The following is a 72,089-nucleotide window of genomic DNA, read 5'->3' on the forward strand; positions in this document are numbered from 1 at the left end:
ATTGGGCATATAACTTGGCCGGGCGAGCAGCGTCAAGCTTCGAAGTGCCGCAGAGCCGCCGCATAGTCGATGGCGCCGCCGTCGTAAATCCGAGTCGCGTAATCTGAGCCATTTGTAAGACGTCGTTGCCGGGTAGAGGAGACCTGATTTAAAGGTCTGCGTTGAAAAAGGCGCCTTATCGGCGGCTCGCTCGCGCACGCGCTCGCATCTAAAAGCCATCTCCGCTTCAGTTCACGACATTCGTGTTCTAACGTATATGCAAACGCACTCGCACGTGTTCACGTTCTGGCCGCCGAACGGCGCTGCGATGCGCCTACGAAACAGTCACAGTGTCCAGTGCATGGTGAGGCGTATCACGCAGAAGCTATGGTTTTGGCAGTGTGTCGTTGTTGTTGCCTTCTGTTCCTCTGAGTGATCTTGTCCCTTCGCCGGACATTGCTTACGACTCAGCAAGCTGCTCAGATAAAGGATGTAAATCGACCTCGTTGTCCCTATTAAGTCGCTCCGCTGTGCGTTAAAACATGTGTTCGAGCGAGCGCGCATCTTGTTTCTTGACGCTATAATAAACATGCGATTGACGAGCGATTGTACCTCCCTCTTGCCTCTGTTTCGCTCGCTAAGCACGCGCGCTTGTGCCTCTGACATATCAGATGGACTTGCGCACTGAGGCACGCATCGTATACAGCGCTCTGACGATGGCAAAAGGCGCCCATGCAAAGACCGAAACGCATAATTATAAACTATACGATAAGTGCTGTCCCCGCTGCCAGCCGGACGTGCACCTTGATGGTTGGTGTCATCGTCGGTCAGCAAGGAAGAGGACGATGCATGTGTGATGATTACGAAAAAATAAAGGACACGCCCCGTGGACATATCTGGGCATCTGGGCATGCTATCTGGGTGCATCGACAAGCTGTCACGGTTAGGTTAGCGTAATGCGGCTTCCTGCGCAAACATCTTCCCACGCCAAAAGGTACTCGCGGTAGTTTCCTTGTGTTCCGCTTACTCGTGGATATTCGTAGAGGTTACTGCTCTTGAATTCGTGAGGCTCGAAGCATGTGTCTCATGTGTTCACTTCCTTTGGAGCACGTGCCCACGAATAGACATTATCGAACACTACATGCAAATGGGGTTTATAGGATTTCCTGAGCACGTACCTCGGATTCGAGCCCACACCTTGTCCATTTACCATCATGATCATCATCATCATCATCATCATCATCATCATCATCATCCTGACTATACCCACTGATGGGCGAAGGCCTCTTCCATATTTCTGCAATTAACCCGCTTCTGTGCTAGCTGCATCCACTTGACCCCTGCGAACTTCTTAACCTCATCTGCCCACCTAACTTTCTGCCGCCCCCTGCTACGCTTTCCTTCCCTTGGAATCCAGTTTGTTACCCTAAGCGACCATCGGTTATCCTCTCTTCGCACTACATGTCCTGCCCATGCCCATTTCTTCTTCTTGATTTCCACTGGAATGTCCATTTACTATAGAATTCCATTTACTATAGGATGCCTATAGGCATTTACTATAGGATTTACTAGGCCTCAAACACATAATCGGTGTCTTGGTAACACAAAACCAAGCTGGCCAGGGGTGAGCCAAGCCTGTCTCGAGGAAGACAGGGATAATTTATTGGCAACAAAAGCTGCCAAAAGAAAAGGTAATTTGGAAGAAAGAAACGGACACCGAAGTGAACGAAAGGGCACGCAAGAATGGGTGATGAGAAAAGTGTAAAAAATACGGACAGTACAACGAAGAAGCTGTCTATAGTGGAAACTATCAAATTGTCGCCGGATTTAACACGTTTAATTGAAACATTGGCGATGAAGGACGCCGTAGGGGAGGGCCGGTTGAGACTACCTCGGTTCTTTAACCTCCGCTGATATCGCGCGGCACAGCGCTTTTCCGCGTTTCGTCCAGCTGATCGTATACAAATGTCAAAGTCACTGAGCGATAGCTGCCTGTGAATACAGTGAATATCAATATCCTGCTTGTAAATAGTCGTGTTGTGACTCTTTATCGGATAGGTGCGCCGAATTAACCGGGCATGCCTATATATAATTAGCTATGAACTTTGATAGGCTGATATCGGCCACTTACTTCATGGAGGGATAAACAGTGCGATGAGCGTTTTCTGATTCATTAGTACTCGACCGAAACTTCTCCCGAGCGGCGCATGAATGTGACACCTCCTTTGTTTTAGCCTCGATAAGTTGACAGTATAGCTTCTCCGTTACTTGTATAATCGTGCACTGACCCCGAACCAAGAAGCCCCGAACCAAGAACATTTATGAATTCAACCTTTATGAACGAGGCTAATGGTTTCGGAACTCATTAAGGTTGTACGCATGATGAGCACGCATGAGTGTTTTCGTGTGTACAATTGTACATGTGCATGTGCCTGCACGTACGTCGACAGCAGCTTGTCATATGTCAGAAAAAAAAATATCACATCGTGTTGCTATGCATACTTTTCAATCGGCATGAGCTGTTACGAGTCTGCATTGTAACATACATAGAACTGCTAATTTGTCAGATCGCTCGGTGCAATTTCGCGAGCGCGAATCAAATTTCTTCCCTCTCCAACTCTTCGATAAAGTTCCTTGGAGAACAATAACTGTAGCGACTGCCACTAACGTCATTATGGCGCTGCGAAAAACTGAATAAAACTAAACAGAGGACAGTTGCGGCATTGGCAAAGGGAGTGCAAGCAATAATGTGCGGTTTTACACCAATCTATCCCGAGAAACGCCAACGTCGTTCGTATAGTCTTCTACGCCGGCTGCACGCACGGGTGGCAGGATTGATTGATTGATTGATTGATTGATTGATTGATTGATTGATTGATTGATTGATTGATTGATTGATTGATTGTAGGAGCATCCCCTTTCAAACTATCCACCATGCTCGACTTTTTTTCGCAAAATATCTTGAAGGCTGCTATAAATCGGTACCCTATTTCATCGTTTCTTTTTTCCCTCCAAGTCTAACCTTACGTCATCTTCCTGCTTTTCAGCCACCGACCTTCCAATTGCTGCCACCGCAGATTCATTCGCCCGAACACTAAAATCACTAAACCCTATAGCAGCGGCTCCCGGCATCCTGGGCGGAGGAGGCCGCCTGAAGAGGACACGACCACCTAATCACCAGTGTCTAGTTATTGGGTTTAAATAAATGTTTTTCCTCCTCCTCCTCCTATAGGCCCTCGAGGAGAGTAACTTTGCTTTCATCGACATCTGGATAGATACCAATACATTCTAGACGTTCGCACGCGGACAGCGCTGCCTTGCGGTAGGACCTAAGCGCGGTGAACCGCCGTTAATTTCGCCGGGGTCGAAGACGGACAAGCAGAAGCCCCTCACTCTATCCCCGTACCACCCCTCCCATTGCACGGGCTGCCTGTCCGTCGAGAATTCCCTCTCTCTTTTCGGCAGGTCTGCGCAGAGGTCGAAGAGAAACTGTGAGGAGTGCGCAATCCGCTGCTTCACGGTGCCCGGGAGATAACTACGTGCTGACGTGAGACGCCCAGGAGGTGACGCGCAGCGGGCATCTGGCCTGTCTCCCCGTGCACGACATTGCCAGTTGCCACGCACTTGACCCCCGTCGTGCTCTAGCATGGCGCCTCGACGCGCCTCTGGGCGCGCCTGCTGTAGTGTCGAGCCATCAGGGCGCGCGCTCAAATTGCCGCCTCTCGTGCGCGCTGCAGCACTCAGCGGAGGCGCCGGTCGTCGACCCTTCAATGGCGAGGACTCGATCATGCACATTTGGGCTCCAAAGTTTTTCTCCCGGCTCAGAAGTGCAGCCATTCAACTTAAAGAGCGTGGACGCCTAATTTTCATCGTGCGTTAGTCTCTCTTTAATGATGCATAAGACATCAGTAAACATATCCCCATATTTAAATAGCTTTAAGGCGCAAACAACAGACAAGATACAAAGGCAGGTGACGGGACGAAGCGCCCGTCACCTGCCTTGTCCCGTCACCTGCCTTTGTGTCTTGTCTGTTGTTTGCACCTTAAAACTATTTAAATATGAACCGAAACCAACTAGCCCAGCAGCAAGTGCTTTTAGACTATATCGCCATATGACACGGACTTAATTTTGCAAAATAATTGATAATTCATTGTCTTTTCTCCTGTTCTTTCAGATTCGGTTTCAACAGTCGAATGATATGCCTGCGGAGCCAAAGTTTAGTGTAGCAAATGGAAGGCATAAAAAACTTCGATATATTTGCTGCTCGTTCATTCGCTGTCATCCTGGCTTTTGAGGCAGGCTGACTTTAGCGTTGTCATGAAATAAAACGACGGATCGTCGACCAAAGTAAGTGCAGTTTCTTTACTACTCACGGGAAATATGCTAAACTTTTACGTCAAAGTCGTAGTTTGGCTGCTAAGACCGAAATAGCATGAGAGGAACTGAGCTAATACCCCATGATGAGTCTTCTATACAACGTATTGTTACAAATAAGAGAACACGAGACCGAGACAGAAAGCTGCAGTGTCAAAATATTTCTATAATCATTAAGGGAGTGACACAAGACTTTTCACATCGTGATTTTGTTCATCTAGAGTTGTGCGTGAAACACTGGTGTATATACATACTTCGTCATAGTATTCATCTGCGCCTTTTAAGTGTTTCATTGAAAATTCTTAAGTGCTTTCTACTATTTCATGCATCGTTGCATTGTTTCGGTTTCAATTGTAGTGCCTGAAGGATGTTTCTGCTGTAGAGTAGGAGTTGAGGCCTGTTGAGGCCTCAAAAACTCTCATATGGTTTTTCTTTTTCAATTGTTATTCCGGCTTTTGGGGCAGCCTGGCGTAAGAGCTGACATTAATTAAAATGACGGTGGAGCGAACTTTACTGCAGCGTGTATTGTGTGCCTCACCTGACTTCATCTCTTTTGGTACGCAACAAAGATTGTTTGAACCCCCCCCCCCCCCCCCCCCCCCCCGTTCTCCTTCAAGCAACTTGAATAACCATAATTTTCTACCGGCCGCCAACAGTTCGGCTGACGACCAACGTTTAGCAGTACCTTGCACATATTTCAAAGAAAAGGACACGTAATCAAAATTTAGTGTCTACTTCTTTAACTTAAATTTATTCAGTGCACACTCAAAGATGTCATGCAAGATAAATCTGTATTTGATATATCTGGGCGAAGTCTCGTAGTGGAAGTTGAGCTGTTTTCTCTAATGCGACTATTTTGCGTTATATAGAGCAACAGAAGCAGGAGCTCGGCAAAGAATAATTAGGAACATTGATAATATAGTTAAAATGCAAGCGAATATAAGAAACCAAACATTTTTTTTTTCCAATATTTTAAGTATTCACACCTGTTGAGGACTGCAATAATGCTGGTGTTAACAACGAACACATATACAGACTCCAGAATATAAAACAGCTTCTCGGGTACAAAACCAATGTAAACTTATTCAAAAATTGTGGCATACGTCTCAGAGTAATGGAACATAAAGGCTGTTAGAGAAATGGACAGTGCAAAAAATGCGCACAGGCAAAGAGTATAGAGCTAAAGTTATTTACTTAAAAATAAGCATATAGAGATTTCTCCCAACGTCATATCGCCGACCTATTGTTTTGCTTAAGGGATGGAAGTTGAGCGAGAAACAAAATTGCCGAATTACACTGACACGCATTTGAAAGGCTGTAGGTAAAGTTTAAAATTTGCATATTCGAATCCCGTCTGGGTTACCAACGTAGATGAGGATGATGCTTCTACAGGAGCTCTACGTCGGTCAGATTTACTTCCGGTACAGCGCATGTCTTCGTCCACGTCTTCACCTCATCGCGCACAGCGGGTCAGGCGCCACCACAGAAAGTAATCCACGACTAGGGAGATTATGCTCAAATTGTAGCACCTTCATCGCAGACAGTGGGAACGATTCAGTATCATTTTTTGTTTCGATGCAGTTAGCTGTTGCCGCTAAATCGCATATAAATAATGTTGAATGCAAAATACGTTCAACTCATTGTACTATATATTAGGTATACCGAGAAAGTTTTCGTGCAAATTTGTGCTTAGAAAAGCTTCGATGTTTACCCCTTCTTGGCTAATACTGCAGTCGATGCTTGCTCGACAGTAAACATTATTACTGAAAAAAAAAAAAAAAAAAAAAACATGTGTAAATATAACTTGATCATTGCACCACTAGATTTGATCTCGAGACCATATACATTATAAAGAAAAAAAGAAGGTCCATGATCTCGACTTGTGCAAGAATGCAGGGGTGGCCTAACTCGCAGATCCGTAATGAAAGAAGCTGTATTGACGTTATTACAATTCGTTTAGGAAAAGGGGCGATGGCAGTGATATTTGCATATCATTTTTTTTTTCGCTTTTTGTATAGCGTAATTTCAGATCAAACAGAAAACAACCGCTTTCTTGTTAAAACCTTTCAGAGACCGCTCAGAGACCGCTCTCGCCGAAAACGCAGCTTTTACAACATAAGAAATAGCGCAAAACACAATACACGTGTGCCCTCAAACGGCCCATTTCGGAAGTAAATGTTTGCGTCGGTTAAGCGCGGATCACAGAGGCTGTCCTTTACACTTAGACGTTGGCAACACTTTTTTTTTTTTTTTTTAGTAAAGAAATCACGAGACATTGAAGTCGAATTACATCGGCGATAAATGCGTGTTTTGCTGCCTGTCAACACGTCAGCATATCCAGAGAGAGTAGAGAAAATAACTTGAGTTGTTCTCAAAATATCCGCTTATAGCACTCGGAATCATGTGAAGCACTAGCCGAGCAACTATAGAATGGAGCCGCGGATGCATATTCCTTAAGTTGCCTGATAATACCTCAAAAGCCAGTGTTTGTGGTCTGTACTTGTTTTTGCGGATATTTGCAGCGAAATACGTCAATGTGCTTACTGATAAAACGTTTCACCCAACTGCAAACTTGACACCACAAATTATTTCAAGAAGTAAGCATGCATCAAGAACCCTTCCTGCCCGACAGCTTAACTTCCGAGCTTCTCCAATTGTACGCGCTTAATTTGCTCGACTGCCCAAAAAGGGCGTCCGAGCCAGTACGCTCGTGAAATCTAGCCAACTTATATAGCTAAATCATTACCTCTCAATCAACCGCATTGAACACCAGTCAATTTTTTATATTGTCGTTTCTGAATTGATGAACAGGGTTTGGCATGTTACTGAACAGAATATTTCCCTGCACTGCGTTCACCTCGAAGACCCCCTTCGGGAGGGGGGGTATATAAGAGGTGTGTTATATACACACAACAATAGTAAATACATGTCATTGACTTAAAAAAAACGTTCTTACAGCAGGTAAGAATGAAGTTGGGCACATGATAGGGGCAAAGTTGGTGGGGAGGCCATATTGCAGTCCCCAGCAGTGCGGAGAAAAAAGGAGCCTGAAAATGTTGCAGTGCGAGATATAAGACCTGTATACATGGACTCGACAGAGTCGGGTCGAGTAAGCCTGTCGAGTAAAAAACCAGTTGTCGGGTTCATGTATACGCAGTCGGGTCGAGTAAAATACCCGCGGAGCGGGTCGCGTTAACTCGCTCGCAAGGGGTAGGTTGGCTCGCTTGATCCGCTTGATCCGCTTGTCTAAAAGCATGTAGACGCTCGCGAGTTAGAGTCGAGTTATGACGAACTCTGGGATACAAAAGCCACCGGAGCGGCGAGGAGCGTTAGCGAAGTTGAATACTTTTTAGCCCTCATCAACGATAAAAAATAGTAATCAAAGCTCTCGATAATAAAAGGCAACGGAATCAAATACGAGTAAGAAACTTGCATAATAACTTCAAATCTCGACGCTACGCGCCGCTGCAATACTTATTCGCTAAAAGCGAGTACATGTAGACACTAACCGGGTCGAGTAATGGTAACCTCGCTTACTCGACGCTGACTCCCGATGCTGTCGAGTCCATGTATACAGGGCTGTAGTGGCCGGGAAATCTGAAACGGATGTCCAGTGCGGTGAGATGTGTGGGTCGAATGAGTAACGTATAGTGTGTTTGATTCAGAATGCTGTGGAAAACCGTGTGAAGCAAACAAAGGCTTGCGATGCGGCGGCGAGTTTCGAGGCTTTCGAGGCAGGAAATATTCTTTAGAGATGAAACACTTATAGTATAAGAATATACAGAATTAACGAAGAGGGTGACACGGTTTTGAACTGCATGATTCGAGTGCATTTGTTGAGTGTTCCAGATGGTACCAGTGTGCTAAAGTTTAGGTTTGATAAGAGTTCTAAAAGCCAGAAGTTCAACGTGCTGCAATGGCTGACGAAGATGATGTTTTAGAAATCTTAGAGATCTGTTGGCAGATGATATTATTGTGGTAGTGTGCGTTCGCCAATAAAGAGCACTGCACAAGGTTATACCGAGGTATACTTAAACGATTGCACGCTTTCTATGGGTGAGTTAGCAACTCATATGAAAAAACAAGGCGGTTAGGATTACGCTGGAAGGAGACGAGTTTTCATTTGTTAGCGTTTGGCGCCATTAACCAGATGTTGCACCATTCATGAACACGGTTAAGGTCGTTCTGAAGGGCCATTTGATCAGAAATGTATTTTAAAGAAACAAGTTCAAAAGAACTTATTCTAGGATGCAATGCGCCAGAATAAATTGCTGCCAGACAACAACACAAGAAACCTAGCAGACATTCTGGAAGTTCCACGGTCGACCAAGAAGAACTACGCATGGTAATTTACGTCTGCCGTCGTTGACGTGTTGTCTCTTGCCACGCACAAGTAACTTAAGCGAATGATTAATGGCTCCGTGGGGCAGATGGCTGACCTCAGGGCAGTCACGTTGCAAAAACATGGCTGCTACAAAGTTGCGCTTATCTATTTGGCCCGTGCGATAGTATACCCTCTAGAGGGAGCATTTGCGATTAGGTGACGTATACAGTCGGGTGCGCAATTATATACGGAGAGTACTTTAGCTGCCGCGACTGTACAGGCTGTTCTGATCGCTAGGAGACACGCCCTGTCACAATATCTTTTCGCGAAAAGAAAATAAAAACAAAACAGAAAAGAAATGTCGGCCAGTAGAGCACACGTGTTTCGTTTGTTGCCTCTTTTATTATGTTCCCACCTAACATAGGGCTGCTCAAATCGGAAGATTCGCATTCCAGGCAAAGCAAGTTCGTGTGCTGGTGTATTTACTTTCTTTATTTTTCCTTACCTTAACTCCGTTTCGCCATCATGGCTTGCCGTAATAGGAAAAAAAAAAAGAAGAGAAAAAGCACGTCTGCCACACCTTATTGTTGAGCATGCAGTCTGTTGTCGGTCGGGTTTTCGTGAATAGATATTGTTGTAGGGCGTGTGCCTTCGTGATTGGAATAACTTAGCAGACGATGCTATATCTAGACCGGGTTAAGTGGAGAAATATGGGAGAGGCCTTCGCCCTGCAGTGGGTATAGTCAGGCTGATGATGATGATGATGGCTATATCTAGCCGTGTTGTAAGCTTATCGCCGCTATAAGGCGCTGACCAGCAGTTTGGTTGACGCTCGCGCTATATTATTAAAATAATGAAGGCTGTACATATATGTAAGGTCTCACAAGGCAAGAAGAAATGGAGTGATAAAAAAGTATGGCCCATCAGGGCCGTCACAACTAAGACCCTTCGTTTTAACCACGCGGAGGAAATACCAACTGCCGTGAGGGTCAGTGTATAGAAGCTGGCACGTCTAGTGCCTCTTCAGTGCACCAACTTTCCAGTGATTTCAAAAGTGGAATCACTGCCTTTGCTAAACATTCTTTATTTTTTTTTTCATCATCGCTCCACTCTCACTTCTTATTACAATTGCCTCATTTCGGTTCGGTTTTCATATAGTTATCTTGAGGTATACATCTGGTCACGCGACAGCGTTCGTCACCGTGAGAATGCCGAAAAGTTGGAACCTTTTTACTTTGTATTTGGCCGAGAAAACGGGTTCAAGTTCAGTAATACGTCTGTTTATTGATACCAACCTCCCAGAATTCATTTGTTAGTTTCAAAGCTTCACGCAAACATTAAATTAAGTGAAGTATGATAACCAGAGAAGAATGCGTCGTTTCAAATTTATCCACTCAGCGCGGAAGCCTGCCCGTATATTCCAGCGCCTTTGACGGCTGTAGTAACACTACATTTGCATGGTAATCAATAACCTTTTAATAAACGTGACAACCAGAATCTCGGCTAAATGCTACTTTTGGAGATGAATCGACGTTTTCAGCCAAAATCCGCAGCAAAGCCAGAAGTGGAGTTGTACTTCAGTACAAAATTAATTTGCAGAGCATTACTCAGGCGCCAGTATGGCCATGTACCGGCCCCTGTGCTACTTATAAATTTGCGCTCTCTCTCATTCTCCATCTCACCATATGCTTCCCCTTTCCCACGATATTGGAAGCGTCCCTGAAGGAACTGCAGTACATATCCATGCATCTTTTTCTTCGATGCAGGATATGTGAGCAACTTCATGGTTCGATCGTTTCGAATGCTTGTTAAGCAATAGCTAATACAGCTCGTTCGGCTGAAAATCCGTCGGCGTCGCTGTACTTGTAGTGGAAGTATATAGTTGTCCGCACCGCGCGTCGGAAATAACCGGGGCTTTTGTGGTAATAATAGTTTTAATTGGGAGGCAGCTGAGTACTGCAAGATAGTGTTTTCAACATGCAGAGATCACGGTTGCGGTTTGTCCTATACGCTAGCTATAAGTGGTTAAGAATGGCAAACTTTTGGCGAGTGTTTTCGATAATAAATATAGCAGAAGAAAAGTGTCCTGAGAAAAAATCGACGAATATTTTTTATTTATACGGTGCAGTGCTGAGACATGCGAAAAAATTGCGGAAGTAAGCTTGCTTGAAGTTTAAAATAAAAATATGCAACACGTGTTTCGTTTAGGATAGCAATTTCTTGAAAACACAGCGCAAATAAAGACAAGAACGACATAGAAGTAGACAGAACGGGCGCTGTCCTGTCTAATTTTGTGATGTCCTTGCCCTTATTTGCGCTACGTTTTCGAGAAAATATGCGGTTTGTCCAAAATTTGCACCTGTGTTAAAGCGAAGGGTATATATATAAAAGACAATTAGCAGGTAAATTGTTTTCCATAGGACGCACGTATAAGCGGAAACTTAAGCTATAGAGAGAAAAAAAATTGCAATTGTTAAAGCTCGAACGCGGATATAAAAGAAAGCGGAAAGTGAGGCAGCCAGGCCACCATTGAAGCGTGAAATTTTTAAAAAGATATTGCATTGCTTCCAATCTTTTCGCACAATATGTTTCATATTGTCTCTCTTATCAATCGCCTTTCTTGTAATGTGGCCGTACTGAAGCCCTTCTTATAGGCATATCTTGTTATACACACGACCAAATGCTTCTTAAGACCATGCTTACGCCCCTAAAAAAAATAATTGCTTTCTTCATTTTGTTTCCACCAAGGTCCATCTATTATTATTCATGGTTTTTCTTGGTCGCCCCCGGCCAGCAATAGCAAAATCTTACCGCTGTCCATCAATACAAATTCAAATTCTTTTATTCAGCTCCCCGTACATAATCCTTTCGGTGCTCCCTTCGTGACAAGAAAATGAAACGAATGCTGCTGAGGTATTATGCATGTAATGCATACATATATACGAAAAAGCTCATATTTGTTTGTTGCTTTGCTTCCACTCCATACTTTCTTTTGCGTGCATGCGTGCGTGCGTGCGTGCGTGCGTGCGCGCGCGCGCGTGTGTGTGTGTGTGTGTGTGTGCGTGTGTGTGTGTGTGTGTGTGTTTGTGTGTGTGTGTGTGCGTGCGTGTGTGTGTGTGTGTGTGTGTGCGCGCGCGCGCGCGCGTGTGTGTGTGTGTGTGTGTGTGTGTGTGTGTGTGTGTGTGTGTGTGTGTGTGTGTGTGTGTGTGTGTGTGTGTGTGTGTGTGTGTGTGTGTGTGTGTGTGTGTGTGTGTGTGTGTGTGTGTGTGTGTGTGTGTGTGTGTGTGTGTGTGTGTGTGTGTGTGTGTGTGTGTGTGTGTGTGTGTGTGTGTGTGTGTGTTTTGAAAACTTTCAACCAGTCAGGTTCTTTAATCGTCCTATCCAAGATCTAAGGCAAAGGAATACTTTCACTTTTACAGACGTACATCCGCCAAAGACGGTGCTTCACGAAAAAATAGAGCGCTAGATCCACTTGTTGTGCCGGTGCACATTCATTTTCCGACAGACAACCTCTTCAACTCATCCCACATGGATTGTTCCAGTTGGTGCGCAACTCAAAGCAGCAGGCTGGGCTGGCCTTGGTGCTCAACGGGATCCACTTTACACAGCAGCGATCGGTGCTAAGGGAACAATAAAAGGCGAGGTCAATTTCAAGCAGCCGTCTCTCGCCGAGACCATCTTTAAGGCCTGCAGCATCCATGCTCTCCAAATGAATCGAAGGTGATCAATGGCAAAGGTCAAGCACACATTGTGAGCCTCTAAATGAGCCATATGAACGATGGCTGCATCGACAAATTATCTTTTTGGAAGCCAATGCCATACAGGAAGGGCAACGCGTCTCTGTTGCTCGCGATCCGCGCGTGCCCGCCTGTAGACTCGTCCTAAAGAGGGGGAGCGGGAGGGGGACAGGAAACAAGAAAAAAAAAAGTTGTACTCAGCTTGCTAGTTCACATCGTTTAAAAACCGCATCGTGCAATTATAAAAGTAGGAAGTTGGACAGAAACGGTTATAACGAAAAAATAAACATATTAGAGCACGAAGTGAGAGAAGGCCATCGAGCTTATAACAAAAATTCACCGTCGTCAGCCTGATTATACAACAACAGCAAAGGCACCTCTCCCACACATCTCTTTAATTTAACCCTGCACTGTGATCTTACATACCTGCAAACTTATTGGTATCATCCGACCACCTGACTTAATGCAGCCTTTCACTGCTATTTGCGTGGTCTTAAAAGTCGATCCATTTCCGCCAGCCTCAATAACTGTAGCGGTAAGGTACAGCTTTTATTTCCCTTCCAAGATATAGACTGCAGGTAATCTGCCATTCATGATAGGAAGCTCCTGCCAAGCGCACTCCATTTCTTACTTTATATCTAGCCGTTTCACTCTCATGGTCAGAATCTGAGCAACACTTGCTGTTGGGCTAGTTGGTTCAAATCCATATTTGGGAACACAGCGCGGAACAAGACGCAACACAAGAAAACGAAGGTAGACAGGACGGAGCGCTGAACTGAAGGTAGACAGGACGGAGCGCTGAACTCAAATAAAAGTTGTCAGTTCAGCGCTCCGTCCTGTCTACCTTCGTTTTCTTGTGTTGCGTCTTGTTCCGCGCTGTGTTCCCAAATAAAGAATCTGAGGTAAGTACACATTCTCTTACCACATCCAATGTTTGTAAACCAGTGTTCCATACCACGGGACCGCTGAGCGTTAGTTTTCTGCATGTAACTTTTTGACCCGCCGTTCTACTTTAGTCTAGATACTCAGCCCCGCCGCGGTGGCTCTGTGGTTATAGGGCGTTGGACATAAACCCAAGGACGTGGGATCGAATGGCTCCATTATAGAGAGGGCTCTTTAGTGGTTCGAGTACAGGTGGAGAAGGGAATATACACGGATAAAGAAAGTGCCTGATGGCTTGCTTTGCACATCATTTTATACAAAGAAAAGAAATCACGCGCTTTTTCTTGCTCAATTTATTGCGCATATACGAAAACAGTTATCGGTCTGCACGTTCTGCCTTAGCGATCCACGGTATATATGATGCAGAATAGCTCACGGTGAAACGAAGTGTCGAAAGTTGCTACTATTAAATAGTTTTAAATCATTCCCTAGATCATAACTCTAGATCAGGACAAATGCAGCGTTTATGAACAGTCCTATAGCGGGCTGGTGCGATTGAGGTATGGTGGGAGTGAACGATTAGAAGCTTTGCATAAAAATGGGCTTCATAACACTTTATAGAAACAGCATTAATCTTATGTGCTTTAAATACGCTTTAGACAGAAAGCACGAATTTTAATTGCACTTTAAAGATAGTCAACCAAGTGTAGAGAATGTATATTATGTTAAATTTCCTCCTCAAATGGGGCATAAAACAAAAATTAACAAAAATATTATAAGAACATAGGTGGCCTGATTGGCAGGTGGCAAGAACAGCCTCTCACTTGTTGAATAATTACATCAACAAATCATAATGCGAACCGGCGAAGTCGACAAGAGTCGAAGCTTGTGCAGAATACACCCGTCCTTTTTTAGTGTATACCGGCTTTTAAGTTTTCTGCCTCGGATTTTAAGAAACATGCTAATGACTCATTGAGACGTTTCAGAAATGATGATGCGAAGAACTGTTCCGACTACCAATACAAGAACAGCAAATCGGTAGCCCGCTTCATGTTCGTGCAGTCCCCCTATACATTCCAGCCTAACAGGGGGTGTCACAGACCCCCCTTAAATACTGATGGGGGCCTCACATCCCCTTGACCCCCCCACTTTAAGTAAGTCTTGTAATATCTGTCTCCTGACACACGCCACACTACACGGCCTGTCCACTATAGAATTGATCTGGGTATCGACAAATCTCTTTAATAGGAAACTTACCATGTGGCTATATATACACCGCGTGACTTAACATTAGATTTCTCATCTCTTATAACTAGAGTGGTTTTGGGACGTTAAATACATAATCTAAACTAAGCATCAGACTTCACTCATTACCTGAATGACACATAAGAACGCAGCTAAATTTCCCAATCGTTTCCTCGTCTTAACCCGGGATTTAACTATCCTCATATCAAGTACATGACTTTGTTTTCTTTCAGAATAACCGAGCCGAATGTACTCGCTTGCCTCAACTGTTGCAAAGTTAACAAACCCAAATATATATTTTTTGCGAATGCACTCGCTTGCCTCAACTGTTGCAAACTTATCAACAAACCCAAATATACATTTTTGTGAATCCATAGGGTGGCAGAACCACATTCGATGTGGTTCTAACTTCTATAACACCAGTCATTCTAGGCACGGGTCTAATCGTGCGCTCGAGGAAATAAGCGACCCCAAGATTATTCACTGCTACTTCAGCTTGACTCGCTTTCGTAATGCTAATAGATACGTAACTGTACACGTCGCATCCCCCCCCCCCCCTTTTTTTGTTTTTGTTTATTGTTATCTCGTTATGGTATCTTAGCCACATTTCTTCATGAATTGGTTTTAGCTTTTTATCTCTTCCAGGTTGGCCCTTTTACACCACCCGTGTTCACTCGTGTTCTTCTTTTTATTTGATTTTATCCCGTGACGTCGAATTAATCTATTTCACCTCGACGACTGAGTGTATTTTTTGTGTTACCGCTCCTCACTCCCTCACCCTCTACCTTTCCCCTTTATATTATTCTGCACAATTTAATAAAGATCTGTTGTTAGCCAGCCTCGTGTCCTGTTATCTTCCTTGTGTGTATGTGTCTTCTCTCTTTTAGGCTATAGTTGCACCTTTGGTATCCGGATCTCACATCCGGATCGTCCTAAACGCACCGGCATATATACCAGAATTAAAGAAAACATCCTAGCAAGCTTCGCAGTTGGTTTTCGTCATGACTTCAGAAATCGCGAGTTAATGAAGAACGATTTTTATTTCGTAATAAATGAAAAGAAATTGAGGATTTGTCACTCTAAAACTGACAATCCGATCCCCGTTCACTCAAACGAAAAATGCAAACCTAAAAAAAAAAAAAAAAAAAATGAGGACACCCAAAAAATTTCTTAGGGAGATATAACCCACCACTTCAGCAAAATATACCACGAACTTTCTACGCTTCTGCAGATAAAATCGAAGAAGCAAAATGAAATTATTATATTCACGCCCTTCCAAACCTCTTAAAAAGGGATTCCAAAAAGTTTTTGCGTACTGTAAATTCAAAAGTCCGCAGGGCTTCGCTGGCATAAAAGTTCCATAACAGACGACTCGCCCTATTAACACCTTTAGACGAGTGCGCCCAACATTGTTCAATCAGTATTTATTCAATATATACACAAATAAGTGACCTTCTGATAAAAAATTGTCGGTTTCTTCACCAATCATACTAGCCTTCATTTCACCCCAATTACTGTGAAAACCAAAAACTGAAAGGAAAACGGTGTTGTGTAGAACGGAACTGAAAAATGCCCCATGGACGCGTTAGGATCAGAGCCAAAATTCTGACAATAACAAGCCACGAATCACTGGCTTTGCTCGAAGTGATATCTCAGCAATATTTGCGTATATATAAAGGTCTCTTCTGAATGACTCGAAACAAGTACACCTCATTTTTATATTAAAATCAGGTCGTAACACGGATACAAACAACTAAGCGCCCAAATCACTTACAAGAGCCCTACAGTATATTTTGTTTTCCCGCATCACCCAATTTCGACCTAAACGACTTAATTCCGCAGAATAAGTAGGAATTTCCTTTCTTGACGTTCTTCAACTTGTAACTGGACTTCATCGCTGTCTGCACATATTGCTAAACACTAATACCACTTTCCCTGACCAGTCATCAGTAACGCATACTTATACAGACACACAATGCTATAGTTGACGATAAAGTAACTACATGGATTGAGCAGTTTTTAAACTATATCGTTAGCAGTTAGTCAAAAGTGAGTACTGGGGCCCATTTCATGAATTACTATATTTTGTACCAATCGCAGCTTTTTGTTCACATTGTGCTCAAAAAGTGCTCGTGCTGTAGTATTTTTCTTCCATGCTTTGCCGTTTCTTGCCATATATTAAGGTACGGGCATAGTCAAGCCTTCTTCTGGCTTTTTTTGCCATGCCCGAAACGTCCCTGAGATGTTGAATACACATTGTATTGTATTGTATTGTATCGTATTGTATTGTAACGTATCGTATTGTATTGTATTGAATTGTATTGTATTGTATTCTATTGTATTGAATTGTATTGCATTGCATTGCATTGTATTGTATCGTATTGCATTGCATTGAATTGTATTGTATTGTATTGCATTGCATTGCATTGCATTGCATTGCATTGCATTTCATTGCATTGCATTGCATTGTATTGTATTGTATTGTATTGTAACTACAAGTTCAAAATCTCGTATTATCGTGAACCGCACGGTTCGGTGTTGATTGGGGGCACAGGCAGATACATATTATGTTTTATTATTTTGGGCAGCCTCACCATACTTTACGTATACCCCTCATAATCAGACAGCGATGTCAACTGAGAAGAAGGAAAGAGGGGAAAGAAAAAAAAATTGTTCCTTTTCTACTTTTCTTTCTTTTCTTTTTTTATGGGTGTAAGAGGTATACTCAGGCTTTTTAGAGAGTTTTTCAGAGCCAGTGATAGCTGAAATTGGGATGTCTCCCCGAGGACGAGGATCAATGTAAACGGCCAGACCGCTGCAGCAGTGACTGAGAGCGAGAAAAAAAGAAAAAGGAAAACCGAAACTAACACAGGAGGACTGTAAGTCAAGATCAGGAAGAGACGACTAATACAACTAATCACTAAATGTAAGTTAAGAAGAAGACTTCGTAAGGCTACTAACAAATTACAATAAAAGCCCCTGACCTGATCGCTGCCCCAGATCACGCACGCCTCTATATGGTAGTGGAAAATAGTGGGTGGCATAGATGAGCATCCAGCTAAATGAGATAGCTTAGTGGGCGACTAAGAATGGCACATGGTGTTCGCTTTTGGCCAACATATATGAACTTTGAGCATGTGAACGTCATTTCTATAACGACATGCGCTGTACGAAAGATAACCACCTCTGGGAGCTCGCCAGTGAGGTATACATGCGCTATCATCGCTCGCGGAAGGGCAAAATTTCAAAGGAAAGTGTATAAAAGCATATATCCGAAATTTACCAACTGTTGCATTAATCCGTGGCGGAGTCCGCAGCAAGACTGATGTTTTAGACAGGTATCCTAAGATGCATGAATGCTTGACGTGGACAGTTAAAAGCCACAGCTGTGAAAAATATAAAAATGAGAACCTGCAAGCCTTAATTTGGCGACTAAACATCGTGGTCATCTTAATAAAGGAAAATTGTTGCTCATCATAAGTGTAACCTAGACCACACCCGTGACCGTATACCCATGTTTTTTTTCTTGCTTGTTTTGTTTTTTCTTTTTTTCAGGTACTATATGCATGCTCAGACAATGCTTTGTGGACTTCCGAGTTTACTGCTTCCTGATATTCGTATATTTGTTTTTCTATTGAGCAATTTTCCGGCGAGCTTGCAACACCCGCCACTTCCCTTTATACGCTTTCTTGTTTCGGATATCACTCCAGCGCCACTTGGCAGTGTCATTTTCTCATGTATCGCCTTGAGCTCCGTATCAAGAGATCGGGCAAGACGCCAGTGCATAATTGCGCCGTTGCTGCACCAAAGTTAAGTGGCAAATACAAAGACACAGGAATACGTCCAGCGAGCTCTTGAGAAGGCATTCAACGTGTGTCAACGAAAGCCCGGATGTTGCAATTATCCCAGCTCTTGTCTATATCGCCAAGCAGGAACTTGTGCTACAAAGATTAAGGCTGACAAGGTGGACAGGCACTTATACTCACAGGTTCCAATGCCAACTACACGTGATATATAACGTGGACCATGATTTCTGAAACAAATGTACTGCATTTGCCAAAAGTAACCACGTTGCAGGCTGCAGGTTGCGCGGCTGAAGGTCTTGAGCGCCAAGGACGAGGGTTCCCGTTGTCATACAGGCTTTTTAGAGCTTGAGGATTGCCATAAGCGCTCTATGTATGCTACATATAGCTAAGAAGAGAACCATACAGCCTCTAATGTGTAGGTTTTTGCAAAGACAAGTAATGCAGGTGAACAGTTCTGCATAGCTGTATGCGAGTGCACCTATAGCTATTGGCCTTATCGGCTGATATGACGATCATACTAAAGTTATCATGAAGACACAGTATATGCATGTCTTGCAGCGGTGTGCAGAAATTATCTTCTCGGAAAACATGCATCGTTTTGTTATCGCCTGTCGCCACGGGATTAAATATTTCCTCCCTAACTGCTCAACGTACCGTATATGACAGGGTTCCGATATATACTGAATTACCTTAATCGGATACGAGATAACGACATATTTTGAGAGTAGGGGTCGAAAACTATAAATAGAAATGCTCAATCACTTCGATAAATATTTTTTGGGGGGAATAAGACTCAGTTAAGATCCCACATTCATGATACATTGTTAATTGTGCAGCAACGCCAGAAATATTAAGCATTGAAGTTGTACAGAGGAGTGGACGTTGCTACGAAATGCTTTCCTTTATAAGCTGACGCATATAGAGAAGCTGATAAATTTGCTTCTGGGGGGCTTGCACAGCACGTGCTACATACACAGCACTCTGTCGTGCTGTATAGAAGCTCTTTCGTGCTTTAGTGCAATAAATAAACAGTAAACGAGATAATCCCATTAAACCCTTTCCATGCAGTATACACAACTTCAACAAAAAGTAATAATCCAAAAATAATAGAATTACACGATATATTGTTTTAATGCAGTTATAAACCGAGTAAGACGTGCAAAATCATTTGCGCAGAGGCAGAAGTTTATGGACATGACGACGTCAGAAACTCCCATGAGAAACTCCTGGATTCGAAATTCCGCTATACTCTCTGACGGGCTTTGTTTCGCTGGAGCTTGGCAGATGCAAACAACAACATTTTTGGTTGGCATTGACCATATAGTGCTGCTTTCGCGCTAAATCATTACAAATTAGGCAGATCAGTACTACCAAAAGCGTGTAAGCAACTCACCAAAAGCGAGGAGGTTATGTGGCGTAAGCTACAGACTGGAGTATTCCCGAACCCCCAGCTTTACAGCAAGTGGCACCCGGAAATTGTTAGACCCAGGTGCAAACGTTGCGATGGCATAGCGGACATGATCCATATGATATGGACGTGTCCTAGATTTGGACACGTAAAAAGAAGTCATCCGTCTTGCTCTGGCCGCTGCTCAGATCCAAGGGATCCAGATCGACGGCTGAGGGGGAGGACATGGTTGGGACAGAGCTTCGCCTCAGATCCTCACCAATCTTTTGACGGGTGAAATAAATGTTATTTCTCTCTCTCGCGCGCGCTAGTAATGAAAATTAAAGCAATACTTAAGTTCCGCCCTAAAGGTATGACGTGATATCGACCTTTTCACTGTGCTCGGAATGCAATATATATATATATATATATATATATATATATATATATATATATATATATATATATATATATATATATATATATATATATATATATATATATATATATATATGTATATATATATATATATATATATATATATATATATATATATATATATATATATATATATATATATATATATATACAGTGTGTGTTGTTTTTAACGGTTTACAGACCATTATTTTAAACCAGGCGACTGATACGCCAGTGCGGTCTATTCAGGTAGGTTGATTTTTCAGCAAGGTAGATTATGTAGTACGTGGTAAAGCTCAGTCTTAACTACTCAATTAACTATTCAACTCTCTTACTTTTCATTTTAGACGCTAACATTATATTGAGAAAATGAAGGCCGTCAAGATAACAGTTAAACGCTGTTTCTAAATTTCGTTATCGAAGTTCGAAATATTTAACGTCAAAAATACGTATTTTTAGCTCGTAGAGCTGGCTTCCCTCACTGCACATCTTTAAAATAGCGCCGCTTGGCGTGGTATTGTTGCAGAAGTCACGTTCATTGCTTCCACGGCATGAATTAGACTCAGCGACGCCATTTTATAAAATACGCAGTGCGGGAAGCCAGATTTACGAGTTAAAAAATGCGTATTTTTGACGTTAAATATCTCGAGAAACGCTGTTTCTTGGGCAGTTTGGTGATTTTGGCGAAGCCTGAAGCACAAAAAGCGCTCTGCCTGCTTGGGCAGACGCGTGCAGGGCAAACAATCTTACTCGTAGATTGTCCCTGCATCACCGCGCTTGGCGGTGCCACTCGGCCTTCGCGACTTCGTACATCAACCATGCCCGACTGACGGCACAAGGCCACCATGCATGTCGACGCCGCGCATTATTAGATAATATATTCCGCTCTATACCTTTGTAGTGGCCACTCCAGCCACGACAGAGGTATACACTAGCGGATTTACGAAGATGGGGTATCAGGCTCTTGTTACCACGAAGGCCTCAAAAAGTTATTTCTTTCAGTGACAGCCGGAAAGAGGAAGGCAAGACAACTGGAATCAGGGAGATAGCAGTGTTCTTATCACTGCTTCAATCTTCTTCTTCATCGGGCGTCGCAATACCCCAAGGCTGACCGCAACCGATCAGTGCCCAGGTATGTGGACTACATTAGCTCTGTATACCTATCAGTGAGTCAGCAGAAAGCCGATAGTAAAGTGAACAGCGATAAAGAAAGATCATATCGATGAAAATGACATATAGTTATGAAAATGACATATAGGACATATAGTTACTGGCGGGCTGCTTTGAGAACAATGGCCGGAATTTTCGAGCCGCGAGAAAACGTCACGTGTTTGGAGCCACTGAAGCAGTGTTGGCATGCTGATAATACTGCGAAGCTGAGGAGGAACGCTCCAGGTGAGTCAGGAATTCACGTTTCTTCATCTATACATCCGCTCCGCGCAAAGTGAGCAATAAGACATTGTGGAGGCGTAGACAAGCCGACAAAGTGCAGAAGCGCCCCGCGCGCAGGGCGCGGGGCTGCCATTAGCAGCGCGGCGGGGAGACCAGGGGTGGCCAGGGCTCGGGTACATCCACTCACCACCCACGAGCTCGCCACCCATGGGCCAAAACCGCCTGAGCGGCGCCCACCCACCGGCCAGTCCGTGGGGGCCACCCAATAATGACCACCTGACTCCGCACACATCCGCGCACGCCTGCTGGCCGGCACATCAAATCAAATAAAAACAAAGCCGGAAGGGAAAGGAGGGGGCAATCCAAAAGCTGATGAAGGTGGGGGAGAGGAGAAAGAGATGGGCCGGGCGTAGAGGAGCGCTTCGCAAAGCCTTGCCGAGGCAGCACAAGTGAAGGGGAGAGAGAAAGAGAGCGCGAACGCGCGCCCGCTCATTTTCGATGCAACATCGACCAGGGACTCGTAAGCGCTCAAGGTGCTGGCGTGTTGCTGCCTCGGCGGCGTTCTTTCTCTCTTTCTCACCCTGCGCGATAGGAAGGGAGGAGGGGGTCGCCGAAGCACCGGAGGGAGTCGATAGTCCCCCTCGCAACGCCACCGCGCCCTCCGATGAAGACGTCAGGCGTTCGCCGGTCGCGGACTGGTTGGTGCCGTCCGGGAAAGCCCGCCTCTCGCCGCCCAGGCCGCTGCGCTAGCTTCCATGGCTGCTGGGAGGGGTGTGCGCGCGCGCGTGTAGCGGAGGGCAAAACTCAGACAAGGGCGGCGGCGGTGCAGCAGGGAAGGGTCGCACTTTCAAGGTCGTCCGACGGGTCACTTATGTAAGAGAGGGGAAACCTGTGCGCGCAACAGCCTACCTGCACACCGGTGGAATCATCGGTGGCGTAGCGCGCGCCGAGTTGCCGGCGCTCTTTTTTGATCCGCTTTATTGGACGGGTTCATCGCGGGCCCCGATCGCGCCCCGCCGGGTCTTCTTCCCGGGATGACGCCGAGGCGCAGTCATGTTGTCGGGAAAAGTGAGGGGGGTGGATAGGCACGGTGAGATTGCATGACGGCGCGAGAGATGGGAACCGCCAGTGTACCGGCGGGTACAAGGGAGAAGACGCCACGGACAGCTTTTTTTTCCTGCTTCGCCCCTTCGTTTTTGTATAGTTGGCTTTCCCCCTGGGTTCGGCCGAGATGCCTGGCCGGGGTAGGACTCGGGAGCGTCTATGTGGCGTGTGATGAGCCCGTGCCGTGCTCTCTCCCCTCCGCTGTGAGTGGCGCTCACATGGACGCGTGAAATAAATAAGTGGATAAGCGAAGATGATGCCCCCGCACTGCGTCGAGAAGCGCGCTCTTGAGAAGCATCTAGGGTGACGTTGCCTAACGTCACTGGTACTGAGGCTTCAGTGCTCGTGCGACATGTTCTCACTTGATTTTTGTTGTTTCTTATGGGGACCAACAATTTGCCAAATCATGTCTTCAAAGTATGGTGGAAATGAAAAGATCTTACCTCTTATTGTAAGGAATGAGCATTGCAGTATCTAAGAAATCAAAATTTACAATCCACATTTAACATTAGAAACCGCACAAAAGTGAGATGATACGGCAAACCAGTTTAAACTTCGATGTCGGTAATATGCTTGAATTGTGTCGGCTGGCTCTTACATTAAATGGTTTGAGCCTTTTATCGATCTTTTCACTCTTCAATGTCATATGGCTACTTGATGTCGTGGGCTAAACAGCCCTGAAGAGTGAGGAAAAATAATAATAATTATAATAATAATTGGTTCAGAGGAAGACAAAGGCGCAGTATCGTTCACACTTGTTGCTGTTGACACCTAAACCGCGCCGTAAGGCAAGGGAGTTACAAAAATTTGCTGACGATTACGTTACTTCCGAATGCGAAATTTGAGCGCAGCTCATCAGCTGTTTCACTTTTTCAATAGACTGAGGCAAATATTTCGAGCAAGACATGTATGTACAGGGTCCTCCACTTCTAGCTAGAACACGGTCACTGCTTTTAAAGCAACATTGTATCTGACGCAGGCAGATATCGATGCAAAGTGATGCAAGCACACAGATACACGGATGTGCTGCTTCACATGGCCAGCCACTTTAGATTACTGCGTGGCCGGGTCGGATGCAATGTTGTTTTAAAAGCAGTGACCGTGTTCTAGCTAGAAGTGGACGAGGCTGTACAATCAAAGACAATTTTTAATTTTTGACGCATATTCCTTCAAGAAACACTCCGCTAACAGTTCTTGACTGTCATGAAGGAAGCTTTGTGGTCGTCCGAAGCCTTCCACTACGGCACCTCTTCCTCTCTTTTATTAAATGCCACCTTTTTCCTTTTCATTACCAGTGGTTAGGGCGCTCGACTACTGAGCCCAATGACGCGGGATCGAATCCCGGCCTTGGCGACCGCTTTTCGATGGAGGCGAAACGAAGAGGCGTCCTTGTGCTGTGCGATGTCAGTGCACGTTAAAGAACCCCAGGTGGTCGAAATTACTCCGTAGCCCTCCACTACGGCCCCCCTTTCTCTCTTTCAACTTTCACTCCCACCTTCACCTCTGCAGGCGTCCACATAGCAAGTGTGACAGATACAGCGCCTTTCCCTTCCTGTGGACCAATATCATTATTATTATTATTATTATTATTATTATTATTATTATTATTATTATTATTATTATTATTATTATTATTATTATTATTATTATTATTATTATGCGCCCGTGTGCTGTGCGATATCAGTGCACGTTAAAGAACCCCAGGTGGTCAAAATTTCCGGAGTCCTCCACTACGGCGTCTCTCATAGCCTGAGTCGCTTTGGGACGTTCAACCCCTAAACCAAACCAAACCTCTTCATTACAGCTCGGTTAAGGTGTCTGCGTAAAATTGTGACAGATACCGCGCCTTTTCTTTGCTGTCAACCAATTTTAAACGAAGCTGATGCTGTATTGCGTCTATCACATTCACAGACGCCTGGATCGAACGCCCGGCGGGGTCAGCTTCGTATATTCGTGAATCTCGTGGTGACGTAATCATACGTCATGACGTCACGGTCGATGACGTTGCTGGTTATTTTTCTTCTCGTTTCGTTGGTGGGGTTTTCTTAAGGAAGTTGCCGAAACATTCAATTTCCTCACTGTATGTTTTCCTTCGAATACCTATACAGTCTATCCAGAAGACAGATGACAAAAATTCTTATTGAGACATTATTTCCTGTATCGATGTATTGGCAGCCTTACATCCCCTTTCTAGACAATAGTGTATTAAAGCGAGTTCAGCGAATGTATATACCATTAGCCGAAGAGACTTTCTTTTTTAAACCTCACACATCAACCTTACCTGTCAAAACGTGGCTTCGTGCGAAAGGGACTTTTGTACCATGGTCAGTAGACTGTCGCCTGGCTCAGCAGCCAGAAACTATAGATCAGTGCTTTGTGTTTTGCCGTGATGCAGGGTTTTTTTGGGACATTCTTCAACGGACTCTCAAAAAGGACATTGATATTACGCCCTACACTATAAGATTTTTGCCTACAATCGAAACTTCTGAGGCGCCATGCGACCTTTCTGGGCTCATGGAACTTTTTAGCCCTTGGAAGAGCCGCATGACAGATCGCCACGCAGAGCCACCACGTTCATCGAAGTCTCTGTTCAGAGAACAATGGGCTATGGTGCGGGGGGTATATGCTGCGCAGGATCGGCCTCCTGCGGGGTTATCTTTACTAGATGCATGTGTATGTTTTCTGGAATTTCGATGTGTGGCCAATTAAGTGAGAGCTCGTTGCTGGTGTAACTGTGTATTGACAGGTTGGGGGATGCGACCTGGTTAAATTGGCTCGAAGTACTTCCACGCAAAAAGAAAAAATTAAGAAACCCGGGGCGTGACACAGCGGTAAGCGCTCGGCTGGGGATCTAAGGGGGAGGTTCAATTCCTAGATGAAGGCCATTTTTTTTTTTTTTTTTTCAATGAGGAGGAGTCGCACACCTCTTAAGCGTTGCTAGGCAACGCCGGCAGAGCTTGGCGAGGGGGCTGCGCAGCTCGCCTTGGCTGTGACGTCACTCGATATCGCGCATGCGCATAACTGGTAAATCTGTGCACCTGCTCATGCAAAGCTCGGCTCCGGCCCTCGTAGTGAAACTTTTCGCTTCAATATGAGTCTATTGCCCGGACTAGAGCACACCTCGACTAAGTGTTATCGAACTTCAAGCGGTATACGTATTGACGTGAGTATCGAGGCTTGTTTCAGAGAGCTCGAGTGGTCTTCTGAAGAGACAATAAACTGTAATTGTAGAGAATGTACCACATTTCATACTCGTTTCTTGTGCTCAATATATGGCAGCCACTTAAAAATAAAAGCTAGGAACCATCACATTTCCTTCTACACAGTATGATATGCTTCCTAGAGCGCCTCTCTAGATCACTAAAGAAGTATGCTCGTGGGCATCCAGGCAAGGACGCTACTTCTTGACTTAGCCCTAGCGAAAAAGCCCTATGAGTCACAATAACCGAATACAGATTTCTCATACTAAACTAATTCAAATCTCATACAATCTCATATATTTCTCATACATTGAATGATATTTGTATGAGATCATATGAGATTTGTATGAGTTTAGCATGAGAAATCTTTACGAGGTTTTTGTGACTCATAGGGCTTTTTGACTAGGGAAGCGACGATCAGGCGTAATGGGGTTCACTTTGATGAACTGAAATCTAACCCCCGAATGCAGAAATGTAACTCGAATCGGGCTTGGATTTGACTTGGGGAAGTCGGCTTGAAGTAACCAAGCTGACTTCAAAACGCTGAAGTCGTCGTCCACGTTTCCTAGACGCTCACGCTGACTTACTTCGTCGGGTCAAGCACGTGCTTGGCCTCCAGAGCACATCGATCGTCTGTGAACGAGATTAGTCATACAACTACTATCTTAATGAACGTTACATGGCAAGAAACGTATATATTTTGTTAATTGCCCGTTAACGCGTGAATACTACGAGCGTTTTTTTTTTGGAAAACGATGCTGTTGATGGCACTGCAAATTAGCGTTCGACACCACTTTTGCACGAATTCCGTTTTCAGCTGGCAACATGCGTAGTATCCACGGCAGCCGCGGTGACGCTAGTGGCGCGGCGATCACAAACTTGACAACAGTCGTGGACTCCGTGCACGTGTTTTTCTGTACGACGGAACAAGGCAAGATGTCGCAGACTCCCCTGCATTCTGAGGAAAACGGTCCCCAGCGTAGGGCGGCAGCCCGTTTCACAACAGAAGAGAAAGAGCTCCTCGCCTCGCTTGTGAAGAAGTACATACATATTTTGGAATGCAAAAAAAACTGACATCGCGTCGTTGACGAAGAAGACGGAGACATGGAAAGAGGTGGCTATGATATACAACTCTAATCACGGGGTCACACGGCGCGACCAAGTCCAACTAAAGAAGTGTTGGATGAACTTAAAGCAGAAGTGGAAAGAAGAAAAATCGAAAGAAAAGAGGGAAAGGCACAAGACCGGTAAGCGCAATTGAAAGTTTTGCATGTGTACCTCATTTGAAGCATGTTTACATTTTGCTTGTCCGCATGATTCTTTTTTTTTTTTTTTTTGTAAGATATGAGTGTGCAACGTTTCGGCGCAGTGAGCGTATATACGATCGTAAGCGCGAAGTGGCTAGAACTCTTTAGATGTCGCAAGGTCTAGGCAGTTGTAAACGTCTGGCGGAAAGGCCTCACGGATCAGCAGAAACTGCACTGTTCCGTTGATGCGACGGTTGCGGTGCCGCGATGACGGCCGCTACGTCTTTGAGAACAGTAGGGAAAGAAAATGATCTGAAAATTGTGCTTTGCACAAAGTATGTTATCTTATTTTTTAACGATTACATGTAGTTTGGTCGCAATGAAATGTGAGAACTTGCAAATAATAATTCATACTTTCTGCTGCTGTATGCAAGTAGCCCAAAGTATGTTCTTGGCTACAGCCTTTACTAAAGTATACAGTATGGATTCATATGTCGTAAAGGTACAGTACGCTGCAAAGCAGAAAAACTAGGCATGTGCATGTCTGTGTTTCATTCCGAGCTGGATTAAAGGTAGTAGATGCATGCAAGCTGCTTTATTCGACTAAGCAGTTCTAGAGCAGTGTCATGTGCAGAAAGAAACTAGCCTTTAGTAGGTGTTGCTTTGACTCTAAGTAAGAAGAGCAGTTTTATGGAAGCAACAACAGGACGGGTTGCTGTGTTCTACACATAGATTTTTTAACGTTGCTTTAGGAAAACTGTGTGTGCTACACATACAGTGGAATTGTGAAATTGTTTGAGAACGGTTTCGTTGTGTGCTAAAACCATCTTTTTGTTTAGGAGGAGGATCGGAACCGGCTACATTGACCCCCATCAGCCAGCTAGTCGGGGGCAATAGCTGGTCACATGGCAACAAGAATAGAAAATGAATTTGATTCTGATACAACACTCTACCAGCCTGCCGTTGAAAGCCTGTCAGTTGTCAGGCTGCTGCAGCCCATGATAGATGGGCCAAATGATGTGGACTTCGACTATACAGGTAAAGTGTTTCGCATCTCTAATGTGCCAGAGTTAAGACATCATTTTCTTTGGAGCAAATTCCTTCGAGATCACCGACAGCATGCAACCCTGAAATATATTTTCTGTTCCTTCGAGAAACCGTGACCTGCCATGTAGCACTAATTATTTGGTACCGATACGTTCACACCATGCAGCCCCTATCTCGTAGTAATTCTCAATCTTTTTATCCTTGCTGAACCTATAACAGCTTTCGAAAGCTGTTGAGAAACCCTGTGTGTCTTGATTTTTACCCCCTTCCCACCTCACACGTATGCATAAAAAGCCATGTGTGTAAACAGATGAACTAATGCCCAAATTCAAATAATAATGACTAGCTTTATAGTTAACAAGTAATTCGATTAGCCAAAAAATAAGCTGTGCAAAAGAACGTAAAAAGGTGGCGGAGAAGGCATGCATGGACAGTGGTGCGGCCGGTACCTTGGATTCCACAGAACTCAAAACACCCCTTGAGTGTATAATGTCTCTGCATCTTTGCAAAGAATGAAAACGAATTCTGAATTTTGTGCGCATATTCCCTTAATTGCACCCACTCATAAATTACCACCTGGTGTAGGTATCCATGCGTCATTTTAATCACAGTAAAAAAAAAAAAAAAATCAGTATGTCTGGTCACTGCAAATGTACATCTGTACCCCACAAACAGCGGGACATTTTAATATGTGAAGTGTTGTGCAAAATAACTGTTGCAGTGTCTCTGCATTGCACCCATTGATGCAACCAGTAGCGCATATCCTAATGTTTATGTTAAGGTTTCTTTGTGGTAACATTTATGCAACACTCGGTGCTCCCTTTTGGTTTTACCGATTTTTCAACTGTACTTTGTCGCTACATACTTTGGATGTTAAGGGTGAGCTCAGAAAAATTGAGGGTGTCGATGACAGCACCAGTGATGGTAGCATTTAGCGGACTGCAATGTCTTCCAGTAAGAATGCAGGAGCATGAAAATTGGAATTGAGGGGAGGAGAGTGAAGTGAAAGCTTCAGAGGGTGCCTTTATTGTATCTATTTTGTTGCAATGTAATAATGTGACAATACTAGGCAGTTTCGCATGCCTTGTTTCTTGACAATTCATGTCTCACAAAAAGAAATGTTCATGTACAAGCAGTCGCAGCACTCATTACAGGTTTTGCATCGTCCGTGGTGACCGAACACCAAAACATCGGGGAAATTTCTGACTTTTTTTGTTCTGCAGGACTTCAGTATTTCAATACATGTTAACCTCTTGTGTCACTAGTACAAACATATTGTATTTATCTTATTCTATATGCCTCCTTTCATTTAATACAGATGACAATTGTGACACGAGCCCTGGTGATGAGCAGCAGCCTCCAGCACCTACAGCCAGTGAGGACGGCCAAACACAAGGAGGAGCTCCAGAAAGAAGTGCCAGCATCTCCTCTTCAATCATGCAGCCCAATGCCGCCTCCAACACAGATGTAGCAGCCCTAAATAGTGGTGTTGTTTCGTTAGGAGGTGCCAATTCCTCGACTGCGGCGGCTTTTCCCACAGGGGACATCTCCGGTTCTAGGGCTCCAAGGGGGCGAATGGCCATTTTGGAAAAGGCACTTGCATGTGAAAATGAGGACCGTGCAAGACTTCTGAGAGAGGAGCATGCGGTTCGCATACGGCTCCTACAAGAGGACCACGCACACATAATCAAGGACCGAGAAGCCAAAAGAGCTTACAAAAATCAACTTCAGGAGCTCGAGCTCATGAAGCAAAGGAATGAGCTCGAAAAACAAAAACACGAGCTTGAACAGCAACAACTGCGGACTGCAATCCTGAAAATTGAAAAAAAAAAAATTAAAGAGGAGCAGCTTCGCAAGCTACAGGCTACAGAAAATGCTTAAACCTTAATAAACAGACTGAACAAAAATGTGATGACGTGACGTCAAGCTACAGTGTTTGCATGATTGCGCTGTTCAAAGCTCTTGCATGCTCTACAGCAGCGCAGGCATCACAGCTGCTAACACTGACCTTTCACAGGCAAGGTAATTGGGCAGCACGCTTTCAGACAACTGGGGCAAGGAAAGGAATTTATAGAGCCGGCTTTTCATCAGAACTGCATTGCTCACCCTCTTCCTGCCAAGAGTGGACAAAATGTGTTTGCTAGAGATGCAATGGTTCTCAAGCGATAAATGTAGTTTTTGGAGTATCATTTGTCATATCATTACAGCCTGCTGAAAGAGCACTACCAAAACAATACACGAGAAAGAGTTTTGAAAAATATCACCGAATGTCTTGTAGCTTTTTAGTTGGAGAGGAAGACATGCAAAATGAATGTGATGTTAAGCAACAGGATCTCTACAGCCACTTTGAAAGTTGACAGAGGGACAACTATAGGAGTCAACTAGGTATTAGCCTATTATGTTGTTGGCTCCGTGACAATACTGGTCATTCGAGAAAAAGCTGCAGCTGTCAGCTACTTAATGAATTCTTACATGTAGCAGATACTCTGCTTGTTCTTGGAGCCAGACAAACGAATGCTGTTCCAAGAGTAAACAGTGAAGTGCCCTGTACTGCCATCAGAAAAAAACCTCTTCCACCGTAGCGCCTTCGGCGCAAAAAGGTGGAATAAACGTGTTTTCAATCAATCAGTCCATCAAAAAACAAGGCACTATTTTACTTATTAAGAGATTTATAAGCACTTGTAACCTAGAAGAGGGACTGCACTGCATTCTTGAAACTATTTTAAGCCCACAGATGCTGAGCACTGCTGCAATTACATTGCCTCAGCTATTTTTAATGTACTGGAGAAAAGTTTGAAGTTCACCGAAGCGCACTGAGGATCAGACTGCCTTCTCATGAGTTTGAACAGCTCAGCAGGTACTGCTTCCAGTGTATAAAAATGTAAATATTGCACTCAACATGCTAGCCAAACAGTGCACATTCCAGCCAACACAGTCTTCACAATGGGTCTTCACAAACTTTGTCAAGCTATCAAGCATTGCCAAGATGCAAAATGCCACTATAGCAATGAACAGTGAGATGAAGCTCCCACGGTGCAGTTGGACCTTCTGGAGACATTACTCTTGTGCAGAAGCAGCATGCTGGTATTCAGTTCCTGCGAGACCAATACAGCAGTCTTGAAGAGTGGCAGCAAAATAACACACAACAAATACAGAGCTCGAACAAGGAACGGCAGCTTTGTAAGATGTTACACACAATTCAACAGCCTCCTAGGCTGAAACAATTTGAACGCTTTTTGAATAAGACATGGGTAGTAGATGTAGCTGCACATTAGTAAAATGGAGAGTTGAGGTCACAGTATTGGTACGGAATTTTTCAATAAAAAAGACATCACTATATGACACTGGAAACATGCCCATTCTATCCACTTGCTTGTCTTTTAGCTCTTTTACTTCACAAATATTGCTATACTTTGCAAACACGCAAGACTTATTATGCAGGGCACAGTGTAAAAAAATTTACATTTTTTACCTAAGTGAAGCTCTTTTCAATGATCAGCTTCCGTGCCTGCATGCCCGATGCGCTGTCAATGAGGTCATCGACAGGTGGCAGGTGTGCTGGTCGCCTCACAGTAGCCGTGGAGGTGGGGTTTGGTGAAGCTGTCTGAACAGGAGGTTGTGGCTCCTCCATTAGGCAGCCAAAGTTATGGAGCGCTTCACAGGCTGTTATAATGCAGGCTGCTAGCTTTGGCTTGTGTTGAAATCCCATGTCAAGGCAAGGGAATCGGCGCTTCCAAATGCCAAACGCCCTTTCGACACTGTTTCGTGTCTTTATATGGGCCTTATGGTATCTGTATGAATAAAAAATATCACATGTTTACCTACATAAAAGTTACAATTCAATGTCTCACCTTCCTTGCGGCGTGTTTGCTGGGCCAGGGTCTGATAACGGTGTCATAAGATATGGCTGGCATCCATACCCAGCGTCTCCAAGCAGCACACCAGGTATCCGGCTCTCCTCGTATAGCACCCGCAAGCGCGAATTATCAAAAATTCGGCTGTCATGCACCGAGCCTGGCCAGCTGGCAACAATGTCGAAGAATTGCAGCTGTGGCCCGGTGACAGCCTGCATCAAACCAGAAATATACTAGTTAGAAAAACTATAGGGCTGTGTACAGTGCAATTTATTTCCGGCTCCAGAAAAACAACCCATGTATTGGGAATACTTTATACTGCAAACAACTACTGCTCACACGGTAGTTAACAAAACGCCAATTTAAAACATCCATGAGATCCACCCTTAAGATTTACAAGAAAAAAAAACGTATTATTGTGGCGAACGAGCAGTGGGATGCATGGGAGAAGTTACTGACCCACCCTCATGCGCTACGAGCACAAAAAAAAAAAAAAAAAAAAAGCATTTTACATATATTGTTCCAATTACGCACTGCATAGAAAATAAAGCTACATTCTAAAGCAATTACTGTGTATAAAAGAAGAAAATGTGGACATCGAGTGCAGCGATTTGAGTACACAGAACAACACGTCTCTTTTTTTTTTCTTTTTTTTTAATTCCGATAACGCTAGACTCAAGGTAGTTCACAGCGCCGTGGAAAAAAAAAATCAGCACGTACGCAGCACTATAAAACAGCTCAGAGCTCTTTCATTCCTTACCTGGACATTGATAGAAAAGTACCCCTTGCGGTTGCGGAAGACTTCCGCGTTGACCGCCGGACTTCTGATGCGCACATGAGTGCAGTCGATGCACCCCGTCACTCCAGGGAACTCAGCCAGTTCGTAGAACTCCCGCATCACACTCGAAAACTGGGACACGGGTGGAAAATTCACCAGCATTGGACGCAGGTGCTGCGCTATCAGCACTGTCACCCTACCGACTGCGCGGCACACCGTTGATTGCGCAATCCTCACAAGATCTCCGGGTACCGTCTGAAAAGTACCGGCGCCATAAAATCTCAAGGCCATGAGTAGCTGGAGCATTGGAGGCACGGGCTGTCCCTTGTTGTCGGCACTTTCTCGCAGCGGTAGCATGGCTAGCAGCCTTTTTACAGCGTTCTTTGAAAATCTATAACGAGAGAGGAACTGCTCGTCGTCGTATTCTTCCAGAGGGTTACCCCGATCACGTAGGGCTGGTCGAGGAATCTTAGGGAGGGAATGCGCTTCCGAAAACGTCACATCCATCGCGTAGCACGCAAATTCGAAACGCGCAACGTCGCTCCGGCGGGCAGCCACGTTGAAAAGTTCGTCAAGTCCGTTCCAAGCTTGCCCAGAAGCTGACTTGAAACTAGGCCCGACTTCGAGCGAGCCAAGTCGAGCGCAAGCTGCCTTTGAAGTCAAGTACGATTTATGACACGCGTTGCGGCTGACTTGAGACCACTGGAAGTCAAGTCCGAGTCAAGTTACATCTCTGCATTCGGGGGTAAGCAATGATCCAAAGCTTCACTATGATGGCAGAGTGCTCCAAGAACCTGATCCTCGGCTTTGATTTTCTTCGGGAAAATGGCTCAATCATCGATTTCCGTGACCTCATAATGTCTTTGTCCACCCGTCGCGCCATTTCCAACGTCTGCGCACAGACAGCCCGTTTTCAAGCGTGCGATATTCCACGTCAACATACCTGCGCGCATGCTTTTTACAGTGCCTTGCGACAACCCTCCGGCTCTTCAAGGCATCGCTGAAACGAATGCAAATTTATTGTTGAGTGAGAACTCGCTCCGGGAGTCTTTGCCTTGAGTAACAAGCGAACTGAACTTGTCTTAATGAACTTATAAGTTCCGAATACAGCCATTTACAGCCAGGTCGCGCTGTCGTTTATTTTTGAAGTCAGTGAGCCCTCCACTCACCGCGCCACCCACCGTGCTTTGTCACTGTTCAACAATAACCCTACCGAGGGTATTGATCATGCAGTTAAAACCGACATGAACCCTGACTTGCCTCTTTACCATATACCCCGCCTTCAAGCTATTCTTGACTCTTACTAAGACTGCTTTGCCATCACTTCCAAGCTTAAAATACGTCATAGCCATGCGTCGCATTATGGATGATGCCTTGTGGTCGAGATCGGGTGACTGGCACGCGTTTCTCCTCTCTGGGAGCTCGATCGCCGTGAATTGGTTAGCCGAGCGTGTCTTCTTTCGCCAGTGATTGTGTGTTGGTGACAATGATATGCTTACTTAGCTCTATCGCTTCTACTAATATAATTGCCTCCAGTTGCATGCACCAGTCACCTCACTACACTTCACGATATAGCGCAGCGTGCGTTTTAGAAAGAAGGAGTGGAGAGCGCGCTGTCAGAGAAGCAGAAAGAGTAGTTATGTACAGAGGGCATCACACTGCCAGTCGCAGCGTGGCGCGCACTACAAGAGGAAGCGTGGGAATCGGGCATCACTGCGGGAGCGGTCTTTTGCCTTCGTATATACACTTAGGTGGTCCTACTTGTCTCTAAATAGTATACGGTATGCACGTGTGATCAGTGCTTGTGTCGAATCAATAAAGAAAGTTAGTCTTATTTCTGTTTTCCTGGTATTATCTGAAGTTATCGTCATCAAGAGGAGGCTTCTGCCACTCATCTTCGGCCAGTCATGTGAACCTAAAAAAGGCGAGGTGTAAAAGTGCACTGCAGTTTACCTAAAATCTACATAACCGGTGTGGAATCTCATACAAGGAAGTTATTAACACGCTCGCATTATAATGAATTGTGGATGCGAAAATGAGTGCCGTCTTTCAGGACATAGCCTTGGCAGGTGACATGGCCGATCTCTGATTAGCCGCCGGCTTGTGATTGTGGCTCCTTGCGCGAACCTCTTTCATTGTTCGAAGAAGTTGGCAGACATATATGCACAAACAAGCACTTACACAATCGGCCCGATCCACGGCCGGGTGCGTAAAGCGCTCGGAGGCCAGCAGTGCACGCTTGTGGCAGGCTGTGACGCAAGCGTGCATCTGTAACGGTGGATCACTCATGGGCCGCCGGTGATGGCGACCCATGTTGGCGTTCGCGCCAACAGGGGTGGGGTGGGTGTACCTCTGAGCCAGTAGCGGTGTACGCATGTATATATATCTGTATATATGTATATATGTATATAGTATTGTACATGTCTCGTTATTGTGCTCTAGTGTTTGTAACATGTTTATGTATTTCATCCCCATTTGTAATGTATGTACACTCTGTGTATGTACGGATAATGGCGCCGGTGACGCTATATATACTGTGTATATATACGGCGCCAGTGGTTGCAGTTGTGAACTCGAAACTCCGTTCGTTCCCCTGTACATAGTGCATCTGTACATAGTCCATCGTAGCATGTTTATTCACATATGTAAATAGTTCACTGTGTTTGCGTATTTAAGTGTTATATAGTGTTTATTGTGTTTGTTCTGTTGGTTCTGTTTGCGCCTCCCCAGGGCTCTTATATATACATGCGGAATAAAACTGAAAACTAAAAAAAAAAAAGTTGTATAATTGTGTTTGTAAAATGCCAAAAAAATAATAACACTTAAAACGTAAAAAAAAATACACCGCTATTGGCTCAGGGGTACGGGGGAAGGGGGTGGGAATAAATCTTTTTGATCGCATTTGCGAGGTCGTGTTTTTTCCGGCACTTTTCAAAACGAAGCCTATAGTTATATAACGTGTTTGAGAGTGCATAAGTGCCAGAAAATCTATACATGTTCCAGCGTTAAGAGATATCGTGAATCAATAATTAAAACCGACATAGCTAACTTGACGCCGCCATTGGTCTGAGACCATTGTCTTGACATAGCAATGGTAAAATTTAAAATAGTGATCACCACAAAATAATAGACAATTAGATGTTCAATTACCTTGCACTCGGAAGCGAAGCGCAAGTTTTGACTGTCAGGTGTAAACCTTAACAAAAAACAATCAATGCTATAATTGGATACAACTGAAGTGTATTGTGAGGAACCACACACAATTCCTTCCGTCAAAAATGTAGTCTCTTCTCAAAGCTTTTCTTGTTACCTAAGCAGAAAAGTCACTGAGGGGAGAAATTACATGCTGATGTGTTTTGGTGTATTTTTCGTTTTTGACGCTGAGAGACACGGAGAAACTGATTTTCTTTGCTGCTGCGATAGGTCAGCGCAGCACAAATTTGTGGCTGTGCCAACTGTGGCTTTTTTTTTTATTTGCACAAGTTGAACTCGAAGGGCACTAATAAGATGGACATAACAGTGGCATAAGTTGTATAGCCAAGGTTAGAAAACACTTAGTTTCGGAGCCTTCAGGTATTTTACTAGTATCTCCTCTGCGTAGATATAGCCGATTTTCCAACGTCACATTAAATATGGATTTTCAAGCTATAAACGTCCTATGGCTGCCGCTTCGCCATCCTGTCGATGGAGAGCTCGGTCAGCAGATTAGCACTGCATGCTGTTGGTGCTGCTTTCGAAGCAAGTGCTTTCGATCGGACCTCGTCCCCGGTTAGTCGCGGCAACAACAAATCCCGGCAGCTCTGCTGGCTGCCTCTTTGAATGACAACTAGACGAGGAACCCGGAAGTTGGTATTGCATTTCTTCTCCAAGGTCCGAAGATAAGTCAGCTTAGGGTGGAGAAACTGCGGCTGGACTAACTGGTGACAGCGCCGACGATACTTTGTTTGACGATGCTAGTTAAGCGCTCGTCTTTCATTGCCTGCCAAACAAAACGTCGAAATGAACAGACCGAATGTCGGCGAGCCTAAGAGAGAATTTGAGACAAGAAGTGCCGGCTTTCACGAAAAAAAAAAAAAAAAAAAGGTTGCTAAGCAGATCTAAATAGATCGCCGGACATTGATTAGCTTTACACGCAAGGCAATCAGCAAATTTACTGGCGGCAAATGAAAGCCGGAACGGAAATCTGCGTCAACTGTCCGCCCTAGAGCACACCTCAGCTAAGTTGTTTACCAATCGTTTGTTGTGCTCGATTGAAGCTGCACAGAAATAAAATTAAAGAGCACAACAAAATCTAGTTGCTTAATTCACTTCTTGTTTACCCATTTTAGTCTTTGGTACTTCCAAATTGCGCGCCAATCTCTTCCTATGCCTTTTTTTAGGCTCTATCTTCCGGTTGCGTGACGTCATATTCTCTACGTCACATTAATTCACTTCTTGTTTACCCATTTTAGTTTTCGGTACTTTCAAATTGCGCGCAAGTCTCTTCCTATGTCCTTTTGCGGCTCTACATCCAGTTTCGTGACGTCACATCCTTGACGTTATTAAATTTCAGGACGCAGAGTCTCCCAGCATAAGGCTAGGAAGCAAAGGAACCCCTCAAGGTGCCGTGTTATCTCCATTTCTATTCAACATAGCAATGAGAGGCCTCCCACCTAAGCTGAATGAGATCTCTGGAATAAAGTTCAGCATGTATGCTGACGATATTAACATCTGGATGAACAATGGAAGTGATGCAGAAATTGAGTGGAGCCTGCAGAGAGCTGTAGACGCCGTGGTGAAGTATGCAGCCGACAGAGGACTAACATGCTCACCGCAGAAGTCGGCGCTCTTTAGGTACAACACCAACAGCAGAGACAAAAAGCCAATAAACATCGAAGTGGTATAGTAGAGGGCCTAGAGGTGCCGCAGGTCGAAGAGATGAGGGTCCTGGGTATGGTTATCAATCATAAAGGCAACAATACCAATACCATAAAGAAATTAGCAACATATGCGGATCAAGTGCAAGGCATATTCAGAAGGATAGCAGTAAAAGGGAGAGGCCTAAAAGAGAGAAGCCTCCTAAGAATATCACAGGCGTAAATAAAAAGCAGAATCTGCTATGCCACGCCGTACTTAAATATGAACAAAGAGAACATAGATAAACTAGACAGGATACTGAGGAAATGTGCCAAGAGGGCTCTGGGACTTCCCATATCCACATCAACGGAACGTCTTGAGAAAATGGGTATCCACAACAGATGGGCCGAGCTAGCTGAGGGAGTTAGAATAGCTCAGCTGGAGCGACTTAGCCAATCTGAAACAGGAAGAAAAATACTAGAATGGATAGACATCAAACCGGGATACACTGCCCATAAGACAGTGGATATCCCGGAAGAGATAAGAGCCAGGATACGCGTCCCGCCTATGCCAAAAAATATGCACCCCGAATATAACAAAGAGAGGCGCGGGCATAGAGCCAGAGCCTACGAGAAAAGAATGGGAGAACAACCAGCAGAACAAGTGGCCTACGTAGATGCTGCATGTGGACGGCAAGGAGCAGCCGTATCCGCAGTATCCGACGGAACAGGAGCACCTGTAGTATCGGCTTCAAGCCGCACGAGAGACGACGCGGCGGAGGAATTGGCAGTAGCGCTCGCTTGTGTCGGTACCAAGGCTAAATTCATACTATGCGATAGCAAAAATGCGGTCAGAAATTTTGGGAAGGGAAGAATATCAGAAGAAGCTAAACGAGTCCTCGAATCGAGGCCGCTTGAGCGCAACGTGGAAATTATATGGATACCAGCACATGAATCCATCGCAGGGAATGAGGCTGCTCACGAGTTTGCCCGAGCTCTCTATCACCGGGCGGCTGCCGAGCAGCCCTCTTGCATGGATGTAAAAGATAGCCTAATCTCGTATAAAGAGGTTACAGAGCACTATAAACTAAGCAGAAGAGTCTATCCGCCGCCAGACCGTTCCCTCGGAAACGGGGAGGCAATTGCATGATCGAGGAGGCGACAAGGGGGCAATCATATTAGTCCCTTTTGGGTATATGCAACAATTTCAAAAGATGAAAAGGATCTACATTGCATAACATGTGGGAGATGGGGCACTCTGGATCATATTATTTGGGAATGTAACAACAGCCCAGGAGCTAAAGAAAATATAGATAGAGACGCCTGGGAGACCCTGCTGCGAAGCGAGGACCCCGCTCAGCAGCAGCAAGCCATCCGCCTGGCGGCTGAGGCCGTGAAGCAACAATGTATATTCACCAGACCTTAGTTCGCGAGGCTCCTGAGTAAGGCTCCATCAGGCCTGCGTGCCGGGGAGTCCGAAACGGAGCCTCTTCTCGGTGGAAATAAAGGTTTTTCAACAACAACAACAACGACGACGCGAAACGCAAGAACGGGCGCCAAAGAGCTACGCTCTAAAAAAATATTGTATTAAAGGATGACAAGATAATCTGAAGGGGTCTGTATCGTGCAAATGCTATTGTTTCTGGCACGTAAAATGATTCTGTAGCTTCGTCCTGGTTATTAGAAAGCGGTCTAGTAGGGCACAGCTTGAAAAGAGCAGTTGATGACCATACCATGACTCATGGCACATGACATCTTGTGTTACTCCACTAACCCATCGCAAGGTAAACAAAAAAAAAATCAGGTTTCTGATCATCATCATCATCAGCCTGACTATACCCACTGCAGGGCGAAGGCCTCTCCCATATTTCTCCACTTAACCCGGTTCTGTGCTAGCTGCATCCACTTGACCCCTGCGAACTTCTTAACCTCATCCGCCCACCTAACTTTCTGATATCCAAGTGTATGATATTACGTGACATATATCATGGGCGTCAACATTATCGATTATAATTTCGTGCGGTGGTTGTTACTTATTTTTTTAGCTATCAAGAAAATCTTTGACAAAGGGGACTTTGTCTTTTATAATGAGTCATGTACAGTTACGGACACCGTCAATGCATCCAGACTTCAGTAGATCGTTTTGCTTAAAAACAGCTTGCAAGGAAAGGACGGACTGATGTGCTTCTGAACATTGTTCTTCGCTAGTCCCGCACAGACTGAAGGGTCATGCATCGTTTTCCATTTTTTATTGTTATGTGATGTAACTGAAATGAGAACGCAAGGAGGATCTCGCGGGTATAGAAAAGTGCAGCTTTTTCGCGTTATGCCATAACTGACGCTGAAGGAATGTATAGACATTCTCTATCAAAAAGAAAGAAAGAAAGAAAGAAAGAAAGAAAGAAAGAAAGAAAGAAAGAAAGAAAGAAAGAAAGAAAGAAAGAAAGAAAGGAAGAAAGAAAGAAAGAAAGAAAGAAAGAAAGAAAGAAAGAAAGAAAGAAAGAAAGAAAGAAAGAAAGAAAGAAAGAAAGAAAGAAAGAAAGAAAGAAAGAAAGAAAGAAAGAAAGAAAGAAAGAAAGGTGGGTTATGAATGGGTCTTTATCCCACGAGCACAATACAATATATATTTCGCGTGCACTTTCAGCTGGTCTGATTCACACACCACTGAACCCAGCGTCTTTCTACGATTCTTCACTTTATATATATATATATATATATATATATATATATATATATATATATATATATATATATATATATATATATATATATAATATATATATATATATATATATATATATATATATATATATATATAATATATGTATACAAGGGCATCTCAAGGAATCAGTTATCTGTTATGTGCATTTTCGAGTCTGTTGTGGTAGTTATGTTGTTTCCATTATTATTATGGGCATTTCGTTTGTTGTGTATGTGATCAGTGTTACACTGTGTTGCCCTTTTTCTTCCTTTGTTTTGATGGGGATATTAAGTTCGCCATAAGCTCACGTCAGCGAAACACACTGTCGATGTAACCTTGGGGCACTGAGGTGCTACTTCAGGATGCATTACACAGCTTTTTTCCCGGTGTCCCCTCTTCCCTCTGTAATGTGTGCGGAGGCATAAAGTTTCAATACAATTTCAATATCAATCGAAATGATTACCATGTACCAAGCTCACTTGCGGCTTGAAGCGGCTGTTTAGAATAATTTGGGTCGTTTAGTTTGTACTGGATTCTAGTTTTAACGTGCCAACGGGACTCTGTACTTTACAGGTATTCGGAAATTTCGGCTACCTGGAGATCTGCAATGTGCACTGACATCCCACATGCACACGGACATCTTGCCTTTTGCCTCTACCGAAAAGCGGCTATAATTCATTAATATTAGCAAATGCGTTTGAACGATGTGTTCACCCTTGAAAGTAACTTATTCTGATTAGTGTATGGAGCTGGGAGGCTATACATTATTGGATTTTGTTTTATATTGAAATAGAAATAAGAAGCTCACGACTGTACGAAAAATGCGTCATATGGTTCTGAAGCTTCTGCCGCCTGCACCACCGAGGGGCTTTTTTCTACTACTTTTTCTTCTCTACTACTTGGTGTACAACTTTGGATTTTGCTGGCCGTTGCTGAAACGACCTTCAGGATCGATGCAAGGTCACTGTAGTGCTTTATGGTTTCGCGATGTCTACCCATGATTTATGTCTGGCGTGTATATGACCGTGATTACTGCATGTTCCCCCTAACCTTGATCTTGTATGTCACTGGTGCCGTGGCACGTAACGTCACTACCTCAAGCCTCGTGCGCTGGTATGGCGGCGCCACTGGATGGATGGGATGGAATATAGGAGTGTCCCCTTTGAAACGGGGTGGTAGCAGTAGCTATCATGCTCATGTTTCTCCCTATATCTTAATTATTGATTTAGAATGGTTAACTAAACCATCATTCTATTTATTAAATTTTGTTCCTACATTACTAACATTATGTCACTTCTCTGCTTTTAAGCCAGCAATATTCCACTGTCGTTTTTTGCTAGTTTCCACCGCCGGTTTATTCACCCGGCCACAGTTATCTCTAAACCCCAGAGCTTCAGGAACAGTGATTGCGCCTGCATCAACATCCGGATGGATACCATTACATTCGAGTATGATATGGTCAATTGTTTCACTGATTTTGAGCAACTAGGGCCACCACCAGGCCGCCCGCGAACTTACCCGTCGCTGCTATCAGCCCGCGCCGATTACCGGCTGCTGTGGTTGCCTTGCGGCACGGAACGAACAGCTCCTGTCGTTGTGTGATTTTCGGGGAATTGAAAACGTCGAGAAATATTTTAAAAGATGCAGCATCTTGTGCAGCAACAACCTTTGTTCTAGAACTTCATGTATAACGGCATGAGAGAGAGCAGAAGCCTCCGACACCGACGCGATAACGGCCTGCAGCGCGCCACGCAGACGGTGTATGGCGCGTGCAAGACTCGTCGTACCTGTTAACAAACGCCGTCAGCACTGCAGTGCCGAGTGTTTCCGACAACCGTGATTATTCTTGGGTTTACGGACAACTATGCATGCAAGAAAACCGAATCACATATGCGATGAAGAAACGCTCGAGTCGAAAGAGAATAAAATTTACCTCCAATCTGACGTTGTATTCGTGACACTTTTTATTAGGGGAGCACATTTCCCGAAATCAGATGTCCGTGGGCCCCGCGGCACTGTTTCTGCTTCTTCGCGCACTTGTACACGTATTTGGCCTCATAGTTTTCGAATGCGCAATAAGAAATTATTTTTCAAATACGCCTCAACATTATCGATCGTACGATCAAAAGCCACAGAACAGCACGCATTGAGGAACTTGCTGAATCATGCCTTCTTTTCTCCTGCGCGCTGCACTCACTCGGGTCTCGTACACCGCACGTTTTAACCAACCGAGAGATGAAAAAAAAAAAAAAAAAAAAGAGAGAGAGAGAGAGAGAGAGAGAGAGAGAGAGAGAGAGAGAGAGAGAGAGAGAGAGAGAGAGAGAGAGAGAGAGAGAGAGAGAGAGAGAGCTGCCGAGCGCCCAAGAAGCACGCACGCCTGGCCCGACGCTTCAACATCACCATGATGCAACTTGTGCTCTTCCGGTCCTACTTCAGACTTTTTTTTTTCTTTTTTTTTTTTCTTTTTAAAGCGTTCTCCTACCGACCGAACGTGCGCCAAGCTATATATCAGAGCGATCGCTTCAGGGGATTCTATAGCACATCGTCTACACTTTGCCGCTGAGAGAAAGACTCAGTGCAGCGTTGCACACTTGCTTACTTTGTTTTATTGATCTCCTTAAATTCGAAGTGCCATATTGATCGGGCGCTGAATCAGACTAAAAAAAAAAAAAGGGTTGAAAAGCAGCCAGCAGAACCGCTGGCCCATGAACGATGCGTTGCGCCTAAAGCGCTGGCGGCCGAAAAATGCGCCTTCTGTCGGACGGCAAGAACTGTAAGCAGCTGTCTACGCTTTGCTTGTGGTTTATTTTGCAGCACACGCATGGTACATGTGTCTGTTATGTGCGTGTGTGGCACGAGACACGAGTGGCCGAAAAACAAGCTGCCTGTAACGCACTTGCTGCCGTGCATTTCACTTTCTAACCGCCGCCTCTTCTTAAGAAAACATCCGCTTGATTTTCGGAGTTTTCCAAGCAACATTTCTATAACTACTGCAGAAACCGCTCACGCCACAATAAACTGTATCACCTTTCGTCGTCCGCGATTCGGAGTCACCCGAGCGAGACACCATTCAGCTCTGGTCGCTTCGAGACGATGGGAAAGTTCCGCCGCGATTGCTAGGTGGCGCCACTTGTAGCTCTCAAAGCTGCGCTCACAGCACAATCTCACTCGCACCGCTATGCCATAGGTGACGATAGTCTTGGAACGTTGCCTCGGCCTGTCTAGTACAGAGATATGAAACGTTAGACTGTGCCTGATTGCATCTGCCGTTGTCAGATAGGAAGGGGACTTGGCACCCGAGGGTGCCGCGTCCCAGGATCGCACATAATCCATCAGCCCATCATCATTCATCCGACGCCCCCGGCAAGGCCCCCCTCCCCCTCCAAGAATGGGGGGGGGAGAGTTTTTTGTTTTGGGGCGAAGGTCCTACCCGGACAAGGGCCGCAACGCGCCAGGAAGGCGGTTACGGTCACGGGGCATCTGCCCCCTCCTCTGACGAGGAGCTCAGTTCCACACAGTCGCATTGGCCTGGAAAGGCCCCACCACATAACACACATGGCGCAACAATCACGCCTTCGGTCGCGTACAGCGGCGACGGAGATCGTTCATTGCGCCGCTTCGCCTGAGTGGCAGCTCCCGATGTAGCCGAGCTGCTTGCGGAAGGGGTTCGGTGTCGAATGCGCGGCAGCGGTCTGCCTCGTTTCCTCCGGGTGACGGGAGTAAACTCGTCGTCATCGGACTGGACGAGGCTGCCGCTTGTCTGGCTCTCCAGTTGATCGGCTGCCTGCTGCGTAACGGCCACGTGCTCCAAACTCTCGGCCAATGGTGGCGCTTGCTGGTCGATGGAATCAGCAGGGCCGCTGTGAGCGTGGTCGCTCCGAGGAGCGAGGCGGTTCTGCACGGCCTGCGAGGACAGTTCGGACGCGGTAAGAGAAACGTCACTCACCGCGACTGGGGTGTCAGTTGTCTCCTCGTAGTCCTCGGTGCCTTCCGGCGGTTGTTCAGAAGACAACGCGTCGGTCGGCTCTTTGGCAGCAGGCTGGGTGGGTTGTGGCACAGCTGCGGCTGCAGCGGCCACTACCATGGCGTGTTTGGCCACGGACGCGAACGTCCTAGCACCACACTTGATCAGCGCGTGGTCCGCGCCGCACTGGGGGCAGGGGAGGTTGCACGAAGCGTGGCCGAAGGCCCCGCAGCGCGCGCACAAGGGGACATCGCACGCAGCGCGCACGTGGCCACTAGCGCCGCAGCGCCGGCAAACACGTGCGACCCCCTCGTACTCGCACTGCAGGGTGAATTCGGCCACCTGCAGGAAGTTCGGCAGCGGTCGTCGCAAGTCCATCCTCACGCGGCGGTTGCCGCTCGGTATTCCCTCGAACTCCGGCACGAACTCGGTGGTGATGGACTCCACCGGTCCGTACCGCTCCAAGGCCTCTCGCAGCTCTCTCACGTCGAGATCGTTGGGAAAGCCAAACACGCGCACGGTTGTGCTCAGCTTACCGCGGTACGCGAAGCGTACAGCGGTTCCCTTCACAGTGATGACTGGGTCCGCAAGAAAGGCTTGGACCACCTTCTTGTTCTTGAGACAAATCTCGAATCGTCCAGCCTGAAAGTCCTGGACGCCTCCAATTTCAGCTCTCGTAAATCGCTTTAACCAACTCTTTGCAGATGTCGGTGCTGTTTACCCCCTTCGGCACGCGGCCGAAGAAGGTAAACGGACGCAACCTAGGCTGCGGCGGCGCCATCGCAACGACTTAGCTAGACAGCTAGCGCAATGCCTAACTTCGGTTCCCTTAAAGGAACTAGTTAGGCTTCTGACTCCCAGTCTCCCCCCTCACCTCCGTCTTTACGACCTCGCTAATGATAATCCACTTGATTTAGCCCATTGAGAACCGGCGTTGTCCAGGTAAAGATAACATAATCGGGCTGAAATTTAGGAGCGTTCGCTCTTACAACTCGGCCCAAGGCATGCTTACAACCCCGCCATTGTTTTTGTTTTTCTTTTTATTTGCCCGTCCTGTCACTGTCAACTGCCACGCGGTGCGCGCGGGTTGGATAAATATATTTTGATTTCTTTTTTGAGCCCACATAATTTTTATCACCTACAATGGTTGGTACATGGAGAAAGCTCATGTCGCAGTTGACGAGTGGCAAAATGGAGAGGGGTAATCTCCTCTTTCTTACAGGAGAGAGGAAGACTTCAATATTACGTAAAGCTTGCTTCATTCACACAGATCGCTCCTGAAAGTCGAGAATAAAAGGGGAGCATGGGTAGGTAAATACATTTAATAATCAATAAAGTAATGATTATTAAACGTATTTATCTGCCTATGCTCCCTCGAAAAGTACACATACATGTATCTCGTAGCATGAATCCTATGGCCTGGTAAGTTATTGTGTTGTGTTGTTTTACGAAACGAAATTGATTGACTGCAATTGCACCACTATATATATATTGTCACGTCTCGGTAGAACACCAAGGAGGACCTAGCGATAGATGGTTTGAATGGTAGACCAGAACAAGTCTTGCGTTCAAGCTTCTTTCACTTCCAGGCTCGCGCTTGTCGTCCCAGATGCCATCTTTTGCGTCGTCTTCTACATGCGTCATTTGCCCCCCCTCCTCAGGAAGCATCGTCTCGATGAGGTCAGTCCGAGTTGTACGGCTTCATACGCACAACGTGGACGACGTCTGCTTGTTGCTGGCGTCGCTTTGATGTCGACACCTTGTCTGGCACCACCTCATAAGTGACGTCGGTTAAACGTCGCTGGACAACATAGGGCCCGAAGTATCGCCGCAATAATTTTTCGGAGAGTCCACGGCGGCGAATAGGAGTCCAGACCCACACTTTGTCGCCAGGTTTGTACATGACATGTCGGTGTCTCTGATTGTAGCGTCGTGCATCATGCTCTTGCTGATTTTTGATTCGCACACGCGCTAGTTGTCGAGCTTCCTCTGCACGTTGAGCGAATTCCTCGGCGTCCTGATCGAGATCATCGGTGTCAGCATTTGGGAGCAACATTGCATCCAGCATAGTTGTTACTGGTCGCCCGTGAAGGAGGCTGAATGGTGTCATACGAGTGGTGTCTTGGCGCGCCGTATTGTAGGCGAACGTGACGTAGGGAAGAATTTCGTCCCAATTCTTGTGGTTCACGTCGACGTACATGCAAAGCATGTCTGCGATGGTCTTATTGAGACGTTCCGTCAACCCATTGGTTTGGGGGTGATAGGCTGTAGTTTTACGATGACTGGTGCCACTGAGGCGGAGAACGGTCTCCAAAAGTTCGGCCGTAAATGCAGTTCCTCGGTCTGTTATAATGAGTGCCGGGGCGCCATGCCTCAGGACAATGTTCTCAACGAAGAACCGAGCTGCTTCAGCGGCGGTACCCCTTGGCAGAGCCTTGGTCTCCGCGTAGCGGGTTAGATAATCGGTGGCGACAATTATCCATTTATTCCCGGCTGTGGACGTCGGAAATGGTCCCAGGAGGTCCATGCCGATTTGTTTAAAAGGTGTCGTTGGCACTTGAAGAGGGTGGAGTAGGCCAGCTGGTTTTACAGGAGGTGATTTACGGCGCTGGCAGTCTATGCACGTACGTACATAGTGTTTCACTGTCGCCGGCAGTTTCGGCCAGTAGTATCCATGCTGTACTCTAGCCAAAGTGCGGGTGTAGCCCAGGTGACCGGCGGGGCGGTTGGCTCGTCGTGACACGCTTGCAAAACGTCACTGCAGAGAGCTGATGGGACGACGAGTAAATGACTGTTTCCCCCCAGGGGCGGAAGTTCTTCTTGTAAAGTAACGTTGTTGCGAATAAAGAACGAAGGCATTACTCGGGCGAAAGTCTTAGGCACAACCGTAGTTCGCTTTTCCAAGAAATCAATAAGAGGGAGCAATTGCTGGTCCTCCCGTTGCTGTTGGGAAAGCGTTGCGTCATCTATGACACCTAAAAACGCAGTGCCTTCATCGGTCATAGTGGAAGGCTCGACCGGCGCTCGTGAAAGGCAATCAGCATCCGTGTGCTTCCTTCCAGATTTGTAAATAATGGCCATGTCAAATTCTTGTAATCGAAGGCTCCAACGCGCGAGTCTCCCTGAAGGGTCCTTTAGGTTCGTCAGCCAACAGAGAGAGTGATGGTCGCTAACGACTTCGAAGGGGCGAGCGTACAAATAAGGGCGGAACTTCATAACCGCCCATACCACTGCAAGGCATTCTTTTTCGGTTGTCGAGTAGTTCCCTTCCGCTTTAGATAGGGTCCTGCTGGCGTAAGCAATTACTTTTTCCACACCATCCTGGCGCTGCACCAGCACAGCACCTAAGCCCACGTTGCTGGCATCCGTATGAAGCAGTGTAGGGGCGTCGTCATCAAAGTGTGCCAGAACAGGCGGTGTCTGTAAACGCCTCCGCAGCTCATTAAAAGCTTGTTGCTGTTCTTCACCCCAGCTAAAGACAGCGTTGTCACGCGTCAACGAAGTTAATGGCCAGGCAATTCGTGAGAAGCCAGCAATAAACCGACGATAATAGGCGCAAAGACCCAGGAAGCGCCGTAATGTCTTTTTGTCCGTAGGTGTTGGGAACTTGGCGACTGCGGATAGCTTTTCAGGATCAGGCCGCACACCTTCTTGGCTGACGACGTGGCCTAAGAACTGCAGCTCCTCGTAACCGAAGTGGCACTTCTCGGGCTTTAGGGTGAGGCCTGCAGATCGTATGGCCTGAAACACAGCTAGCAAACGGCGTAGATGCTCTTCAAATGTGGCCGAAAACACAATCACGTCGTCAATATACACCAGGCATGTTTGCCACTTAAGTCCCGAGAGCACAGTGTCCATCAGCCTCTGAAATGTTGCTGGTGCAGAGCACAAACCGAACGGAAGCACCTTGAACTCATACAATCCGTCGGGAGTGACGAATGCTGTCTTCTCCCGATCCCTCTCATCTACTTCTATCTGCCAATATCCACTTTTCAAGTCCATTGATGAGAAGTAACGTGCATTTCGTAGGCGATCAAGGGAATCGTCGATGCGAGGAAGAGGGTACACGTCTTTTTTAGTCACTTGGTTGAGCTTGCGGTAGTCTATGCAAAATCGTAAGCTGCCGTCCTTCTTTTTAACAAGCACCACGGGGGAAGCCCAGGGGCTCTGTGACGGCTGGATAACGTCGTCTCTAAGCATTTCGGCCACCTGGCGCTGAATGGCTTCGCGTTCTTTCGGAGCCACACGGTAAGGATTTTGTCGAATTGGGCGAATCGAGTCATCCGTAATGATTCGATGTTTTGTCAAGGGCGTTTGGCCGACCCGTGATTCGGAAGCAAAGCAGTCTCGAAATTGATCTATGAGATCCAAAAGGCGGTCCCGTTCTGAAGAAGACAAATTTGGACTCACATCGACGATGGTTACGGGCGTCTTGCACATTGGCTCTTCCTGTTGCAGTGAGAAGCAGTGCTGCGCATTTAGGATGCTGTCGAAAAAGGCCACAGTTGTGCCTTTCGGAATTTGCTGACGCTCGTCGCTGAAGTTTGTCAGCAGCACTTCGGTCTGTCCATCGGTCAAGTTGACTAGCCCCCGAGCTATAGAAACACCTCGGCTTAGTACCAGGGTGACTGCCCTTTCGGCGATTCCATCGCCGGTGTGCGCCACGTCGCACTTCACTTGAACAAGAGAGCATGATCGCGGAGGTAATGTCACCGTCTCCTTGGCGACGCGTAAGGGCATCAGTGGTACTTCCGCATAACCAAGGTCTCCATGATTCTTGGTGAAGGCAACGACGCTATCTCGAATGCTGATTACAGCCCCATGAAGGCGCAGAAAGTCCATGCCCAAGATGAGGTCTTTGCAACAGTCAGGGAGAATAACGAAACTGCCGACAAACACCGCGTTTCCTATTGCTATCCGGGCAGTGCACTTCCCTGTCGGTGCCAGTAGCTGACCCCCAGCACTTCTAATTACTGGCCCAGTCCATTCAGTTCTTACTTTACGCAGCGTATCAGCCAGTTTCTGGCTAATAATTGAAAAATCCGCTCCGGTATCCACTAGAGCATGTACCTCCAGCCCGTCAATAGAAACGGCGAGGTCAGCACTAACAATTTCATCCAGGTTGTTCGTCTTTTTCGGCATTTGCGGCGGAAGTGCAGCAAGGTCGGCGCTGTCAGCTTCGTCGTCGGGGCTGCTCATCTGGTGCGGCATTTTCGGCGGTAATGTAGGCGGCATTTTCGGCGGTAGTGCGGCGATGTCAATGTTAATGTTAACAGCGGCGTCAGAAGCACAGGTTGTTGGCGGTTGCGGCGGTGGTGAGGGGTTTGGCATTTTTCGACTGGTTGCAACCTCCCCTCGCGAGGTTGCGGCTGTTAGTTTCCCCGGTGAGGGCTCGGGGACCGCTGTCCGCTAGCGTCAGCAATGCTACGGCGCATTGGCGAAGGATAACGCTGTGGTGATGGGGAGGAGCGGCGGCGGAAGTCCCGGGACTTGTTTTCCCTGCTGACCGGAGGGTTGTCCTCGATTTGGGCAGTGTCGGCATTGAAGTGTTGGCGAGCAGAAGCAGGCGGAAAGGCTTGCCCCTCTTCGCGGTAGCGGCAGTACCGATACACGTGGCCAGGTTGTCCGCAGTAGAAACAGAGTGGCCGGTTATCATAACTGCGCCACCTGTCAGTTCGGCGTGGTTGAAAGCGCCTGGAAGGCGCCCACTGAGGTCCATGGAAGAGTCGCGTCTCCTGACGGCTCGATGAGCTCGATGGGGCGTAGTCTGGAGGCGGGCGACGAAGGACTGCGGCATAGCTCTCATGTTGCTGCTCCTGGTAAGGTGCAGGAACGTCGGCCGTGAAGCTGACCGGTTGTGGAGCGTGGTATGGCTCCGAAATAGCTGCCGCGTTGTCGACGGGGTGAGACTGGTTACATGGTGCAGACGGTGATAAGGCATACCGAATTTCATTCCTGACGGTTTCCACGAGGGCCTGTGATGACTGAGCCTTCGTAGCCGTAATTCGCTGGAGCTCCTCAAGGACAATTTCTCTAATGAGGTCTCGAAGAGCGGTCCTATCGGTTGCATTCAGCGCCGCCGCAGTCGTCGAAGCACAGTTAACGGGTCGGTTGTACTGGCGGCACCGGTCTTGTAGGGCTCGCTCTATAGCAGTAGCGTCCTTAACGAACTCTCTCACCGTTTTAGGTGGGTTGCGTACCAAGCCGGCAAACACCTGTTCTTTTACACCATGCATGAGATGCCGTAGCTTCCTTGGCTCACTCATATCAGGGTCGGCACGGCGAAAAAGGCGAGCCATGTCTTCCGCAAACATAGCCACGCTCTCATTTGGCTTCTGGATGCGCACTTCAAGCAGGCGCAGCGCATTGTCCCGTCGGTCAGTTCTCGCGAAAGTGTCGACCAGCTGGCAGCGGAAGTCATCCCATGTGGATAAGCTGGCCTCGTGGTTTTCAAACCACGTTCTAGCATTATCCTGAAGGGCAAAATAAACATTACAAAGCTTCTGGTCTGCGCTCCACTGGCTTATCTTGGCCACTCGCTCAAACTGGTCGAGCCAGTCCTCCACATCTTCAAACGCTTCCCCGCGAAAGCACTCTGGCACCTTGGTGTTCTGTAGAGTCACCGGCGTAGGGTTGGTATGTGCCATGGCTTGGGAGGTCTGAGGAACTTGGGCGTTAGAGGAGTCGTTCGGTAGGTGACTGTACTCCGGCGCTAGGCCTAGAAGGCGGCGGCTAGCACGATGGACAGGCGTGTCGACGTTTGGGATCCGCTGTGGACTGCCGGAAGGAGTCCTATGCATACCCCAGCGCGTTCCACCAGTGTCACGTCTCGGTAGAACACCAAGGAGGACCTAGCGATAGATGGTTTGAATGGTAGACCAGAACAAGTCTTGCGTTCAAGCTTCTTTCACTTCCAGGCTCGCGCTTGTCGTCCCAGATGCCATCTTTTGCGTCGTCTTCTACATGCGTCAATATATATATATATATATATATATAGGGTGCGTTCCAATACTCTCTAGTAGACGACGTCTATATTTATAGATAAATGGCTAGTCGAACCGCCATTCTGGGGCAAGTTCCAATTCACAAGAAGCTGTTCAAGAAAACTGCTTCGCCGAAGTCAACATTGATGCAGGGTGTATACTTTGCTGTCTAAACATGGCGGACAGTGTGCAGATCGCGCTTAGGGAGTCATACTTACGGTTGTCGTCCTCTTTGCGAGCGCCGGAGTATGCATATGCACGATTTTTCAAATGTGAATTGTAAAATCAATGCGCACACTACCGAGATGCTAATTACACTGCCCGTTCATGGGCGTGAGATTCATAGCACTGCATATTCTTGAATCGCGCAAGAGGAAAGCGTGCGGTTGAGGGGTTTGCTAAAGTGTTGAATTATGTTGGCCTGTTTATATGATCGGTTCTTAATTTGGCAATGACTGTTGCTTGAGTCTTGATGTTATTGACGAACTCGTCGCTTTCTGGATATCTCGCCGGGAGTCATGACTGCATGGTGTGCGGTACGAGTGTGTTTCTCTCTTGCTGTAGTAGCCGTGGCTACCGCTTCCGTGCATTTTCAGTTAATCTCGGAAGAACGAACTCACCTGACCATGCTGGCTTGTTGCGCATTGATTTTAGCCAGCCTGTATATCATTAAAACTTGTTGTTGTCTTTGGTTTCCTTGCCTGTGACTGCAGACGACAGGTGTAACGGCATTTCTTTTGTTGCTGTATAGCCGTATGTATCCCCTTTCTTCCATATACTCTTGTCAAGTTTACAGCCTTCTGCATTTTTTTCAAGCTTACAGCTGTGTGCATAACCACATTCGAGAAGCATGCACTTCAGTAACAGCGATTAAGGAGTTAAAACGTCACTAACGCCTTCTTCGGTCAAGCAGTATACGGTCGGTACGGTCTGCTACAAGTAGACCGTCCAATAGTCGATTTGTGCTGTGACAATTAAACAAGAAATATAATTGCTGAAAAAATCTGCGAACCGTTAAAAACGTGGGTTTTACTTGTAGTACCGTAAAGATTTTAAAAAGCTACATTATAATAGTTATTCAAACGTTATTGGTCTATCTTTTATGCCGCGAGGTGGAGCGAGGCGTGACGCGTTCCATTACGCAAACGTGTATACGTAGACATCTATATACGATGACGTCTACGAAGCCGTATTGCTAGACGTCTAAAGGATTGGAACGCACCCATAGAGAGGGTGCCAGTAAATATACGGATGTTGCGATCCAATTTTTATTTTTTAGCAGTTTCAAGGTTTTCTTTTTTTTTTTTTTTCCTTTTTCTTTTTGCAGTTACGGTAGCCCAGCCTCGAATTGCTCTTCTTCTTGTTCTTTTTTCTTGTATAATATCCGCAGCTGCTGTGTCTGTGGGCAAGCTACCGAGCTCTTATCAGAAAGAAAGCGAGGCAGTAAATCTCGCTTTTGACAAGATAGGCAACGAAAAGGCCTGCAGCACAAATAGCGCCACTGTCACGATGAGTTCCTCGCAAATCGCAGTCGCTGCGGCCACTGTGATCACACCCGTGTAGAACATCATGGCCGTGTATAAACACCACGCGTGCGTTGTTCTTGGCGAAACCGCGCTCACGAAATCTTTTTGCTTTGTGTGGGACGACGACTACGAAAAATAATAATAAACTCGGCTCTCCGCGATGGCTCAGCTGATGGAGCGCAGACACGCTCAGCGATATGAGAGATACCGCAAAGCATGCTGCTCAGGCGCGGAACAGAACAGTGGCAGCGTACAAGGAAAGGCGAGCTCCCATAGCTCAGCTGACAAGTTGGATATAATGCAGCCAGGCCCGAACGGGGTTTTCTTCTAATAAGCTCTCTTCAGACAGGCTTCACGTGTGTATAAACATGAAGGCATGCCCGGAAAAGGCGAATCGTGTGTTCCTCCTTCGAGGCCAATATAGAAGATGGCGAGGCATCTAACTATATGTGCGCGCAATTTACTGCCGGATTAGCCCTGGTTGGAGACGCGTAGTTATTGACGATTAATAGCCTATCGTAAAAAAAAAGGGGGATATGGCGCTTCCTGAGAGGAGCTTGAGGGATTAGCTCGCTATAGGTATACGGGCATCGTTATACAGCATCCGCGCTCGCGTGCCTGTTGCTGTTCCCTCCGCATGGCTCATAAAACTTCGCGAGGGATTGGCTTCCAAAGGGTACATCTTCGCGTGGACGGCACCATGCTTGAACGGATGTGTGTACGCTAAAGTGCGTGACCACCGATGGAACACCGCCGGTTCTGCGGTGCTGTTTGCCTCGCCTGAATAGAGGGGCCAACGACACCCCGCACCGAACTATAAAGCCCTGGTTCCGCCAAATGATGACTACGTATACCTTTTGATTTCTTCTATAATCAGGATGAAAAGAAGTAAATAAAGATAAGTATTTGCTTTTGTGTTTTTTGTTCCGCGATATAGCTGCGCTATTTATGTGCTCGGTTTGATCTGCAGCATCAATTCGAGCTGCCCCCCGCACATGCGCACCATGCGGTCGAATGCAGAACTTGTTGGCCACAGTATGTGGGATTAATCTCTGTAAGTATATATATCCACCACTAAGAGCAGCGTTATGACTCTGTTAGCTTGCTAAAAGCCGACAGGAAATGCATATATGACGCCTTCAAATGGACAGGCTGGCTCTTGCGAAGAGGTTAATTAGGCAACTAATACATATCAAATTAACTTCGCGCTACATATGCTTGCTGTTCGTGTAGTTCTCTCCTTCGTTAGGCATGAGGGCCATCATATGTTCAATATACAGACGTGCACTCGACACTATGTTCCCTGGTTACTCTCACAAATTTTAACCTTTCCAATATATACTCTTCCTATTTTTGGGTCATTACCGCCTTTTTTTTTTTTTTTTTATACCGATGTAGGCTACGGGATACGCTTCCCTCCTTTCACTAAAGCTTTCATTTTCAAAAATATATCGAAAAGCTATACCATCATGCTCTCCGGGGTGACGTACGTGTTTACTCGCGCTTGCAACATGCCGCCTGTTTGCGGGGTGTGGGCTGCAACAGATTTTTTGCGAACATCATGCGAATATTATACTTCAGGTGCTTTGCTTGTATACATGGCATATTATACTGGCCGTGCAAATCAAATTGGAAAAGTGACAGCGGCAGTTATTTTTGCATACAAAGACGCAGTTACCTGAACCGTTCGGTTCAGTTGTGTACTTCTTCTTTGCATCGCGAGGTGTGCAGGACATTTTGCCGTGAAGCTCAAATACTAAAATGGCTTGAATGCTTTCTTACAGAGCGTCAACAATTTGTAACAACTAATAACATGCACTCTTCTTTACACCCAGTTCTTTCCGGCGTTCTACAAGGCACTGTCCATGGCCCTTAACTTTTTTTTATATATTCATTAAAGACCTCCCAAATTGCAACAACTTATCAGTTCACTTATTTGCTGACGACTGCGTAATATTCCGTGAGATAACATCTGATGCTCACGTACGAGCTATTCAATCTGATATTAACCGTATTTTATCTTGGTGCGAAACATGGCAATGACTGTTAACGTTAATCGTCTTATGTGTGTCCATTTTTCTTTATTTTTGAGCAAAATTCTTGACTTAATGGATCTCCAACTAGCCCGGCAACATGCTCTCCACAACAAATGCAAATTCATGCTCATAAACCGAACGAATAGCGACTTACATCTGTCACGTCATACAAGTATCTCGGCACTGTTCATATCACTTCTAACCTCAGCTGGAAAACTCACGTCGAAAAACGCGATTTCCACTCGGCGCCTTCTGACACTAAACTTCTCTTTTGAAAAACACTCGTCAGTCCACAACTGGAGTATGCATCAGCAACCAGGTGCCCGGGCACTAATGAATTGATTAACCACATCGAAATGATTCCAAACAACGCGGCTTGATTCATATTCTCTAATTATAATCCCACTTCCAGCATATCTACAATGAAGTACAACCTAAACCTCCTTACCACTTGCATCCCGGCGTAAGGCCGCACGTTTTTGTCTTTTTCGTAAGATATTATGCCACTACACTCTCTATGGTGAAATGCTCCTTCCACCTTCATATGTCTTCGTGCTTAGGTCATGCTCTTAAAGTTGGCACAATCACCTGTAATACGAAATCATTCTGGGATTCGTTTATCTCGCGCACATCGAATGCCTGGAATCGCCTTCCTTGTCTTGCGATGATCACTCAGCATCCATTATTTCAGTTTACTGTGCTCAACACGTAATATCCAGATATTTATCACTGTATTTTATAAATTACTCATCGTATGTGACGCGTTTGTTTACCTGCCATAGTTCATAAAATGTCTAATCATGAAACGCGTCTATGGAAAGATATCTGGGTAATGTCTTGTAACCATCTCATTGCACTGTATGCCATACAAACTTATCTGTATCACACCTTGTTATCCTTTCGTTATCAACATGATTCGTTATAGTTTGCTTCTTGCTGGGCTTACCAATATCGTTGTATTTAACCCACTCCCCTCTGTAGTGTATCTATACCTGAGGGTATAAATAAATAAATAAATAAATAAATAAATAAATAAATAAATAAATAAATAAATAAATAAATAAATAAATAAATAAATAAATAAATAAATAAATAAATAAATAAATAAATAAATAAATATGTGTTTTTCTTTCAAATCGATAAAGCAGAACATGTTATGTCGGGGGCCACAAATTCAGTACACTGTGTCCATAAACTGTTATTCAACAGCCTAGTACACAATGAGCTAATTACGCAAGGTGCGTAAATGAGTTTTCTAAGCGAGAATGTCGAAGTGTGCGTGACATTCAGTAGCAGACAAGAAGCAACATATAACTTCTGACAGACACGATTTATGTTGAAAAACTTATTTCTAAACAAAATTGCAGCAAAGCGTAATGCACACCCATGGATGAGCTTTACAGGAGAGCGCAAAAAAAATTGCTGATACGCTCCAAGTTATCAAATCAAAGTTGCCCCTTTACTGACCGCCATAAACCAATCAGCCACAATGGGCATTATAGTAGGCAGAATAAAAATGAATGAAAATAATATTGACAGAGAGCGTAACATTAGCGCAGTTATAGTATGTTTCCGGCGTATTGAAAGACTACCACACAGCAGAATAGAAGCCCTGCAGAAATTATTACAAAACCCCAAATGTCTTCAAGCAGAAAAGTACAACCCCGATGCCTATTAACGTCGCCATATTACAGCCTACGGAGCGTGAAAGGCAGCCAGAATGATTAGGCATAAGCTGCAACTTCGCTTGTATACGTCACGGTCCTAATCTACGTGTGTTTAGAGAAATAATGGCAGTGAAAACAAGACACTGAGTCAATCTCGACCTTATCATTTTTTTTTCTTTTATTAGCAGGGAGGAATGAAAAAGTTTGGTCTGCAATGAGCACATGGCATCTGAATTCGAAACCGTCGTTTCACAAGCGGTCACTTGCTCACATTTATCGTAATCACCACGTCTCTTCAAAGACGGCAAGCGGCCATGCATCAAATGTCGAACCATGCAACCCATGTTAGAATTTTCTCTTCTCTCTCCCTCTTTCTTTCTTTTCCTCTCTTCGGTTAACTTTTTGACGTGGTGTGCAAATCTGCTGCAAATAACCGGCTGCCTCTTTCTTCGAGGCGCCTCGACCGAGTCAGTCCGTGAACTCTCATTCCTGGGCCATTGTGCGGCATAGCGAAAGGAGCAAAGACGCACCCGCTGTCAGGTGCGGCCGTGAATAACGACGACCCGGCGTCATTCCGCAACAATTGAATCTGCCGCGCTCGCTTTGTGCACGGGCTTCTCAGCACGTGTCGAGAGCTGCGCGGCAAAGCGCAACGTGGGAGAACGAATGCTCGCGCACCGAACCCTAGACCACCTGGGAGCCAGCGGCCGTCAGAAAAGAAGACGTCGGCCCCGACGAGTGCGTTCGGGGCGCCGAAGCGCGCTTCTGTGAAGACCTCCGCGCGTTTGTATCGACGTCCCTCCATTGTGAGCCGTTGACCGATCGGCCGCGGAAAGGCGCCGCGCCGTCACGGCGGTTAGTTGCGGAGGAACGCGCTTGTCTCGGGAGAGCGGAGAAAATTTCTGTGCTTGCGTTTCCGCGAGTTTCGCCTCTCTTTCTGCATCTCTCCCTTTTTGATTGTTTTCTTACTTTCGACTCGGGCCTTGCTAGGGAAGCCCTGTGGCCAACTATTTCGAGGGCCTCTTTTCGTTTGCGCCCGTAACGTAACACGTCTGCTGAGTGAACGCGTATGCCTTACTCGCCAATGTTAATTTCGGGCAACTCTGTCGGAAGGTATGGCGCTACAATAAATTTTGTTTCCGCGGACACGCGCCTCATGAGCTTTTTACGAGGACCTTAAAGCGGTAGCGAACGTTACCTTGATGACGTGAAATTGTGGATGTTCGTAGAGAATAAAAGCAGCGGAAAGACGCAGACACAGAGAGGCATATATACGTAGGACATGGCTGGACTCGCAGCTGAGTTTATTTCTAAGAAATTCACACTCATATATACACTTCAGTTAAGAAGCAACGGATGAGCACACGGCATAGAAAAAAAGTAATAATGTCAGGCAAATAAATTCCCGTCACAGCAGGCTATCTATTGGGCTCTAAAAAGCTTAAGAATTGAAATTATTTATTGAACAAGGTCGCATACATGTCATCGACACAATTCGCTTCATTTTTGATGATATGATACGCTTCCAGGATTTCGCGATGCTGGATGGATGGATGGAATATAGGAGCGTCCCCTTTGAAACGGGGTGGTAGCAGTAGCTATCATGCTCATTTTTCTTCATGTATCTTGATTATTGATTTAGATTGGTTAACTAAACCATCATTCTATTTATTAAATTGTTGTTTCTACATTACTAACATTATGTCACTTATCTGCCTCTTTGTTTTACCCCGCCCCCTAACGGTGGTTTGCTTAAGCAACGGCCTGCATTTATGCTTCCGGCTGTGTTTTGGCAAATTAGCCCCCTCATTAGAAGGTACGCATACCTTTCATGTTCACGAAGTCGGGCAGCTGCTCAAATGCCAGTCTTAAAAAGCGGAGAGGCTGACCGCACAAACATACGTCACAAGCTCAACGATATGCTTCGAGCAGCAACTGCGGAGGAGAGGAAGCAGGCTGGGACGGACTTAAGACTTTATTGTTGTCGCGTTCAGCGCATTAAATGTGTCTCCTAATTTTTTTACGCGGTCCAACTAGTTACAATGACCCAGTTCCAAGTATAGGCGTAATGTGATGCGAGATTTCAACGTTTCTCCGCTTACTCATTTTAAGAAAAAACACACGCAGGAATCAAATAGTCTTCTTGTTGAGAAACACACGGGAAGGTTCGGAAACCACCATCCTGTTGCCCACGTTCGAAACCATACACACAAGAAGCCATGGACGGTTCCCTTACTCCCGATCGGAAACATTGGAGCGGTAGCGACAGGAGCCCGCAACTTCTAAAGGTATACGACGTGGGTTGAGTGGAGCGAATTCCTCACGTCAGCAGGCTTCTTAGCACGCTGTCGGCACAGCATTATAGCTCAAACTGAGGTTGATGTTTTTTCCGCGCCGCGGCACTACATGACTCAACTATATCGGACATCTCAGGCTTCCAAAAAGAAAAGAAACAAACAAACAAAAAAAAAGCCCTAAGGTGAAGGAGATGAAACTCGGCGAAGAGCTCCCCGCGGAGAAGTCCTCGGAGCCTTTGGCAGCCTACACAGCACACTGTCCGCCGAATTCTCAAGAGGCCGCTCGCACGGGGCCTGATTGGGGACTCGCAGCGTGAGCGGTGAGCGGACCGACTCCGCGAGCGCATGCCGTGGCCGCCCATTCTTCAAACTGTCGCGCGACGTAGCGGGACGCCCAGCTGTCCGCCTGTTTGCTCCGCGATTGACTCCGCGTCCTGCCGCGCTGGTCGGCGAAACCAAGTCGTTGTGAATTGCCCGCCCCTTCCGTGTAAGCCACGCGTATTTCTAGGTATTCGCGCATGCGCCTACGTGGGAAAGTAAAATAGCTATCGCTTGGTCTCGACAGTTTCGTGCATCAGAAAGGGTAAATAAATGTCGGTGCCGGAGTGTGCTCTATCGTATATCCGTTGCCCATGACTTTGCCTTGGCCCGAATGGTGTCTAGAGATGATCGCATGATGCTTGGGAGCAGAAAAAGCGTCTTGAAATGAAGTTACGAGAGTGGATCGAAGACACATTCTTTTTGTATAAGTATTTTGCTACTAATTACATTTCATGCAGAATTCTTCGCTCACTGCATGCACCGCGTCCTCTCTTGCCGTAGTTCACCGCGCGCGCGCGCTACCTGAATGAGTAAACAGCGAATTGCGTAACCCGCCGAAGGTGACTCACTGGCTTATTCCCAGCTATATCTATCGTGCATTATCTACTTCCTTCCTGGCACGTAATTTCGCACTCTTTTAGTACCACGAAGGGGCGCGCAAGGAAACGTCAGCAACAGCATCTTCGTAAGCAGCTCATCGCCATGACGCAGCATGTTGTCGCTGGGCTGCGCTCTGTCCCGAGTTCCTGCTAGGATGTTGCGCCGCGCGGGCGCCGCGGCACAACGCGTAGGCTCCCTAGGTTCCTGCTCTCATGCTGCCCGTCGCGTTCTCCGGACCCAGAAAGACTTTGCGGTCGCGACGACGCTGCCCTGTTCTCTTGTTTTCGCCACGGTGGTATCGTCGGTGTAGGGACCTGCTTCCTTCAGAAGGGAGGAGAAAAAAAAGGAGGGAAACAAAGAAAATGGCACTCTGGTGTCGTATATATACGCCGATTCCGCGCGTACAATGGACCTGCAGGGAGCAGCTCTCAGGAGGGTGTTATGGCTACTGAGAAGTGTGGCGGAACGGCGGGTGACGACGCTTTCTCCACTGTCTCCTCCTCTTCATCCTCCCTGTCTCCTCTTTCGGTTTATATACGTTCGCGAGGCGTCTCAGCGTGAAACACTAGCTGCTTGCCCCTAACGTGTCTGTCGGACTGTCCTGCTTTATATTTTTTTCCTCCTTTTTGGTGTGTGTGTGTTTGGAAGAAATGTCCTCCCGCAGCGCGAACGACCTTGCTTTCTATTTCTCTCCCCGCTGGTTAGCGGCGTGCGAACGCGCGTGCGGAAGAGTACTTTGCACGATGGCCAGCTCCCGCCGTTCGGTTGGCGGGTCGGTTCTCAGGAACGAGAAGTCGTATGTCGCTGGCTGGCGATTCACGAGGCATTGAAATGTATATGTATGTATGGATCCAGTTGCTGGTTCGGGACGTTGTGCGTGCGACCGTTCTGCGCCCCACGAGAAGCACTTTCGCTTCGAGCCTCTGCCTCTGTTGTCCCGACGTTCTCCACTGGCAAGATGTCCAGACCCCGTGGGTCCAGGCGGGAGGGGGATGCGGCCGAACGGAGAGGCAGGAGGAAAACGTCCTCTGCGGTCTCATACGAATGAGATAGAGGCTAAGAAAAACGGAGACGCAGCCAGGCACGCGGGTGAGGTGGAGGGGGACAGAGAAGGAGGGAGACAGGCCAAGGGTGTCTTGCAGGGGCGTCCGGGAGAAAGGCTTTCGGCAAGGGCGAGGCTGCCTGCCTGCCTGCCCGCTCGCAGCCGCCACCGCCGCCGCCGCCTCTGGAAACGTATGGGGTGGAAGAAACGTGGCCATAAATCGTGCGGCAGAGCCACAAGCAGCACTGGCCCCCGCGGTGGGGTGCCGCGGCAGCAGCAGCCAGCCAGACCGGCGCGAGAAAGAGACGCACGGGGACCGTCGCTCCACGTGGTCTCGGACCAGGAGCAGCGTGCCGCCACCGACGCTCTCCCTCAAGCTCCGGGACTGTAGCTCATCGTCTGGCTCGTATGTAACGCTCACCGGAGGGCCCCGTTGACTCCATTGTGAGGATCACAAGCTTCTTTTCCTCCGTCCGCCTCCTCGTCCCTGTCAGCGAGGACAGCAAGGTCAAAGACAAACGGGCAAAAAACAAAGTCCCACAACAGCTCCTGTGGCATCTTGAAAGCAAAAGCGAGATGGACCGCTCATTCGAGAACAAGGAACAGTGATGCGATTAGGCTTCGTGTGCATGCGACGTTGTAGTGAGTAGCGGAATAAATAGTAGGAATCGTATGTATAACAACATTCAAAGTTGTTGTTCTTTTTTGTTTTGTTTTTTTGATGGCCGCAGATGGGGCCCATGCATAATGTGGATTGAGAATGGAGCCAGGTGGTTGATCAGACATTATATACAAGACAAACCGTGCAAAAAGACACAGAAAGAAGCTGAACGACAGGACAGCGACTCTGTTTATTGGGCCCTCTAACCTCTGCATGAGGACCGCATGAGTCAGGACAGGCATGTTCACTGTTGTCCCTGTAGGCATTGTAAATGAGTTAGAAAACTCACCAGAGCTGAATCACTTGATCGCTCCGTATACGCAGCGAGATTGAAGCATTTACCATTACCAACAATGCACCATAAAGCCCAACATCGCGTTCTACTAAAAGAAGACAGGCTGTAGTTTGTTTTACACACAAAACAAGGACACCTGTTATTGACGAGTGCCATTCGAGATTAAATACGTGGAACACAGGCTTTAGCTGGAACTTAAGCATGATTCTAGCCAAGTTTTTGTGAAACAGATTAAGAGTGTATATGCTCATGTTGTTTATCTTGAGATAAGGCTCCTATACACAGCCTTAACTGTACACAAATTACTGCCCAAGTTTTCGTAGCTAAAGAGGTCCAGCAGGCCGGTTGGGCTCCATTATCAACACATATTTAACTGTTAGCATATAGCGGTTTTCGCCTTCGCCATGCTTGTCTCTAGCATCATCGTCAGTATAGATTTACTCATTTGTTTGCTTGTGAGGTACCTTCAGCGCATTACAGAGAAGGGTAGGATGCATGAGTATAAAATAACATAAAAAAAATGCTGCAATACAGGAGGGAAACAAATGATATGGTAGGAGAAGAGAATAAAATAGGATGCTGATAACTGGAAGGGAACACCTTCAATCGCATATTTGAATAGGAACATATATGTCGTGAGCTGAGTCGATTGAGGTTAGGTTATTTTATTACTTGGGCATATTGAACCAGAAAAATGCTCTATTTCGACAAAATGAGACGTCTACATTGCTAACATTATCTCTATACGGGATGGAATGGACGATGGTGGTTCTGATAATCTCTAGTTAAGACGCTGATTCTCATGATAGATTTGGCGAAAAAGGGATCGATAAGACATTTTTCTTCATAATGAGAGGAGAGAACGGTTCGAAGCATGCGCTTTCATTAAGCCTCTTTTTAATTTATGAACATGACGTGGGTTTTCACAATTAGATTAAGAAAAGTTTTGCAGCACATAATACCTGAAATACTCATACGACAGAAAAATGGGTTACTCTCCAAACTCATGAGCTTGAAGATAATCCCAGTTGACAGGAAGAAGAATGACCGCACAATGTGCCCGGAGCCGTTTTATGTGGCCACAGTATAAAACTGAACGTCACAGGAACCGGACCTCTGTTAACCACAAACGGTGCCAGGCTGGTTTCGGATCGTGTAGATACGCCTGGCGACGCGTTCAGCGTCTTTATTCCAGCCATCACCACCCTCGTCCATCTATAGATCTCAACAAGGAAAAGGTTTATTATACAGCTTTGGTGGGGCAGTAAAAGGCACACACTTCAGAGAAGGACCAGAGGGTGCATGGGATGAACCAAGCCTGTTCTTGGTGCGGCATTAAAGGCTGCTTTGTCCGATTATTGAAAATAACTTGCGCCCGATCAAACGGGTCCCCCGTTTTTATTGCCTCTTGGGCGTCCTTCGGCGCGCCGCCAATATTTCTTGTTTGCGCTTCCCGGTGGCGGCGAGCGACGGCCGTTCACCGTTTGTCTTTCGTTCGTCTCCCCCAAGCGGTGCTGCCTTTGACGTCTCAATCGGCCGTTTTGTCTTTTCCTTCCGCGCACGCGGGCACTTAGGCGTAACCGGCGCCGCCAGATTCGAAGATACGCGCCGCTGGGGGAAACAAGAGACGACGTACTGCCGCCGAGGCCGTCTTTACGCTCCGTTTGCGCATCGTAAAAACGAGATCGCCGTGGATGCCCTGGAAAGGTCAGGCCTCGCGGCCAGGGTACGCCGAGCACGCCTTCTCCTCGCACGATCGTGGCAGTACTTCGTCTTGTTGAGTCAGTCTCCCGCAGCTGTGAGTGGACGGTAAAAGCCGTAGCCGATCCAATCGTCCAATCAAGAGGGAATCGAATTCTCATGCGACTGCCGTGTTGCTCCACCCCATGGCATTCCGCGACAGGTTTTGTGTATATCGCCCACTTCCATCTTGACACAATGGGCTTCGGGGCGCTTATTTCCCGCAGGGTGTTGTTCGCTTGGCGTATATCGCCGACCAACCTATAGAGTATCGGGCATTTGCTCGGAACGAAGTGATACCGCAAACCCGTTCTGCTTTAAGAAGCTGCAGGCAGACTGACGCCAGATGCTTTCGTCACTCTTTTTTTTTTTTTTTTTTCAATCCCAAAGCGCAGTTTCCAACAACAGCGCGTTAGAATGCGTGCATCGCTTACATAGGCCGCAGCAATAAGTAAAATGGGTGATGAAGCTCACAAGCCTGGTTGGTTGCACCACTAGCACGCCGCTTACGGGACACCTGTCGCATAAAGTATTTTGTCGTTATCCCTGCGTCGCAAAAGGCCCAGAAAGATTTTCACCCCGTCATATTGCCTGCGTGTCAGAGCCCTGCCCAGAATCCTGGTGTCAAAGCCCAACGCGTTATGCCCGTTCTGGGTACCTTGTGAACAGTGTTAGGTGATCACAGCAGGCGATGTACTGCAGGTTATGATATTGCCACTTCTAACAATGTGAATGAAATTGTCCGCTTTCACTCCAGCTATACCGCTCATATCCAAATATATTTCTAGGGCATGTGGGTCACGAAAAAGATAAATAGCCAGGGAAACATTACCAGTACTATATTGCGCCCGCTTTGAAGTCTATTAGCGCCCGTAATCAGCAACAGGCTATTTTAATAACAGCTACAGATGGTATAATAAATGATAACTTTGTTATAATTTGCAGCGAGAAACACGCATGGCTGGCGGGCCCACCCGAATATATAGTGGTTGCTCTCATGGATGCTCTTGAGAGAGACGGAGCTCCAAAGTACCCGATGCACGTTTAAATAGGTGGCAGGGCGCGCAGAACAGCTAAAACTGCATTACACAGGAATTACATGACCCAGGGACTGGAGCACGACTGCAGAGGGGCCTCAACTTGAATGAAGTGCTTGAAAAAATTGAAGAAATCTTGCCATGTATAGCCAAACGAGGTATTAGATTTAGGAACTTGTTTAATCTGTTAATAAGCGTTTAGGCCGCTATTTTAATACTATAAAAAGACGACCAGAGGTGTGCACGGGCTCGGGATGCTCGCAAGTCCATGCATGTATCGCGCTCGGGCCGGGCCAGGGTATATTTGGCTCGAGCAGGCTACCCCATACCGAATACACCGATACCGAATACATGCAACCTTTGCGAAATCGCGAATGTAGCAATGATGAGCTGGGCGCCTACATAATTAATTTTTTCCTGCATCTTGCCACGCGAGAGCGTCTGAGTTCTCCCAACGTCGGCCCGCCTTTGGACCACGCGCCCTGGCCGGGAACGATTCCTTTTTCTTGTTCTTTTTTTTTTTTTTTTTTTTTAGCTGTCAACGACCCTAACAGAAGGGTAGCTTGTGGGTCAGCAAGTTTCAACTTGCTAATTTCCCGTTTTGGTCACACCGACGCTTGTTCAGGAATCAGTTTCGAGATTCCCGCCATGCAGTTGCCTCTAGGCATCCAGATCTGTTGTGGCTTGCTACTGGCCTCGACGTAGCTATACGGTGGAAGCGGGACATCGCACCTATAGTTAAAGCATCCACAATCTTTGAGTCGTTTAGTTTACCGGCGCCGACAATGCAGCGGTGAGGCTAATTGCCAGCGCCGTGAAAGGCAGACGGTGAGGAAGACTAGACTAACAGAGTTATTTGGCCACTATCAACCCGTTGCTCATATATAGTTTCAACCACCCCGCTTTTGAACAAACAAGGAAACGATGTGTCCAAGGAAACTCATTCTTCTAGCTAGGAACGAAATAATTCCAGCCACAATTAAGTTAGAGGAGCGAAAGAAACATATCAACGCTACCGAATCTATCGCCGGAAATGCCTGTTTTTTTTTCTTTAATGCATAACATGTTGGTTTTACATAATGACTTAGGATGATAATTAAATATGTGTGCTGTGCATCAAAGCGACAAATTTCGCATCTTAAGCATGATATAATTCATCATTTCAAGAACTTAAATAAATTCATCGTTCGGAAATTACTTTCTGTCCTGCACCGTCGCTTCAACAGCAATTATAGCAGGTTGGGCCGGGCCGGGCCTGCATTCAAGTCTGATCAGAGGACCGGGCCAGGCTCAGGCCCTTTCATGTGCGAGCCGAGCCAGGCCCGGGGTGTAGCACATGGGCCCGGACCGGGCTCAGGCTGGGAATTTCGGCCCGTACACAAGTGCACCTCTAAAGAAGACTGTTCATGAAAAGCTCGCATTGTGCCGAGTTGCGACTTGTGTGATGGAGCAATTAGAATGGGGCAATAGTGTCGGGGGCTCCAGAAGTTATCTATGTTTTTCTTCTTTTTTTTTTTTTTATGGGGAAAAGCACTGGGACGTTTGGCGGCCGCTTTTGAAACGGGCCTTACACATGGTATTGGTAGCTTTCGTACACCGCACATTTTCATACGCGTTATACGCTTCGCGAGTATAAGATGGTTGCATTTGCCTTCCCCGGTCAACCCGGTTATGTCCGACGCTGCCGTGCAATATTTTGTCAGACGAAAAAAATAAAACGAGAACATCGCGCAAGGGAGAGATGAGATCAAAAGCTGGACGAGTTGGTAGGTGTTCATTGTGGGTAGAACAGTATGTCCGACGCTGCCGTGCAATATTTTGTCAGACGAAAAAAATAAAACGAGAACATCGCGCAAGGGAGAGATGAGATCAAAAGCTGGACGAGTTGGTAGGTGTTCATTGTGGGTAGAACAGTATGTCCGACGCTGCCGTGCAATATTTTGTCCGATGAAAAAAAGAAAACAAGAACATCGCGCAAGGGAGAGATGAGATCGAAAGCTGGGCGAGTTGGTAGGTGTTCATTGTGGGTAGAACAGTTTCCTGCTTTTGTCTCTCGTCGTTCTCACTCTTCCGCCCACAATGAGCGGCATTCCTACGGAAGTCTGCAAATAGTAGTCGGGAGCAACCAGCTGTCGAATCCGAGACAGTGGCAAGAAAGAAACTCCGGTACAGTGCTGAGCTTCATCCTTCCTTTTGGTTGCTGCCTTCATATTCCACCGTTGTAAAAGAGTTAATCGACAGCAGCTCAGTTTTAATGGATACCTGGTCTTGTCCATACTATATATACTATCTCTAACGCATATATTATCTTAAGCGGGATGTAAGCTGTTGGTCATATCCTTTTAAGCCCGGCCCCACATGAAACTATTTAGCTCTCAAGTTTAAACGGCGTTGCATATGAAATTAGATGTTCGCAACTTGAAATCAGCTCCTCATATCAGCTTAAGGTCGGCATGAAACTGAACTGGTCACACGGGCGTTGTAGTTCAAACGGCACTGCCTTCGAACAGGGCCGACGTGTCGCAACTCCGACGCTTAATTCTGTTTGCTGTTTGAAATGTCCTCCCGATCGCTCTATTTTTCAACTGCGCAGCATGTTGCTCGCATGTTGTCTTCGAAGACGGAGCGAGCGCGTGCGCACAGGGACTTCGACCTCGGCGGCAGCGCGACCTTGCGGCGCGGGGTGCCCGCGGCGCGTGCTTGCGGGGGCAGCGTTTAGACAGTGCCCTCACGTACCATGACGGAACCCGAGAGGGACGCTGCACCACCCCACTCCCACCAGCGGTCGACGGCGCTGCTTTCTGGGCTGCGTCCGGAAAGCTGGCGAAGAAAACAAAGCGAAACAATAACAGGGCCAGACGTGCACAGCCCGATCCAAGCGAGAACACAGAGCGCAAAGGCGCCACGCACGCGGATGTGGCTGCGGCGAGTAATGGGGAAAACTTTCTCCTCCTATGAGAGAAACCGGGTAGTTGTGGTGCGTTATATGGCCTCGAAGGGTTGCGACTGGCAGGATGAAAGATGAAATGATTGCAAGGCGCAAGAACGCACCCACACGGACAAGCCGCAATGATACGGAGGGAGCCGAACGGGCCATCCGGTATCACGCGTACAAGCGTCAGTAGCATATACTATGTGGCCAGTGCCAAATATATACTTCGACCGGGTTCTTGAGCTGTTAAGTAATTATATAACATCGGCGATGCGCTATATATATCTATCGCCGCCCACGCGTTGAGAAAAGTGCTTCAATCCTAGGTGCCAACTGCGCTGTGTAAGAAACTATACATAGCGAAGCTGCAGCTCATTGTGCGTGTTAATAGAAGTACGGTAACCTGCGTGTAGAGGATGTGCGCATTGTCAAGAGGGTATATACGCCGGCTCCGGAAACAAAGCTGCAAAATATATTTTCATGTGAGCAGTATATTTGATTGTATGTTACCGTAGATATATTTACGGCCACTTAATACGCCGAGGTAGCGAATGTCGGCATGTATACATCACCGACACTGCTCTTGGGAAGAAGCGAACACATCCCACACATCCGTGACCGAGAGCCAGAAAGTGGGGCGCTGTTGGGGCTGTGGTCTCAGAACAAAACGCCGTCACGTAGACGAGGAAAATGAGTGGAGAATAGCCCGCAGGCGCATGATTTATTAGGATTTCCCAATTTGCGCGCAGTCAGCAGACAGGTACACAATACGCACTAAAGGTTCAGCTACATGCGAGCGAAAAAAGAAGCGACGCGACAAGGCGGCGCGAACCAACGGCAACGCGGAACGGCGACGACGCTCTGTGTCGCTGGTATAATGCGCCGCAAAATTATTTGCAAAAGCAACAAGAGTCATAACACTTGCAAGAACTGAATTATTTTGCGACAACATGGAAAGCAAAATGAGTTTACAACACGCCGTACTGAGTTTGAAGCGCTTAGCATGTGTTAACTTGCGCTATGCACGTGGTCACATCACCTTTTTGTTGTTGTCGTTGCGATTTTAAACGCTTGTTTAATCCTTGGCCATTCACCATTAATTGTTCGCACAAAGCGATAAATTTAGACGGTAATGCATAATCATGCAACACTGCAAAAAAGAAAGAAAGAAAGAAAGAAAGAAAGAAAGAAAGAAAGAAAGAAAGAAAGAAAGAAAGAAAGAAAGAAAGAAAGAAAGAAAGAAAGAAAGAAAGAAAGAAAGAAAGAAAGAAAGAAAGAAAGAAAGAAAGCGAAATGAGCCGCAGTGACGTACGCTTCGCGTTCATGTTATTGGCTGATCGCGCATTCACTTTGGGCGAACAAGCGAAATTTTCTATTTCGGCCCATCCGAGCGACGAACCACGCGACACAGTGCATTTCTGACGCATTCCGCCGCCGTCGCGTTCGCGTGAGGTTTCGCGTGTATGTAGCTCAACCTTAATGGCGTCATCTAAGTGGCTGGGAAACTGGGGGCTGTTGCTTTGCTATACCGCTTTTGTCGGCCGCTTCGTTCACTAGCATGGACTTGCAGGGAAACCAGATTAACCACGGTGCCAAATTGGAAAAGGGAGCAAATTTACGTCCAGCTCGAGATTCGATTGAGAGAGAGAGATAGAGACAAGTGCTCATCAAAGCCCACAATAAAATATTTAGTTGGACAAATTTGCCCTGATCTGGCGCTCAAACAAGGGATGATATGCCGTTGCTCCAACAAATGTTTTGACGTGCATCGTCGGGTTGGCCGAATCGCCGAGAGATTACGATATCGCGTAACAGTGACGGGCACAAAACACCACACATGCACGCACACACGCGCGCGAAAGATATATAGGCCACGCGGCGCTCCAGCTTCAGGCGGGCACAACTCCACGTGGTCGTTCTCACGGTGCACGCACGTGACACATGAGCTAAGCTAACAAGGGCGTCCAGCCATTGTTCTTATTTCATGTGGACGACGGGTGTGTGGGAGACAACTTGTAAGCAAGAAAACAGAAAGCAACAGTAATAGTAATAGAAATGGGATCAGGGAACAAACACGACTATCAAGGTGCCAATCAGACATCCAGTTATACCAGTCTATAGCATTTGCAAATAAACAAACAAGAACAAAAGAAAAGCTACCAGAATGCTTGCCCTCCCTATGAAGGTCCAAGTTTGCTTTGTTGCTCGGCACCTCATTTCCAGCATTAATAGTCTTCGGCAAACTGAAAAGGAATATCACAGGGGGAGTTCTTGCAGTACGTGAGCATGGACAGGCTATCTCTGAGGTCAGATCCTTGCTGTTCAGTTGAAAAGGGGCTGACTATTGAATAATCAGGTGCTTTCAAGGCTTCTCAGAAGTGGCCGATGCCCAGTAGCATCCCTATTTAGCCCATATTGAGACGTCCAGCGCCAGAGGCTTGGTCCTAGGAGTAGCAAGGTCAAATAGGTGCATCGTGGGATACACGCATCCTCGCAGGAACCGTGCGCCTTCCTAGAAGGTCCGGGGCTTGCCAGACATTCCTGCGGGGAGGCGGGCTCGATGGGGGTTACTGGGGAAGGACCACAAGGTCGTCCAGGTAGCGCGGCTGCGCTGGGGCTGTGGAGGGAACAAACGAGCCCGCGCTCGACCTGCTCGGCGGGGTAGCCGCGTGCGAGCACCCCTCACCGCGTTGTTTGGGGGGAACTGCACCTTCGGCCCCGCCACCAGCGGCCGGCCACAATAACACGCCAAGGCAACCGCATCGATCCATGTCAGCCGCTTGTATGCCTCCTGCACGCCTGTCGGGATCCACACACCGAAGAAGCCGGGGATCGGGGAGAATTGTGTTTTCCTTCGCAAATAAGCGTTTTCCACCGGTTCGCGAAACCCCGCAAAGCGGGTACTCAGTGCGTTACGGGGAGGATATGGGGAGAGAGAGAAAGAAAAGGGGGGCAGTGGGTAGGTGTAGTTAGGTACAGACAGGGCTGTGTCAGCTACGCTGTTGTGTTTCGTCTCGGTCCCCCACCCCACACCTTCCCCTCCTCCCTCACCTCCTTCTTTCCCCGATTCGGGGCTGCCGTAACGGTAGTAGGCCAGCAGTAGCAGCCATCAGAACGAACCACGTGACAACACTCTACAACCATGAGCCGAACCGCGAAAAACACGGCGCGATAAATCGGTCAGAACGGGTGCTCCCGCTAACAGTCAAAGGAGGAGGAGGACGAGGAGGAGGAGGAAGTGGCCAGTTCTTGCAATGTGAATGCTACCCGCGGGGTCCCGCGCGAAAAGGGTACAAAAGGCGAAATAAGCCACTGCGCAGCGTCCCGCCTGTACTTCCCCCCGTGGTGCTGAGGCGGCGGAGAGTGGCTTCTGTCCGCGGGGAGAAGGGCTTCCTTGCGCAGTGCGTGTGCGCGCCTTCGTTGCTAGAATGCCGGTGGAAATCTTGTTTTTTTTTTTTTTTTTTCCTTATTTCAGCTGCTTGAGCGATGGGCCTCCGCTGTCAGGAGCGAACGCGCGCGCGCACACTGAGAAAGAGCCCTGCCATCGCGCATGCCGCGCAGTTTCGATGAAGGCATGCGGGTGGGGCTCTCGGCGTTTCTCGGCGAGACCCGCAGACACCAGCCGCCTCCCCCGCCTGGCCTTTGACGGCAAAAGGGGAGAAAAAGACACAAAATGACGCTGCAATGCTTTCGGGGTCTTCGTTGCCTCTTCTATCCACCCCTCCTCCCTCTTCTTCCAGCGTCTCCCGGTCCTCCTGCTAGCTTTGGACGGAGCGCCTATAATCCCAGATTACCCAGAGATGGCGTTGTCCGTGAGCGGATCCCCGCACGACTCAAGCGCTGAGATCGTCTTTGTTCTGCCGCTTTCAGAGACCGCCACCGAGGGGTGCCTTAGAGAAGGGCCGCCCGCGAACAAATGCCTAAATCAAGCTTTCAGAACCGGGGTGCTAATCTCGGCTTCGATTGTGAAGAAAGGAAAAAACCCTCGCTTCCATCTTGAGGCGCTTAGCCCGTCGAGACGGAACCCTGGAAAGCCGCTAATGGTTCGGATTACAAAACTAATCGTCCTAATCCACAGATGCCGGGCCGCTCAGTCGAAGCGGGAAGCCGTGTGTGCGTGTCTGTGAGTGAAGCCGCACCTGCGAGACATATGTTTGTATTGGTTTAGACCAGAGTGAAGTACTTATGATGCCGGCCAGAAACGAGGACAGCAGCCTGGAAGCTGCTGGCGTGCTCCAAAGGAAGATGCATGCACGACTGGCGGTTCTTGCTCGGAAGCAACACTTTTCTGCCATTGCCTGGCATCGATCATTTGATCGATTAACGGGACGTTTCCAATGAGGAGCCTGAAGTATCTTGAACGTGCTTTGGGCGTTCGAAAAGACGAGTCCCGCCAGATATTATACTTCGGTTGGTTCTTTGTAATGAGTCTGAAGGATGCGAACAAACGCGCGCAGATGCACGCAAAGAAAGCAGACAAGGCAGCATTGTGCCTTCACGCTTTATAGGAAAAATGCAGCGAAGCAGGAAACGAGACCACCGTTGTAGTGTGCAGTCAAAACGGCTTTTCGCAGCGGCCGCGCATGATTCCAACTAAATATGGGGCAAATGGTCTCCCTTCGCCATCCGTTTGTTCCCGCTCCACGTCTCACCGCATCCGCCAGGCACCACCACCATC

The 72,089-nt window shown here is 46.7% G+C and overlaps 1 protein-coding gene and 1 pseudogene across 1 annotated transcript; both read left to right on the top strand.

Moving 5' to 3' along the window:
* Positions 1-24,871: 24,871 nt before the first annotated feature.
* LOC146186524 (uncharacterized) lies at positions 24,872-25,357 on the top strand. The gene has a single exon (XM_084608059.1). The coding sequence runs from the start codon at positions 24,872-24,874 to the stop codon at positions 25,355-25,357; it is 486 nt and encodes a 161-aa protein (XP_084464185.1).
* Positions 25,358-26,534: 1,177 nt separating this feature from the next.
* LOC146186525 (uncharacterized) lies at positions 26,535-30,023 on the top strand (annotated as a pseudogene).
* Positions 30,024-72,089: the final 42,066 nt, after the last annotated feature.

Source organism: Amblyomma maculatum, chromosome 6, assembly GCF_055883805.1.
Source record: "Amblyomma maculatum isolate TAMU_Amacu chromosome 6, ASM5588380v1, whole genome shotgun sequence".
NCBI lineage: Eukaryota > Metazoa > Arthropoda > Arachnida > Ixodida > Ixodidae > Amblyomma > Amblyomma maculatum.

What these genes read in the sequence shown, in the direction of transcription:
- LOC146186524 (XM_084608059.1), top strand. Translation starts at nt 24,872, where the DNA reads ATGTATATACCATTAGCCGAAGAGACTTTCTTTTTTAAACCTCACACA.